This window comes from Helianthus annuus, chromosome 9 (assembly GCF_002127325.2).
Source record: "Helianthus annuus cultivar XRQ/B chromosome 9, HanXRQr2.0-SUNRISE, whole genome shotgun sequence".
NCBI classification, from domain to species: Eukaryota; Viridiplantae; Streptophyta; class Magnoliopsida; order Asterales; family Asteraceae; genus Helianthus; species Helianthus annuus.
Window position 1 is genome coordinate 56,164,791 of NC_035441.2, and position 72,089 is coordinate 56,236,879.

At 39.7% G+C, this 72,089-nt stretch overlaps 1 protein-coding gene across 1 annotated transcript; it reads left to right on the forward strand.

Annotated features, from left to right (window-relative positions):
• The first annotated feature begins 29,094 nt into the window (after positions 1-29,094).
• LOC110877736 (non-specific lipid-transfer protein-like protein At2g13820) lies at positions 29,095-30,395 on the forward strand. The gene is made up of 3 exons (XM_022125934.2): positions 29,095-29,495; positions 29,598-29,627; positions 29,999-30,395. The coding sequence occupies exons 1-3, from the start codon at positions 29,165-29,167 to the stop codon at positions 30,331-30,333; spliced, it is 696 nt and encodes a 231-aa protein (XP_021981626.1). The 5' UTR covers positions 29,095-29,164; the 3' UTR covers positions 30,334-30,395.
• Positions 30,396-72,089: the final 41,694 nt, after the last annotated feature.

A 72,089-nucleotide genomic window follows, 5' to 3' on the forward strand; every position in this document is an offset into this window, starting at 1 on the left:
ATTTCACACCCAATTAACACCTAAAACTAACCCCTATCCACACCAGAGAATTGACTTTTTACCATGGTTGCAAAAATCGCGACTAGCCGGCGATTAATCGCTGACTAGTCGCTAGTCGCCCATCAACTGAGTAATTTTCAGCTAATCAGTAAAAAAATCGCTAGTCGGCCTAGTCGGCCCTAATCGGCCCTAGTCGGCCCTAATCGCGACTAGTCGGTCGGGAAAAATCGGAAAAAATCGGGAAAAACAAAAAAAAATCAGAAAAATCGGAAAAAAATCAGAAAAAATCGGAAAAAACACATATTCCGGCCAAAACCTACCAGATTCTGGTCAAAACTTGTCCACTTAAAAAATTACGTATAAAAATATATGTATATATGTATAAAAACTTAAAATTATACATAAAAAGTCCGATCCGATTAATCCCGAGTAATCCCGAGTAGTCGCTAGTCCCTACCTCACCGACCCGCTAGCGACTAGCGAGTTCTCCAACCTTGCTTTTTACATCACTAGATCTCTGTATATATAGGTAGGTAAGAGTTCAATTCACAACCATAAATAATGCAAGAACTTTTAGAATCAATTAGGAGCGTGTAGCGGTTCAGGTTGTCGGTTACGGTTTCATCAGATTGTTCAATTTGACAGTATTTTTTGGTGGAATCGAAAACCGAACAAAACTAATTTCAATAAGGCTAAACCAAATTATAAACTGGTTCGGTTTTAGGTTTTCAACCGATTAAGCATGCTTTTCAGCTAAGGGGTGCTCGCAATTACACAGGAAAAACAAACAATTGTAATCGCGTAACTTGTTAATTATTTTTAAATTAAAAAAATCAATACCAATATTTAACCCAAATTAAAGAGAATAAAATGTTTGCTACATGTAAAACTAGTAATTCCCTGACTCCCCACTTTTTATGGTTCCCCAATGAACCCCTCTCTCTCTCTCTCTCTCTCTATATATATATATATATATATATATATATATATAGGGGGCTGCTAGAATGAGAACCACCCCGAGTTGTAAGAACCGCGAGAACTACACCCCACGAAGCGCCGTTCGCCATGATTTTTTTTTACAAGTAGATGTGTGTATTATAAACACAGCCGTAAAAAATCATGGCGAACGGCGCTCCGTGGGGTGTAGTTTTTTACACCACAAGTTTGGTGTTTTTTAATTTTTTTTCTTTTTTCTTTTTTTTTCACCAAACTTGTGGTGTAAAAAACTACACCCCACGGAGCGCCGTTCGCCATGATTTTTTACGGCTGTGTTTATAATAAACACATCTATTTGTAAAAAAAACATGGCGAACGGCGCTCCGTGGGGTGTAGTTCTCGCGGTTCTTACAACTCGGGGTGGTTCTCATTCTAGCGGCTCCCTATATATATATATATATATATATATATATATATATATATATATATATATATATATATATATATATATATATACAGGGAGTCGTTAAAATGAAAACCACCTCCAGTTGTAAGAATCATGAGAACCACTCTCCACCAATCATACTCAGCCAACGAAAAGGGTAGTTTGGTCATTTACCCTAAATGTCTAATCTCACCCTCTCTCTTCATTTAATTCACACCCTCTCTCCACTCTCCTCTCTCCTCTCTACTATCTTCTATTTAAAAGATGCAGACTTCAACCTATCCATTTTTTAAACCCTCAACCCATGTTTCTCTCTCTTTCAACTATCATTACCGTCGCCATCGCCGGCGTCGGTGGTCGTTGCCGGCCGTCCACACGGCGGTGCTGCAGCCACACAATTCCTCCGCCACCCCTCTCTCTCTCATCGAGTTTCTCTCTCTCTCCGTCCCTTTTCTATGTATGGTCGCTGTAGGCCGTCACTCACCACCACCGAGTGGTGTTTGGCAGTTAAAAAGACGGTGGTGGGTTCAAAAGACGGCGACTGTGGCAGTGGTGGGGAGAAAGGGGACGGCAGCGGCAGGGGTTGTTTGGTGGTGCACAGTGGGTGCTGAATGGAAGTGGTGCGGTGGCCCGACGGTGGTTTTGTGGCTGATTGGTTGTACTCCTTTCAAATATATGCAGATCTGTTCAAGGAATGATGATGATGATTGATGGTGGGTGCCACCCCTGTTTGCCGGCGACCCACCCCTGTTGTCGGCTACCCCCAAACACCACACCTTTTTGGCTGATTTTGAGGGGGTTGATTAATGGCGGCCAGATGTGCCACCAGGTCATTTATGTTCACCACTTGAGAGTCGGAGAGAGAAAGAGGACGGAGGCGGGCCGGAGGCAGCGCCGCCGTGAGCGGCGGAGGTCCTGGTCTCCTCCTGACGTGTTACTTTTGGAATGTTCTTGATTTTTTTATTTGGTTTGAATGATGCTACTGTTCCTTTCTGGTTGAAACATGTTCCTGTTCCTTCTGGTTTGAATGATCTGGTTTGAAACATGTTCATGTTCCTTCTGGTTTGAATGATCTGGTTGAAATTTTTAAGTCTTACGAATCTGATGGTTTTTTGATATGTTTGGGGGGGTTTTGATTTGTGTTCTATCAATCTGTGGGTTTTGATTCGATGGATGGGCGGCGATGATGCAAAAAAAAAAAAACGTAGATTTTGCTGACGTTGGCGCGGCAAGGACGACGGGAGGTAGGTTTTTTGAACCTGCAACCCCACTTTTTGCAGCCTCTTGTTTTATCGGATAACCTGAGCCAAACCCCATTTATTTTTTTTCGAGATACACTTTGTTTTGATGTTGTTGGTTTTTTTTATTTCCCCCCTTAGTCGATGATGATAACAATATATCTGAGACCCCTCCCGAGTTTGCGATTTCTGGGTGCGTTCGTTTTTGCGTAAAAATGTTTTTGTAAAAAAAACGTTAAACCGTCAACTTTTTTAACGTAAAACGTAAATTTTTTTACGTAAAACGTAAATTTTTTAACATAAAACGTAAAAACTTTTTTACGTAAACCGTAAACTTTTTAGCGTAAAACGTATAAAGTTTTAGGTAAAACGTCGCGTTAAAAAACGGCGCGTAAAAAACGGCGCGTTAAAAAACGGCGCGTAAAAACGGCACGTTAAAAAACGGCGCGTTAAAAAACGGCGCGTTAAATTTTTACGTTTTACGTAAAAAACCGTCAACTTTTTTAACGTAAAACGTAAAAAATCGTTGATGTAAAAAACCGGGACGTAAAACGCAAAAATCCGGCGCGTAAAACGTAAATAACGTTAACGTAAAAAACCGGCGCGTAAAATTTAAAAAAACGTTAACGTAAAAAACTGCCGCGTAAAACGCAAAAAAACGTTGACGTAAAAAACCGGGACGTAAAACGCAAAAAACCGGCGCGTAAAACGTAAATAACGTTAACGTAAAAAACCGGGACGTAAAACGCAAAAAACCGGCGCGTAAAACGTAAATAACGTTAACGTAAAAAACCGGGGCGTGAAACGTAAAAACGGCGCTTTGAAAAAACGATGCGTGAAAAAGCCGGGCGAAGAAACGGCGCGTCAAAAAACGAGGCGTGAAAAGGCCGGACGTAAAAATCTTAAAAATTAAAAAAATTATAATAAAAATTTGATTTCAAAAAATTGTTTTACAAAAAAAATTTGTTTATAAATAAAAAATAATTAAGTTAAAAAACTAATTAATGAATAGGACAAAAAAGGTAATTTAAAATTAATATATATAAAAGGACAAAAAGAGTGATTTTACTTAAATACACTTTTGGATTATAATATTAAAGACATAATAAGACAAAAAACTTTTAATATTAATATTAACTACTTTTAATCACATCCATCCGTCTAGTTGATCTAAGGCCAGAAAGTTGTTCCCATGGTTCTTACAACTAGAGGTAGTTTTCATTTTAGCGATTCCCTATATATATATATATATATATATATATATATATATATATATATATATATATATATATATATATATAGGACAAAGATCCGTTAGGAACCACCTTTTATTGCGAGAACCGCGAGAACCAATGTGAACAAAACCAAAAATGCCTAAAAATAGCTAAAAAACACACAAAATTTTTTTATTTTTTTTAATATTTTTTATAAGAAAATCGCTACTTTTAGTAGCAAAAAAAATTTTGGCTACTTAAAGTAGCGATTTTAACATAAAAAATATTAAAAAAAAAATTTTTAGATTTTTTTAGGTTTTTTGGGGGTTTAATTTTTAGCATTTTAGCTTGGGGGTGGGGGGAGGGGGGGGGGGTGGAGGGGGTTTAGGTTTTTGAGGGGTGGGGGAAGGGGGTTTAGGTTTTTTTTTTTTTTTTTTTTTTTTTTGGGGGGGGGGGGGGAGGGTTAGGGTTTTTTTAGGTTTTTTTGTGGTTTTAGTTTTTAGCATTTAGCTTGGGCGCGGGGGGGGGGGGGGGGGGGGCGGGGGGGTTAGGTTTTTTAGGGTTTTTTTAGCTATTTTAGGTTGTGTTCACATTGGTTCTCGCAACAAAGGTGGTTCTCGCATGAACCTTACCTTATATATATATATATATATATATATATATATATATATATATATATAGGGGGCCGCTAGAATGAGAACCACCTCGAGTTGTAAGAACCGCGAGAACTACTTGAGCCGGGGCGAGGTGGACCAAATTTTTTTTTTCAAAAACGTAGATGCATGTATTATAAACACATTCGTAAAAAAAAAAAACATTTTAAAAAAATGTCTTGCGTGTAGTTTGTTACACCACAAGTTTGTGGTTTACGTACGGAACTCGTAAACCACAAACTTGTGGTTACGGAACTCGTAAACCACAAACTTGTGGTGTAAAAAACTACACGCACGGCATTTTTTTTTAAATTTTTTTTTACGAATGTGTTTATAATACATGCATCTACGTTTTTCAAAAAAAAATTGGTCTACCTCGCCTCGTACGGTGTGGTTCTCGCGGTTCTTACAACTCGAGGTGGTTCTCATTCTAGCGGTCCCCTATATATATATATATATAGGAGAAGGATCCGTTAGGAACCACCCTTTATTTTATTGCGAGAACCGCAAGAACTAATGTGAACACAACCAAAAATACCTAAAAAAATCTAAAAAACACCTAAATTTTTTTTACTATTTTTTTGCAAACATCGCTATATTTCGTCAATAATAAAAAAAAATTCAATAAAAAAATAAATAAAATTTCGAGTAACAGTTATCCATGCACATGTGCATTTATATCATTTTTTGCCATATTCCGTAATTCATTATAAATATCAGACAATTGCACTTTCATTTACAATACCATTCATAATACACTACTTTTTACATTAACAATAATAGAAATGCACATGTGCATCTATATGTATGAACTTGTTATAAAATTAACACTAGAAATGCACATGTGCATCTATATATATGAATATGTTATAACGTGTTTTAGTACACCACTTTCAATACACATTCCCTTCCATCTATCATACCATCCATACTACACTACCATTACCTCCTACCATCCGTAATACAATACCATTGGTTTTTACCATCCATAATACAATATTATTACCAATATTTCACTTTATTATACTTTATTATATGTACATCAACACCCTTTATACCATCAAACAACATATTACATCATAAAGTGACAAATACAATCAAACCATCAACCACTAGATATAACTAACCAAAACACATGTATATAGGCCTACTTCATCATTTAAAATCACAAACTTTTTATACCAAAACACCTTATTTCATGTTGATACATATAGATACACATGTGCATTTCTAATATTGGTAATGTAAAAAGTAGTGTATTACATATGGTAGTGTAAATGAAAGTGCATTTTTTATACTACTGGTAATATATTATGGAATTTGTCCAAGAAATGATATATATGCAGATGTATATAATAAAAAAGAATATACATGCAATTTTTATATGAAAAAAATTAATAGTTTTGTCACATAATTTTTATAAATTTTCATCCAAATCACTAACTCAGTTTATTTTTTCTGTTAAGGTGAAGGATGTTTTAAATTTTATAAATTAAGACAGAAATTAAATTTTCAGTTTTATAAAGAGAAAACGTCATTGGTGTGCAACACATAACAATCGATTACAACTTTTAGTATTTATCAGTTGTAGAGATATAAAAAAATTGTAAAACGTTACATATTTTTTAAATGTGTTGAGCACTTAGGAAATATGTGGGTAGAAATATAATATTTATTTAATTAAGATTATAAGGGTAAGTAACTAATACTTATTCTGAGTCGCTTGAGTAAAGAAACTTTTGGTTCATAACATTATAATTACAATTTGGTGGGTACTTTTAAGGTTTGGTAACGATGCGTTGTTTGATAGGGGAGGGGGCACTGGCTTCTGTTTTTCCTTAGGAGCGGATTTAAAAGAGTAGAAGATGAATTATAAACTTGGTACATATGATAAGATTTTTTTATTTGACCTTTTTCAATAAGGTCACCAGCATTTTAGTTTTATAAAATTTAGAGGTTTAAGTAGATTTTATTTTTATAAAACTGATCTATATAAAAAATTAGAAATTAATTTCTGTCTTAGTTTATAAACATTCTTCGCCTTAATAGAAAAATTAACTTAGTTAGTGGTTGGATGAAAATTTATAAAAATTATGTGACAAATTTATTATTTTTTTCATATAAAAATTGTATGTATATACTTTTTTATTATATATGCAACAAAATTAATTAAATAAATGAAATATAAAAGAGTTTGGGTAAATTGCCAAAATCATCCCTGTGGTTTTATATTTGCCAGTTTCATCCAATTATCCTCAACTTAACAGAAAAAATAAACTAAGTTAGTGGTTTGGATGAAAATGGCAAACCTACCCAAACCTCAGGGATGCTTTTGGCAATTAACTCTCTATATATATATATATATATATATATATATATATATATATATATATATATATATATATATATATATATATATATATATATAGGGTTAGGTTAACGTACAAATGCCCTTATCGTACAATACGTACGCGTCAATCTCAGCCGTTAGATCTTCATCCCGCATTGAAATTGCATGTTGGTTTTCTGTGACAATTTCGCATGTTGTTTTTTTAACATGCAATTTCATAAAAATTACCACACGCGAAATTGTTACAAAAAAAAAACAACATGCTATTTTATCAAAATTATCACATGCGAAATTGTTAAAAAAAACCAACATGCGATTTCATCAAAAATTATCACATTCGAAATTGTTACAAAAAACCAACATGCGATTTCAATGCGGGATGAAAGATCTGACGGCTGAGATTGACGCGTACGTATTGTACGATAAGGGCATTTGTACGGTACACTTTCTCTCTCTCTCTCTCTCTATATATATATATATATATATATACACACACACATAGAAGGCTAAAGTGAAAGCCACTTTAGTTGCGAAAACTACGAAAAACCTTATGTAAAACTTATGTAACAAACCTTTTTAATAGGGCATGTAATATACATATTTTCCTACGTTTTGAGCCAAAAAAAAAAAAAAAAAACTAAGAAGCACCGAGTAATTGTTTTTAAATAGTTTTTACATGTAACAAGTGTAACACGGGTGTAACACAAGTGTGTAACAGTAGAAAATGTTGTTACATATTTGTTACACACCTGTGTAACACCTGTTACATAAGAAACTTATAATTTAAAAAAAAACTACTCGGCGCTTTTTTTATTTCTCTGGCTCAAAACGTTCGAAAACATGCATGCCCTAATTTGTTTTAGAAAAAAAAGAACGATTTGTTATATAATTTTTACAAAGGGTTTATGGTAATTTTCGCAACTCAAGTGTGTTTTTTTGTCTATGCTTCCCCTATACACAGACATATATAAATATATATCAGGCGAGTTTCAGATGTGCTCCAAATAGCGAATGTATTTAATATACAATTTCCAGTATTTGTTATTGTTTATAAAGCAAAATTGATTCGAGAAGATAAGTATGAAAGATAATATTAGATTTATAGGTTTTGATGGAAAAGAAGAAGAACTAGACGTGTGGAACATCAAGAATCAGAAAGACAAGGAAACACAAGAAAAATGATCCAGGTACGACCTGTACACACTTAAGGAGGTAGGGCTCGTAACCTTTGCACCACCAATGTCATTAGAATCCCTAATTCCAGCCAGTTAGGGTATGGTTGGTACTCACTTAAGCCGTATGGATCATACTCACTTTAAAAACCCTAATTCACACTTATAACTACAAAGCGACGGATGGGAACCTTAGATATCACGTTGGAGGGGCGATTGTGGACAACTCAAAGGGAGAAAAAAGGTTATTTCAGAGGAGAATAAGATCAAACAAGTAAGAAGGCTTGAGGATTGAGGATCTTAGAATGGTTTTATATTTGAATGTTTGATTTGTTTATGTAGAGTGATTTCAATAAAGTTTGTTATGGTTTATTTTATGATGTATATGATTGCATGTTAGTATTTATTGTGATATTGGATTATGTGGTTGAGTCAGTCTTTCAATGAAGTTATGCATGCAAGATTCAATTTCTTTTATCTCTAGGTTATATTGACGCTTGTTCATCTAGGGCTGGAAATATTAACTAGTAATAGACAACTTGGTAACATAATTGGTAAATATGTGAGTTACCTATGAGAAGGATCTGGAAACTACTTAGAGTTTTCTACATGGTTGATCTTGATTATGTTGTAAGCCACAATGTTCGTTGATCAGTCTCAAACCGAACCTAGAAACCCTAAAACATAAGAGTCCGTCATAAGACTTGCTTTGTTGAACTAGGTTTTTAGGTGTGTCTATAGCTTCAGTTTCTCCAATAGCAGGTTTAACCATACTCAATTCAAATCCATCTTGGCACTTCACACATTGTTCTTAAATTGACTTTTGAGACAGTTTTATAAGCATAATCAATCAAATCTGCCTTAATTTCCTTTTTATGATTGAGTTCTAAATGGTTACCTATTTAGCTCTGATTTACTACAACTCTTTTCCAATTCATTTTCTAGTTTTAGTTCTGTTTCTTTAAAGTTTAATTTCATTTCTTCAATCTCATAGATTACATATTATTAGATAACCTAGTATCGAGAGCTATCGTGTCCAGGGATTGCTATTCGGTATCTTACTTTCGTTATGCTATAAACGGATTGATATGTTTGCCTGTTACATGTGTAGTTTAGTATTTCTGGCTTACACCAACTCATCTTGTTGATCCTCTTTTCGTCAATCTTTATTTTCTTTCTTTTATAATGATTTGATTTAGCGGTATAGATCACCTAAAGAAAGATGTATTCTTATTTTTAAGTTATCAGGATGTTGACGCGATGTCGAAGTCTCACTAAAAAATAAACCAAATAACACTAAATAGACAGTGGTAAATGGGTATCAAACACATGGAGTTTGTGGAAAATGCGTTTAGTAAGTAGTTTGCAATTTACTAAAATTAAAATTTAAATGTAGAAAACTAATCTCGATGCTTGGTTTGTTTGGTTTATAAAATTTTGATTAACTACTTATCACTTAACAAGTTTTGTATTCAGAAATGAGAGAGAATGTTTTCCTTCGGTTTCAGGTTTTCTATGAATAACAATGTCAAAGTTTAGGATGAACTACATAGACATAGTTCGTGAGTGTGTGTTTGATTGTGATAAAAGGGGACCAAGTACTTGGATTACAAGAACGCAAAGATGTCACCTGATAATCAGTTTAATATAGCCAATCCCAATTCCCTCCCACTTACCTGATTGCCTATGGCACCAAGAAATGATGGTTCAGAATAATAATCTAACAATACAAACAGTTATTAAACAAACACATAATCACCATAGCAATACAATCAAAAAGATTAAATTACTATCCCACAAATAACATAAACATTGACAAAGCATTCATAAGAAAACCTTACAATCTGGGAAAAAAACATAGCCACACATAGTTCGGTTGATCATCATCACTTCAAATCCGTTGTTCATGTGAGTCAAAGATGATAAAGCCATAATAGAAACACCCAAAATATTGTCTTGGAACCCTAAATTCGTCTCCCACAAGTTGTGAACCGAAAACAATGAAAAAGATACCCAAAGGTCACTCCAAAAATTGAATATAAGGCAAAACAACCAATCTGCGTCTGCCTCCACCGTAAGCTACGGTGGCTACCGTAGCTTATGGTGGCCATCAAAGTCCTACGGTAGCAAGCTTCTGTATTACGGTGCAAAATTTTGGGTCAGGGTCTACTGTATCCTACGGTGGCTACGGTAGGCTTCAGCTAAGCAATTTTGTTTTCTTCGTAACTTTCTCATTTCAACTTCGTTTTCTTCACCGTTTTCGACCATGTTCTCGTAATTTCATCCTCTATCATGTTAGAGACCCATAAAGTCATGGAGAAACTATATCCATAATGGAACAACAGCTAATAAAATAAAGAGTAAACTGCCATTTTGGTCCCTGTGGTTTGGCCAGTTTTGCCACTTTAGTCCAAATCTCAAACTTATTACATCTGGGTCCCTGTGGTTTGCATTTTGTTGCCATTTTAGTCCAAATCTCAAATTTGACTAGATTCCTTAACTTAAACCCCCTTATTTTGTCTTTATCCTCTGGGGTATTTTGGTCATTTAGATTTATTATAACTTAAATTTAATAAATAATAATGCCACTGCCAGAACAATAATAATACCACTGCCAGAACAACAACAAGCACCACCACCACCACACCTCCACCACCACCACCACCCCCACCCCCACCCCCACCCCCACCACCGCAGCATACCCACCACCACCATCCCACTGCCGCCAACACCACCATCCCACTGCCGCCAACCCTCCCAACCCCAAAAACCCTCACATAAGTCAAAGCTGTTAAATCGGCAGTGAAGAAACCGGCTTCAAAATCTCCGACAATCAAACGGAGACAATCAAACCGACAATAAAACCCAACCCCAAATCAGCAAACATTAACATCATCCCCCTAATTTTGCATCAAACCCATTAACCCACATGAAATCTGATTTGGGGGAAGATGATATGCTCAAACACAGAGAAATTATATTCTCAAACACACATGAGAAACTAACCCTCTCATTCATCATCTTCCTCAGACACACACACCCGGCACCTCTTGCTCAGCCGACGACCCCCCCTCTTCTCTGTATAACCGACAACACCCCCACCTCCCTGTTTTAGATGCGGCCGGCCACCACCGTTTGGTGGGTTGCGTACGGCGGTGATGTGACCAAATAAACGGAGAAAGAGAGGAGAGAGACGGGGTGAGAGGATAGAGACGAAGGAGAGAAAGAGACACGACGTCACCGGCGACCAACGCCGTCAGCGGCGGCGATGACGGTGGTGTTCCGTTTTTCCAACAGGTTCCGACTCCACTCCCCTTCTATTTTGACTTTCCTTAAGTTTTCAAGCAAAAACCGGCAGATGATGTGACTTTTCTGTTTTCCGGCGACGTGGTGGTGTTGTTGGACGACAGCGGCGTTCACGGCAGTGGCGGTGATGTTGGTGCTTGGAGAGAGAAAGAGAGAGAGTGTGTTGTCGATGATGATGATGAAGATGAGCTGCTATGTGTATATATTAATATATATATTATATATATTAATTTTTGAATTAAAAAAATGTTAAATGAAAAGCAAAATGACCAAAATGCCCCTGAACTAAAAGACAAAATAGGAGGTTGCAACAGTAAAAAAATAGGGTTTTTGAAATTTGGACTAAAATGGCAATAAAATGCAAACCACAGAGACCCAGATGTAATAAGTTTGAGATTTGGACTAAAGTGGCAAAACTGGTCAACCCACAGGGACCTAAATGGCAGTTTACTCTAAAATAAATGTTAGAGACCCATAAAATAGTATAGATCGGTTATGCTCGTGATGTCCTCTGACTGAAGTGTTTGGTGAGATCATATACAAATCCCATTTTTAAGGATGAATATGAATAGATTTGGGAGAGAAGAAGGCCAGGGAACATTCCCTGCAAGTAAGAAAATAGATGTATAGCCATAGTATGAAAGATGGAACGTGATATCATATATCCGGTTAATTATTAAATATCTCTAAAAAATCTGAACCTGAATAATAGTGCTTTTCTCGCTTCTTTTTGTTGGTGCACTTGTGTCTGTACTTTGTCTGTATTCGGTCACGATGTAAACGATGTACTTGTAAGTCATGTAAGTTGACCAAGTCAACCGTCCTCCTGGTTTGACTCAGTCAACAGTAAGTAGAGTTGTTGAAAGTTGTCTGGCTCGAAGGATAACCTCGAAGGATAATGTTGATCCTTCGAGGTGCTCGAAAGATATGCTTCGAATGATTAGACCTCGAAAGATGATCTTTCGAGGTCCCTGCTTATCCTTCGAGAGCATTGTATTCGAAAGATGATCCTTCGGACAATCTTTCGGATCCTTCGAGCAGACCTGCTGTGTATGGGTATATATACCCATGCAGTGTATGTGTGAGTTAGTTCTGAAGTTCTGCCATTTTACACATCCGAGAGATAGAGAGATTTGAGAGCTTTCTGTCCAGAACTCACACACATACTTTAGAGAGTTTATAGAACACTTCTGTAAACATTGAGCTTGTAACCGAACCCTCATTGCATTAATACAAGTTGTGTTAATCGGTGAACTTGTGTGTTTGTTTCTCTACTTGCTACTAACTCGGTTTGCTTGCTAGCTTGGATTCCGCACTCGCTAGTAGGTTTGTATAACAAGGTTTAGGTTCGTAATCCTCCGCGAAATAGGGACCTTCAAGTGGTATCAGAGCCTCGCTCTTTACCTTGTTTAAAACCGGGTTTTTACAAGTTTTGGTGTGTTGAAACACTTGGTTTTGCACCTGTTTTTACTTGATTTCTTGCATTTTCATTGAGTAAAAACGTGTTCTAAACCTATCGGGAGTGTTCAGGGTCGGTTTGGGTAACATAAAAATCGTGTTTGTGAAACTTTGATTTTTCCGGCCATATTCCGGTTATCATTCCGGTGAACTGGACTTGAGGATATGGTTTGCCTATTTTGGTAAAATTTTTGAAAGTCAAAAAGTTTGGTGAAAAGTTGTTGCAGAACCATCCATTCTGCCGAAAGTTGGTACACCAACCCATCACCTTTTCACCAACCTATCACATCAAAGTCAGTTGTGTCAGAGCCTCTCGAAAGATATCTTTCGACATCGAAAGATCATCCTTCGATATCTTTCGATCAAGGAGGGCTCGAAAGATTTATATCCTTCGACCCATCCTTCGAAGTCTGAAACATATCCTTCGACAGAGGAATCTTTTCGAAAGACTAGTGTCCGAAAGATTAGGATCCTTCGTATTGGTGAATCTTTCGAGATCTGTTGATCGAAAGATAAGGATTTAACACGAAAGATAAGGATCTTTCAGAAGGGAATCCTTCGTGTTCTTGAGTCTTTAGAGATCATTGTTCGAGAGTCAACAGTAATCCTTCGAGTACTGTTGATCCTTCGAACAAGATTATATCTTTCGATTGTGATCTGTTTATTGTTAACAACTTTCTGTGATTTCAGATCTTTCGACCAGGATCTTTCGGTTGTGTATCTTTCGGATCATTCTTACTTAGCATTTATTTTGCTTATCTATCATGAATCCGAGTTGGTGGGGAAGTCCGGCTCCAGACAGTGGAAAATACATGAATACTAGTCAATCTCCATCATGGGCCGAATCGCCAGTATCTACATCCTCACAAACAAATGCCACTCCAGCTGGTCAATGGGCGTTTGTTTCAAATCAAACTCCGAGTATTCAAAGTCTTCTACTAAGCGAAAGTGAAACCGGAAGTTTGAACAGGCCTCCAAAGTTGATGCATCTTAATGAATATCCGGGATGGGTTGATCGTTTCCATACATACATTCTTGGTCAAAATACAGAGTTGTGGTTGCGATTCACTACGGAATTCGATCAAACTATCGAGGTTGCTGCTTCTTCGACAGCTACATTTGCCGATCTTCCTGAGGATCAAAAGAAGACGTATGACTTAGAAAAGAAAGCATACGCTATTCTCACTCAAGCACTGAGCAAGGATATTTATCATCAGTTCGTCAGTTTCAAGACTACGAAGAAGCTGTGGGATGCATTGAAGACAAGAGGAGTAGGTAATGAAGTCACACGTCAACTACGACGAGATCTACTGAAGAAAGAATTCGATGGCTTCACATGTATGGATAAGGAGTCCTTGGGAGATATGACAAGCCGCTTCTATCATCTACTTACTGAGCTGACCAACTTTGAAGTCACAACGACTCCAACAGAGGTGGTAAAGAAGTTTGCCGATGCATTGCCTCCTCAATGGAATAACTTCCTGGAAATCTTGAAGTACAACGGAACGTTGAAAACTACAAATATCAACGATTTCGTGCAGCTTCTGGAGAACAAGGATCAGGAAGAAACGTTGAAGGCAAAGAGAGTTGCAGTGCCACAGAATCCAGAGATGTATTATGGCACCTCCACTACTTCATCTGCAAAAGCCGGTTCACATGCTCCACTTCAAACGGCATTTGTCACAAGCACGGATATGTATGGCAATCCAGTGCAAGTTCCTGTAAAGCCGCCTCCAACCACAGATCTGTATGGAAATCCAATACAACCACCTCCTCCTCCTCCTGCTCAACAACCACAATATGCGTGTTATGGAGGAACATCATCTGCTGCAGGTCAACAATCAAAGTCAAATCCAGTACAGCTTGACACTTCAAGTTTTTCTAAAATCAGTGTAGAAGTAGCTAAGGAACACATGGAGCTGCTTAACACTGTAGTAAGCGCGTACTGTGGGTTGATAGAAGGTCAGATTGGAAACATTAATCTGACACAAGAAGATTACAGACAGATTGATAAGGAAGAGATGGACTTGATGGATATCAAGTGGGCCTTTGCGAGTGCTGTGAGAAGAGCAAAGGATTGGATGGAGAGTACTGGCAGAACCAGCTTGGAAAGTAAGCGTGACACCAAGTATGGGTTCGATAAGCAGGCTGTTAAGTGCTTCAACTGTGGTGAACGGGGCCATTTTAAAAGGGAATGTACAAAGCCAGCACAGCACGGAAATCAAAATCCCTTCAGAAACCGAGGCAACCAGCAGAATCAGAACAGAAACACTGAGCGTTCATTGGTGCCTGCAAATAACCAAACCAACCGAGCACTTGCAGTTCAGGTGGATGAAGGTTGTGACTGGTCAATCCAGTTGGGTAGTGATGCTCCTGATGAAACAGCATGTTTTGCTCAGATTGTGAAGGAGCTAGTTCACACCAGTGGTAGAGAATCTTCTGCCAGTGGTGGTGAATCGTCTGAAGATGAAGACTCTTCTGGTTATAGCAGGAGTACTGATGAAGAATCATCAAATTCTGGTGATGATTATGTGGGTGAGACATCGAATGCAGTAATCGATGCAGATATTGATGAACTCTTGGAGGAAGCTGCAGCAGAAACTCAAAGAAGATCTATTCTGGTGGATCAAGCTGCTTATACTTCGTCTTCTCTCCATTCAGCCTTTATGGCTAATGTCGACGGTTCATCAAGTCAGGTATGTGTCGATGAACCCACTGCTTTTAATTGTGATGAATGTGCCAGGTTGCATGCTAGATGTTCTGATCTGGAGAAAAGTATGTCTGAGTTGCAAGGCAAACATGATGCTTTACAAGCTGGTTTGTTTGACTTGCAAGACAAACATACTACTGTGAATGAGAATTTGAGTGACTTGCAAAGTAAGCATGACGCTTTGCAAGAAAAATATGATGTGACCTTTCTCCACAATCAGAAATTGACTGTGGATCTCTCAAAATGCACAGAAGCCAACATGTTTCATGAAAACCATGAAAAAGAATTTAAGTCAATGATTGAAACATTAAAGAAAGATAAAACTGAATTGACAAAAATGGTTTCAAGAAAACAGACGGACATTAATTTGTATATCTCTCGTCTTGAAACAATGCAAAAAGAGATGGCTTGTGTGAAAACCGAAAGTGATGCGATCCGACTCAAGCTAGACAGTTATTTGAGCTCTAGCTATGTGTTAGACCACATCATTGATGTTCAGAAGGAAAAGAAAGATGTCACATGCATAGGCTACAAGAAGTGTCCACCACCAGTGAGACATAATTATGATGCCATGCCTGATGAAGAGGACAGGGTTTTCTTTGAACCTTCTGTGCCTCTAGATGTTAAGGAGTTTGCTGCAGGACTCGGATACCAAAAGGAAGTATCCTCAGATTCAGATGTGTCAGCAGATACATTTGTGAGTGCTGAACAGAATCAAGATCCTCCAGTTGTGATTGAGGATGCTGATTCGTCTGATGATGAATCTGACGATACTGTCCCAGCAAAGTCTGATGCGGTAGCCAAAAATGAGGACATACCTCTTGAGAATCACATTCTATGTGATCCCCCTGTTCAACCCGCTAAGACTGTTGCTACTGAGTCCTCATCTGCAGAAGAGCCGGAGAGTGTGAATTTGCTGTACACTCTAGTTGGTGATGATAAAATTTACTCAGACAAAGATTTTCCCATTAAGAATGTCAATCAATCCTTAATCTGTAAAGTCTTTGAGAATTCGACAAGTAAGTTCTTGGGAAAGGCAGGACCTAGAGTTACTGTTACACAGTGTCCTCCTATTCCAAAGGCTGAAATTCGAAAACAATTTGGCAACAAGAAATTGCCAACAGTGCCAACACAGCAAAATCACACCAAACCCAAAGGTAAAACACCGGCTCAAGCTAACAAGAAGCCGAACCAAAAGAAGAAGAAGAATGTTAACTTTGTGAAATCGACGGGAACAGACAAAATTGAAAAGTTTGAAAATCAATCTAACTTAGATTTTGTCAAGAAAACAATTGTCGAGAAAAGAAATGAACCAAGCAGTTCAAAGCCTAGTACCTCGGGTTCACAAAGTTCAACATCATCGGCTAGACGATCACATGATTCTTCGGGGTTTGTAGAACGAAGATCGTGTTTTGAGTGTGGAACCATTGGGCACATTATTAGAAACTGTCCATATCTTCATAAGCAGAAAGGAAAGGTTGATGATCCCCGTGGCAAAACTGACCGTAAGCCAACTGTTTCCACAAAACAAGATCCCCGCCTTGTAAAAGAAAGGGAAAAGAAACAGAAACGCCAACAGGTCAAAAAGATAGAAAAAGCGATTAAAACCGATGCGGTTCAAAAACAATCTGTTGTTGTAAAACCAGACAATTCTAAAACTTCAAATCATCAAGAAGTTAAACTTTTAAAGAAAAACACTGGTGAAACCAAACAGACTTGGAAACCAAAAACGGTTGTTGAATCAGGGGGACCATCACAATTCACCAACCATCAAAGACAAGAAGTTATTGTCATTGATGAAAATGGAAGACCCAAGACCACAATGGCTTGGGTCCCCATCTCCAACTAATTCATTTGAGTTCATGTGCAGGGTGCTTCAGGAGGAACTATCAGTAGTCATTGGATTGTTGATAGTGGGGCATCCAGGCACATGACGGGCGACATGAAGCTTCTCTACGACGTTAAATCTATTAGAGGAGGTTATGTTGCCTTTGCTGGAGATAAAGGTGGATATATAACGGGTGAAGGAATGATATCTAACGGGATTGTCAGCTTTGACAAGATCAATTTTGTGCAACAACTTGATCACAATCTTCTTAGTGTTTCTCAAATTTGTGACAAGAAATTTTCAGTACACTTTGATGCTAATGGATGTTATGTGCTGAAACCCGGCTTCAAAATTCCAAAAGAATGGATTCTCTTGTCGGCTCCAAGGATAAATGATTTGTACGTCCTTGACATGAGCCAGGCTATTACTACGTCTGCACAAGCAACTTGTTTCGTTTCCAAAGCCACAGAAAAAGACACTATCTCTTGGCACAGACGAATGGGTCACATTCACTTACGCAAAATGAATCATTTAGTTTCAAATGAATTGGTGAATGGTGTTCCTCTCAAAAATTTCCATCTTCAAGACATCTGTGTTTCGTGCCAGAAAGGAAAGCAAACAAAGAAGAAGCACCCTACAAAGAAGATCAACACAGTGGCAGTTCCTCTTGAACGTTTGCACATGGATTTGTTCGGTCCTGTCAAGCACAAGAGTATTCGGGGTGATCAATACTGTCTCGTGGTTACTGATGATTATTCACGATTTTCTTGGGTTGCGTTCATGGCACACAAGAGTGAAACCTTTGGCATTATCAAAAACTTGATCATTCAGATTGAGAATTTGTATAAGTTGAAGGTTAGGCGGATACGTAGCGACAATGGTACTGAATTTAAGAATCATTCCATGGCGGAGTTCTGCACTTCAAAGGGTATTCTTCATGAGTTTAGTGCAGCTTATACTCCTCAACAGAATGGTGTCGCTGAACGTAAGAACCGCACATTGATCGAGACTGCTAGGACAATGTTAGTGGAGTCACAGCTACCCATTCCATTCTGGACTGAAGCTGTGGCCTCTGCATGTTACACATTGAACAGAGTCCTTACAGTCAAAAGACACAACAAGACCTGCTTTGAGCTTCTTCAAAAACGGAAACCAGATTTGTCTTATCTAGAACCGTTTGGAGCTCCATGCACAATCATCGATCCTAATGGAAAGTTTGGGGCAAGAGCAATTGATGGATACTTTCTTGGGTATGCCACCCCTAACTTACGAGTCTGGAACCTAGAGACTAAAAGGGTCGAGGAATGGTCTGAAGTCAGAGTACAAAGGCACACCTTGCCAGTCAAAAATCCGGGTCAACCTTGGATGTTTGAGTATGATGACTTCTTCAATTCGATCAATGTTGAAGCCGCTGAAGAAAATGCTGCGGCTAGGATGTTTTTCGAGAGTGACAATGCAACAGTTTCACCGGTGGTTCGTCCAATTCTTGTTAATCAAGAACCATCTTCTTCGGTGAACAACAATACTCTCAACAATGAGGATTTTCATGACGCAAACGAATTGAACGAATCTTCAGAGGATGATGAATTTCTAGATGCAGATCAAGAAGCTCCTACAACAGCAGTTCATGGTATTTCAGAGGGTACTCCTCCAGTGGATACACATAGAACAGCTGAGACTACTGCATCATCCTCTTCGTCAATTCCGGGTCTTGAATTGGTTGTTGATCTTAATCTTAACAACCTGGGTATAAATGTTCCAGTTCCAGATAATCCAGAAACAAGGATTCATAATACCCATCCTCAACAAAACATCATTGGAAATGTGCAAAGTGGCGTACAAACAAGAAACATGTTGCGAAACAACAACAATGCAGGCTTGTATGCAGCTATTCGAGAATCCGGGCAACAAAACGATTGGTCCTTCGCGTGTTATGTCTCACAAGAAGAACCTAGAACGTGGAAAGAAGCCTTGAAAGATAATGCTTGGGTTGAAGCAATGCAGGAAGAACTGCAACAATTCCAGAAGCTGGGTGTCTGGAAACTAGTAGAGAAACCTGCTGGATATAAGAAGATTGGTACCCGTTGGGTTTTCAAATGCAAAAAGGATGACCGCGGAGTTGTTATCCGAAACAAAGCTCGTTTAGTCGTTCAAGGTTTTCGTCAGATTGAAGGAATCGACTACAACGAAGTCTATGCACCAGTGGCACGTCTCGAAGCAATTCGAATCTTTCTAGCCTATGCGTCCTTCAAAGGATTCAAGGTCTATCAGATGGACGTGAAAAGTGCATTTTTACACGGTGTGGTTGAAGAAGAAGTGTACGTCGAACAGCCTCCAGGTTTTGAAGATCCTATCCATCCCGATCGGGTTTGGTTGCTCAACAAAGCTCTTTATGGTCTTCATCAAGCACCACGAGCTTGGTATGCAACCTTATCACACTATCTGCTGGAGAACGGTTTTCGTAGAGGTCTTATCGACTGTACTCTTTTCATCAAGGAACAAGATGGAGATCTTCTTCTGGTACAGGTATACGTTGATGACATTATTTTTGGTTCTACTAATGATGTTTTGTGTAGGGAATTCGAGCGTATTATGCAGGATAAATTCGAGATGAGTGCTATGGGGGAAATGACTTTCTTCTTGGGCCTACAAGTGCAACAAACGGAGTCTGGGATATTCATCCATCAGACTAAATATGTTGGTGACATCTTGAGCCGGTTCCAGATGTCTGATGCAACGCCCATTGGTACCCCATTGCCAACTAATCACGGAATTACTCCAGACTTGAAGGGAGAAGCTGTTAGCCCTTCAATCTATCGCGCTATGATCGGATCTCTTATGTACCTCACAGCATCAAGGCCAGACATAATGTACCCGACGTGCCTGCTTGCCAGATATCAAGTTAATCCGAAGGCCTCACATCTTGCTGCTGTTAAAAGGATTTTTCGTTATTTGAAGGCGTACCCTGACACCGGTCTGTGGTACCCTAGGGATAATAACTTTGAATTGGTAGCTTTCAGTGATTCTGATTTTGGCGGATGCAAAATCGACGGTAAATCCACAACGGCTGGATGTCAGTTTTTAGGAAATCGCCTAGTCACATGGCAGTGCAAGAAGCAGACGTGTGTAGCTACATCAACATGCGAAGCTGAATACATTGCTGCCTCAAGTTGTTGCTCCCAAGTTCTTTGGATCCAACAACAAATGCGGGACTACGGTTTTGAATTCCTAACTACTCCTATTTACGTTGATAATTCTGCTGCTTTAGATATCACTAGAAATCCTGTGCAGCATTCAAAGACCAAACACATCGAAATCAAATATCACTTCATACGTGATTGCTTTGAGAAAAGGCTAATCGATGTTGTTAAGGTCCACACCGATGACCAACGTGCCGACTTATTTACCAAAGCTTTTGACAAATCAAGATTTGACTTTTTATTATTGGTAAACGGCATTAAGGTCAAGCAAGAGTAAAACCAACATCGGAAAATCATTTTTGTAAATATCTTTGTGTTTTTAAATTTGTCTTAGTTTATTGATTTTAGGGGAGTAAATCCAAAAATATGAAAATCCAAAAACATCGAAAAATTTCAAAAACACAAAAACAATAGAAAAACAAAAATGAGTTTCCTGGAGAGCAAAAGAGAAAATGATAGTACATCAGTGGTCTATCCTAACCTCTTTAAACCTTAAATGCAAAACGATAAGCAGCTCTATATAAGATGTATCGGTAGGCTCACAATCATTTTAAAGTGTGCAGGGTGATATAAATCTTAATCGACTGAAGACCAGGTGGGAACCATTCATTGGCATATGGTCTTAGTACCGAAATTTCGTTTGATAGATTGCTGAGGTTCTGAGATATTCGGTCTTTATGCTGCTTATCATCTGGGTATCATGGTTGTATCTTTTACCGAAAAATAACGGGGACGCAAGTCTAGATCTTCCATGATACTATACATACGTGTACATATTGCATACTGCATTCGACCTCAATAAGTGATAAACAATCACATGTCCAAATCAAATAAGTGATAAAATATCACATTTTTCCGGGTGTCAAGTTCGTCTCTCTGCTGTACGGAAGTACTGACCTGTTCACGGACTTGCACCTGTGCCCTCATGCATACGAAAATCAAGTTCCTCATCAATAAGTGATTATATCACATAGGGCTTGTTTTCAAATCAAAATAAGTGAGTATCTCACAATTTATACGGTCAAACAGATGATAATCGGTATACTCACCGGTAAGATGAACTCTCGTGCATACCTTGATACGGGAATGTGTCGTGATGTGGATGAACACCGGTCGGTAAGTATAAATCATACATTAACGTATCCTCTAAACATGATTACATCTGATAAGTTGAGCTTAAGTGGACAACAATACCGAAAATTGTTATAGGATGCTTATCTTAATGTTAACTAACTGAACAACAAGAGTGTTTTGGCATGACCGTACACTGATATGATTCTCTTACCCTCGAAACTCGCAAAAAGAATGTCTGTATATATTTATTTATTTACTGCTTAACTTTTATTGTTTTTCTTTTAAAACAGTTTCGTCGTTTGGTGCATATCAGCACGACATTAGCGGTGATGTCGTTTGATAACACTCAAAGGATTTTAAATTGTTGTCTTTTACTTTCAAAAATACCAAAAAGATTTTAAGCGTGTTTTAATATAAACTTTATAAAAGCCAAAAAGATTTTATTTCTGCTTTATTTTCGATCGTACGATGTTGGAGCTCAAGTCTTCGTTACCTGAAACCTGACTGAAAACCGAACTGACTAAATCTTCATAAACGGTCAAAATTTGCAGATTTTGAAAGTTAGAATTTAAAATTGATAAATTTATTAAACTTTCAAACTGTCGGACGGTGTTTGATTGTGACATGGTCATCCGTGTGTCATCTGTTAATACTATTCCAAGCAGTTGTTCTCATTATGCGTTTAGATTTCTTGCATGTGCAGATTCTAAAGGCTAGGAGAACATGGTCGATGACAAGCTTTGGAATGAAGACACGACGAGAAGGCGCTCAAAAGATGAATATGATCGAGTTGCTGCTGGCCATCATCAACACCACCAGGATCTCACTTCATAAAGATAAAGTCTTTTCACGAGCATAACTCAAGGGGGAGCTTATGTTAAGGGGGAGTTTGTCAACACACTTCTTACATGATACGGGTAGTTTGTTGATACACTCTCTGCTTTCAAGACGTGAAGACTTTGAAGATCCTCCGACATTGAAGACTTGTAAGGACATCAGAGTTTTGGTAACTCGAAGACCAAAGATCGTCTAAGTTCGAGACGAGTCTACAACCATAGAAGATAAAGACAAAGCTACAGCCAAGGGGGAGTTTGTTGGTGCACTTGTGTCTGTACTTTGTCTGTATTCGGTCACGATGTAAACGATGTACTTGTAAGTCATGTAAGTTGACCAAGTCAACCGTCCTCCTGGTTTGACTCAGTCAACAGTAAGTAGAGTTGTTGAAAGTTGTCTGGCTCGAAGGATAACCTCGAAGGATAATGTTGATCCTTCGAGGTGCTCGAAAGATATGCTTCGAATGATTAGACCTCGAAAGATGATCTTTCGAGGTCCCTGCTTATCCTTCGAGAGCATTGTATTCGAAAGATGATCCTTCGGACAATCTTTCGGATCCTTCGAGCAGACCTGCTGTGTATGGGTATATATACCCATGCAGTGTATGTGTGAGTTAGTTCTGAAGTTCTGCCATTTTACACATCCGAGAGATAGAGAGATTTGAGAGCTTTCTGTCCAGAACTCACACACATACTTTAGAGAGTTTATAGAACACTTCTGTAAACATTGAGCTTGTAACCGAACCCTCATTGCATTAATACAAGTTGTGTTAATCGGTGAACTTGTGTGTTTGTTTCTCTACTTGCTACTAACTCGGTTTGCTTGCTAGCTTGGATTCCGCACTCGCTAGTAGGTTTGTATAACAAGGTTTAGGTTCGTAATCCTCCGCGAAATAGGGACCTTCACTTTTTACCCATTTGTGATAGAACTTAGCCTGTATGGTAGAAGGTTCTTGCTAACTTGTTCAAAATATAGAGTGTTAAAACATTTAACTTGCCATCTCAGCTCTAAGAAAAAAAATATATTTAAAAAAACCAAATTATAAAAAATTGTATTGTAGTCCCTAAACCGAATTGCATGGATCTAAGAAGTACCACATGTGAAACATGTTTCACACTGACAGTGGATAGAGAAAAGGAATAAAAAAATATTTGAAAAGTAAGTGGAACCTTTGCTATTGCGAATGCAAACATGTCTCCAAAATAAGCAACAGGTTCAGGTATATTCAAGAGTGCTTCCACTAAACCCGAAACAATGGTGTAAACAACAAGGCTTATGGGAAAACATAACCTTGAGTAACAAAAGAAATATGAACTAACCGAATGAAGTAAAAGCTGGAAACGTGTTGAGAACATGCTGAATTTCACAACAGCCAATCCATAACGAACAATCCAAAACAAGGTCAATGCCATGTACAGTCCTGCAAGATGGGTAAATCTATAAAATATAATATAAGGTTAATTCGTTTGTGAAGCTGTGATTAATGTTACTGTTGCATCCAAATTTACAAAAGACGAAATCTTGATAGCAAATCCATTAAGCGAACCCACCATTAGACGAATTTGTAGCAAAAGATAAGCAACACATTGCTGCAAAAAAAGGGTATAGAACTAATATTGAACTTTGTGTCCCAATTAACCACTATTAAAAGACACCAACTTTGCCTTTTTTTCATGACAAACGATAAAGTCCAGTTAACTTTAATATGTTGACCAAACCTAATAAACGTTGATAAAAAGTGGTGACATACTATAGCTCCAGTAAAAACACTTAAAATCCCCCAATTTAAAGATAATATAGTAAGTGTAACTAATATAGTCAAAATAGTGAATGAACCCATAAGATAATTGAGAGCACAAATAATAAAAAAAAAATAGCATGATTAAGCCATCAAACGTACTTTAAAACAGAACGAAAACTATTAGAGTATATAAACTTAATTTATATTATGTATGTATTATATATTCGAACTATATGTTATATGTATATCTAATGATGACATTATCGAACGGTTATGTCGGTATTTGGTTGGCACCGTTTCAAACGGTGGTTATTCCCTCCAAAACCAACCGCTAATAACCGTCTTGTATAAATAAGGTTTGCCGGCAAATGTAACCGGCACCAAGACATTTCATACTTGATTTGTCCCATCAAACATTCATCTGCATTTCCTTGCTTTCTACACTATCACATTACGAACATCATGAATCCTCACACACAAACAACTTCCGCTGCACATGCCTTTGATATCCAACAAAGTGGTATCAGAGCCACTGCCGAAAGCGATGAAGATCACAAGCCGACTTCATCCACGCTGCCGTGTAAACACTGTTCCGACGAGAGAAAAAAAAATGAAGATGGTTGCAGAGAAGATGTTATTACTGCAACAAACCGGAGCATCAGATTTCATCATGCAAGACAAAAGAAAACGATGAGGCTACACAACTCATTCATCTGGCAATCAACACAGGGATACAACAACAAAAGGAGGCAGATGATGATCAACAAAGTGATCAGAAAATGGAGTATATTGTAACCGGCACAGATGGAGGACTCTGGTCCGAAATTTGGTATGTAAGTACAGTCCTTAAAAAACATTTCTCTGGCAATTTAGACATGTATAAAAGGATTAAAAGCATGATCGGTGTGAAAACAAGAACTGGAGAAAACAACTTCTACTTTATAAAAGGGATAGGGGTTGTGGAAGTGATGTCCGGATCTGAAAGGATTCGAATTCAAAGTGTTCTTTTCACTCCTGATATAGATAGGAATGTTCTTAGTTTAGATCAATTAATAACCCAAGGATACACAGTAAAATTTACAGGAGAAAAGTGTAAGATCTTCCCAACGTTTAGTGTATGTGTTATTAATAGAAGGAATGCTATTTCGGGTCTCACAAGAGAAGATGAGATCGGTTTAAGAGAAAAGGAATCCATGATGAAGTTCGAACCTGATTATGAAGCATTCAAAACAGAATATTTAAATCAATACTTCGAAAGTCTGAATATATCGTCAAATGAACCTGATTGGAATGTCTTGATACTACAAGCCATGTCATTTAAAGAGTTCCAAGACTGTAAAGCCCTTCTAGATATGTTAGAAGATGATGGTTATGTTAGTAAGTACAAGTACTGTATAGAGAATAAGTTTGATGACATGGTAGATTGGTTTCTCAAAGATAAATTGGAGATTACCACAAGACCTCTTCCAACAAATGCTGCAGACAATCGAAAAGTGAGTTAGCTGGAACTTTATATGATAGTTAAAAGGGAGGGTGGTCACCGAAGAATAACTAAAAACAACATGTGGGCTATGGTTGCCAAAGATATGAGTTTCGATTATAATGAAGGAGAGTTTATGAGGCTTATGTATGCCATGTACTTAGATGTACTAGTTTATTAATACAAATTCAAAGTAACACAACAAGCAGTAGTAGCTGGAAAAGAGATCAAGGAGGATGTTGCAGAAACAAGAAACAAGACGAAGCAGAACGAGATGGAGCAGACGAAGAACACTATGCTTTCTTCGCTGGGAATGACTGGTACGGGCTTAATAGGCTGCAAAGAAGGAAGAAATTTGATTTCAAGCAGGCTGAAAAAGCCGTTAATGAAGCTAATAAAAGCGTCTTGATGCACACTCGAAGGAACAATTAAGTTTATGGGGAGTGTATTAGAGTACATAAACTTAATTTATATTATGTATGTATTATATATTCGAACTATATGTTATATGTATATGTAATGATGACATTATCGAACGGTTATGTCGGTATTTGGTTGGCACCGTTTCAAACCGTAGTTATTCCCTCCAAAACCAACCGCTAATAACCGTCTTGTATAAATAAGGTTTGCCGGCAAATGTAACCGGCACCAAGACATTTCATACTTGATTTGTCCCATCAAACATTCATCTGCATTTCCTTGTTTTCTACACTATCACATTACGAACATCATGAATCCTCACACACAAACAACTTCCGTTGCACATGCCTTTGATATCCAACAAAAACAAGACAGATTTTGGGGTTTAACTTACGAACTCCAACTCCCGTACCTGATGACACGTTTCTAACCGATCTCAGCTTTGACTAGTGCCCATCAAGATAAACCTACAACAAAATGCCCAGCATCGACAATTAAAAGCTAAAATATATTGCAAAGGCCTGCATAGAACCGGTCATGATCACAATTATCAATGTCATGTGATGAGATGAAACAAACACAGTAAAAGTGGCTGCAATAAAACTTTGTATCAGTGATAAACTCTGGCAATGTAAAACTTTGTATTTTGGTTGTTAGCAAATATGGGTTGATATAATCCGTTTCTAGATCTAAAAAAACACATTAACTACAATAAAAAATGTATTTGTATAAAAAAACACTATTAAAGTACTAATAGATAAATTCTAGCACGATATTTAGTGGGACTAAAAAGTATCAACTACTCAACCTATTGACTTTTAAAGTTAATATACGCTATCCATCATAACAAACATACAACATTAACTCGTCTCTATTGCCACCGATTTGCTTGAGAATGCTAGCGCCGGAACCTAGGTCGTCATATTTAACACTACACACCACACAGTCCTTAGATCTAGTGAGATCTTGCTCGTGCATCACTGATTGGCAGACTAGAAACCCTAGGGTTAAAAATCGCCAGAGAGAAGAGAGAGAAGTCCTTAGATCTAGTGAGATCTTGCTCGTGCATCACTGATTGGCAGACTAGAAACCCTAGGGTTAAAAATCGCCAGAGAGAAGAGAGAGAAGAAGGAAACGTGGATTCAAAAAGGGGCGACAAGTTTGGATATGTGGATTTGAAAAGAAACCCTAATACCATCCATGCTTTTAACCCTTGGCTTCAATAACTTTAGAACATTGTTGTAATCTTTAAAAATAAAATTATTTAATGAAATTCGCTGATATAATAATGATATAAGAAAAGCTTAGTTGGCATATATGTATGAAGTCGACACATAAACTTTTCTTATGTTATGCTAATCTCTAGAAAGAAGAGATTTTAATTTGGCTTTTAAGTTATAAAATAAGTACTGAGCTTTTAACTAGTGTTGGAGTTTTAATAAAACTTTGAGAGGGTGAGGGTGTTGAGCTTTTAAATTATTGACAGAATGAGGGTAATGTAATATAATTGTAAGGGTAGCGTAATACATAAAACGTTAAAAAAAAAGTTACGCTTGTATTGTTTAAAAGACACGTTTACTCCTAAAAAGTTTTTAACATGTACATTACCCACCAAGTGTTATAACTTAATCATAATTGTAAAAATGAGATGTTTTTGTACGATGTATTATTATACAGTGATAGATATGTTGTTGTAACCTGGTTATGTATAGTGTATTTTCATACTTTACTACATTACACCGTGCACAACCAGGGGCGGACTTACATGTAGCCCAATGTGGGCGGGCGCACCTCCGGGAAAAAAAAATTTAGTGTTGTTTTCCGTTGAAAATCCCGTCTGCACCCCTTAGATTTTTTCGTCCGCACCCCTTAAATTTTTTCATCCGCACCCCTTGGAATTTTTCGTCCACACACCTTAGGTAGAAAATGTTTTCGATTTATATTTTAAAATTTTTTAGTAAACTCTAATTAAAAAAACTACCTAAATTCTATAAACTTATACTACCCAACTTAACCCAAATACCCAATACCTTAACCCACTATTTCATTAAACATAATTAGTCCACTAATTACTAGCCCATTAACCAAACTCAAACTAAGTTCAAATTATAATAATTAAAATAAGCCCAATAGTCCCTTAGAATTCCTCCCGCCCTTCCTCTCTTGGGTCGTCTTGTACCAGCGATCATCGAACACAACAGCAACCACAACAGCACGTCATCAGCAGCCGCGGACCACCGCCGTCCGACACCAAAGGGTAACAAAATTCTTAAATAGGTTTGTAATTTCATGTGTTTTGACGTTGTTTATGGTTATTTATATGATTTTTAGGGTGATTATGTTGTTTAGATGATTTTTAGGGTGATTACACACGATTTCTAGGGTTGAAAATTAAAATTGAAACATTATGTTATGGAGCGATGAACTTATGCATCAATTTGTTTGTGATAGGAACCATGAGTAGGGACGTTATGGCGCAATTTCTTTTGTTTTACATGACCCGACCCGAACCGACCCGATACGAACCGATTTTTTTACTTATATACATACCTAGGGGCTTAACCCATGGAAAAATTCCTGAGTCCACCACTATGCACAACTACAAACGTTAATAATTTACCGTTTTAAAACATCCATAAATTCAATTTTTTCTTTTTTATCAGCAAACAACTTTCAGTCCACAACACCCATTTATGTACAAAACGTTGTCCCAAGCAAGATATTGGAGACAAACCAAAACATCACCCAGATAAATTCAGTTATTTTTTATTTTTACCGATTAGAACTTCCATAATAACGTAAACAATTTGGCAAACACTTTGCCATAGTCCGTTATTTATCTACGTGGTAGAATAATTAAGTTCTTGTTTAAGGTTGGTCACCAAAGTTACCGAACAAATATTCCAATACAAATATTCAAAAAAGTCAAAATGTCTTGTTCAAGTTTGTTGAACTCCATAGCTACCATCTCAACTTACTTCAAACTTATTCACCTATAAATTCATTCTCTTCCTTCACTTTATCCATCACCAACTTCCACCACCGTTACCCGCCTATCACCGTCACCACCTTAAACCGCAAACCCATCTTTCGCGGCACTAAAACATGGCTTTTCGGTGCTTAGTTTTGGCGTTGGTCGTAGCACTATGTTTAGAGGTTGCACCGGTCTACTCTCAAATCACTACCCCATGCTCACCTACTATGATCACTAGCTTTACACCATGTTTAAATTTCTTAACCAATAGCACTACCAATGGATCCACAACACCAACTTCCGACTGTTGCAATTCACTCAAGACCCTCACTAGTCGCGGTACTGATTGCCTCTGTCTCATTGTTACTGGGAGTGTGCCCTTCCAAATCCCCATAAACCGGACCCTAGCCATTTCTCTACCACGCGCTTGTAACATGCCCGGCGTGCCTCTTCAGTGTAAAGGTGAGTAAATTGTGCTTAAAAGTTTTGTGTTTATGAAAGTTTCTATAAAATCGTTATATTTTATTTGCATTGAATATTAATATCAATGTTTCAAAATTGCAGCTCCAGCAGGCTCCCCTATTCCAGCACCAGGTAAAATTTATTTATCTCGTATAACGTTCAAATATTACAAATTTAATTATTTATAAATTATTATTATTATTATTATTATTATTATTATTATTATTATTATTATTATTATTATTATTATTATTATTATTATTATTATTATTATTATTATTATTATTATGCCGTTCAAAATTTTAATCTATAATGTATCAATTTTGTTAAAGAAACACAAAAATTAAATCATAATAAAATTTTCAGTTTATAAAGTAATATACTACTAGTAAACAAATAAACTAACTAAATGTGGTTATTCATGTATCCAAATTTTATACAAATCATATATTCTTTTAAGGATTCTATTGAAAAGATTTTTATTGTTGGTATTGAAATTATAGGTCCAGCTGCATTAGGCCCTGCTATGTCACCTGGAAGTTCATCCACGGTCCCAGAGGCGTCGTCGCCAAACACAACACCTGAATCAAACATAACGCCCGCCTTGTCACCACCAGCACCTGAATCTGATACAACACCCACCTTAACCCCACCATCTACCGATGGAGGCTCTGGAGTTCTGACCCCACCATCTACCGATGGGGCTTCTGGAGTACCGACCACTGATGCAGGCAGTCGTCCCTCCCTAACTCCAGCGTCCGTTGCTTCCACTTATGCAAATTCACCATTTAGTCTTATTGCGTCTGGAATTATGCTCATTTGGTATTTCTTGTTTTAGAAATTTCTTTTTATGTCAATATTTATATTGTTTGTCTTGTTATTGTATTTTGATTTTGTTTATGATTTTATATTTGTATTAAACATTATTTGCAGTTGAATATATATTTTTTCTTATTTTATTTTATCACGTATGCGTGGTCTTTTGTTCTCAAAATCATTTTTGTTCTCAAAATCATATTGTAGACGTAGGGAATGGTTATTGTATAAGTCAGCTGGTACGAAATATACGAGACATTCAAAGCCAAGCGTATTTTAGAATGATTCAATATTGGTGGCTCATAAATTCATTTTCCTCGTGATTTTAAACGGCTATAAAATTTTCATATGATAATATTTTTTTGAAAAAGAATCCATCGTATTAATAAGCATTTCATTCTCTTTAATTTGAGTAGACTATTGCTATAATTTTCTTAATTTCTAATTTTTTACAAGATACGTGATTACACATTCAATATGATTTGTTATAGTTGATGTGATTACATTACACATTCAGTAATGAAAACTTAAATGTTTATACGTGATTAAATCCGTAATCTACGACATTACGTGGTTATTAAACTGACTGGTTAATGGTTTATATTACATATATACTTAATACATGATTAAACCTGAAATATTAGGCATTCCGTGAAATATTTTTAATTATATGTTTTGTTTTTTATTACAGTTATAGTTAGTATGTAATTACGTAATCACTTAGTAAATTTTTATATAGATACTATAATGAAATCACGGAATGGTATTTAATATCACGTAATCATATAATAATACATAGTCAACTATTGTTTCGTAATTACGTACTAATACATAATCACGTAATGCTACACATGCTTCAAGAATAAAATGCATATTACGTAATTACGTATCGGAACATAATCATGTAACGTTATAGCTTGTAAAATTTTTGTTTTTAAATTAAGAAAACTATAGCAATAGCCTACACAGACTAAAAAGAATGAAATGCTCGTTAATAGTGTGTAATTTTTTTAAAATATTACCCTAAGAAAAAAGTTATAACCGTTTGAAAATCACGGGAAAGTTAATTTATGAGTCACAAATATTGGATCTTTCTAATTTCCATTTTCCCACTTGTTTTCCTGGATTTTTTCACGTGAACTCTACATTTAGGGATCACTTGATCTCAACCATTGGATTGTTTGATCAAAGGTCAAAACCTTCTCCTGCACTTCGAACGATTTAGCTCCATGATCCTTTGCGTGTACATGTAATGATAAAAATGTGACAAGTTATTTCATTTTGACTTACGGTACTTGAATAACTAGCTAACCTTGTAGTTAATGTGAATGACTCAAAACAATACTTAGTGAAATGTACCTAGGTGATTCACAGTCTAACTGCTACATATTTAGGTAACTCACTAAGTTTATATGCTAAATGATATAAGTTCAATATACAAAACTATATATCTTTTAAGTAATAAATACAGTTTTCTATCATCAAATTTGTATAAGCTTGTCCCAAAAAAGGTGAACACAATTCAACAGGAACACATTCACCTCCTCTAGGTTTTCACATCCCTTGTTATGTCAATTTAACCCCTTCAGAAATTTGAAAGAACTAGAATTTTAACCATGTCACGTGTTGTGGAGACAATATCACGTTTGTGGCTGAATCACAAACTCTTCTTTTAGTCTTTTTCTAATATTTGATGACTCCACTAATTATGGCAAGTTGATAATAAAAAAATGTTATGCCAATAACAATCCCAACCATTGAATAAAACGAAGAGTTAACTTCCATTTTGCTCCTTGTGATTTGGTCATTTTAACGGTTTTGTCCCAATGGTTTAACAAGTGCCATGGTGCTCAATAGTTTACTATGTTTTTTCCAATCAACTCCCTAACTCTTAACTCAATTAAATCTGTTGATACATATTACGTGGACGCGACTTGGCTCGGTTCGACCCGCTTAGTTTCGGCTCAAGCCCGACGTCACGACATTCCTCCGTCGTGCGACCTAGAGTTCGACGCGCGAAGCAAGGAGAGCCGAGAACGTTTCCCGCTTGACACGTCATCATGACCTCATCATGATGATGTCATGATGACGTCATATCTTTGACTAAAATTCACATGCTTGAAAGAAATTGGTTCCATGTACGTGTAGAATGCATGTGTGGGAAACACTTTTATTGGGTCTCTTTGTGTGGGCTGATGCATTAGTGGACCGAACCCTACTACCAGTCGCACAAGTGAATCATAATCATATATATTCTGTAAACAAATCACTTGTGCGAAGGTTGGCGGTGAACAAGAGCAGAACACACACACACACTGAAAAGAGAAGGGTCGAACAAGACAGAACATATACCCGAGTGTTCTAGTGAGAGTTTGCAAAGGATTATTTTGTGAACATTGATTTGTAACCGTTTCAAGTATTAATGCATTAGTGTTAATCTTTGAGTCTTGGTCTCCTTCTCGTGTTCTTGTCGTGTTCTATCTCGGTTTGCATCTCCGGTTGGATTCCGCACAACCGGGTGTGTTTGTACACAAGGATTAGGCGACTAGATCCTCCCCTAGCCGGACCTACAAGTGGTATCAGAGCCTTGGCTCTCTTCCTTGTTAAAACCGAGTCGTTTTTCTTGATTTTCAGATCTTGTTCTTGAAAAAGTTATATTTTTTTTTCTTCTGAAAATTGTTGAAAAATCAGTGAATATCTTGGTATTTTGCTCTAAGTTTTGACAAAAACCTTGTTGGAATACTCTTATACATGTTTAGATTTGGTTGTTATTGAAACTTTTGTGCAAAATTCGTGTTCGATGATTTTTCCGGCGACCGGAAAACTCATATTTCACCGGAGTTCTTATGTATCTTCAAAGTGTTCTTGAGTTGTTCTTGATATACATCTGAGTTTGATCCTTATTGGTTGGTAGACTTGGAATTTGTGTAGCCGAAAGTATGATGGGTATTAGTTTGAAAATTATGTTTTCAAGGTATGGTGAGTTGGTGAGATAGCATGCTTTATGAGTGTCCTTTGTGTCAGGTGATAGAAAGTCAGATTTGATGTTTCCACAAGTTTGAATCGCACAAGTTTTATTAGTTGCACAATATTTTCAGTCGCACAAGACTCTTTCAATCGCACAAGACTCAGTAGTCGCACAAGATGTGGGCCTAATTCACATCTGGGCTGAAATCTCCTTTAGGCCTTCACGCACAAGTCTTTATTCAATCGCAAAACATCTACAATTGCACAACAGTTTCATCCGCACAAGACTTTGGGCATGCACAAGAACTAGATTTCGTTTTGGGCTTCTGTTGGACTTCATTTGGGCTCCAGTAGCACAAAGTTAATCGTTTGCACAAAATATATAATCACATAAGAAGTTGGGCTCATACAAGAAGTCGGGCTCGCACAAGATTTGTTTAGTCTCACAGAAAATTGGGCTCGCACAAGATCTGATTTGTCGCACAAGAACTGGGCTCGGACAACAAAAATTAGGCTTCTGTTTGGGCTTCTGTTTCATCGACATTCTAGGCCCGTTTCGTCGACTTCAACGATTATCTTTGTCTAGTGGGACTTTGTTAAACATTGTCAAAACTCTTAAAAAAAAATTTAAGTGTTTTAACCGTCTGTTTCAAGTGTGTTGATTAGGTATTCATCGTCAAGCGTTTAAAATGAATCCAAGTTGGTGGGGTACTCCGGCTCCGGATGGGGGAAAGTATACAAATACAAGTTTGTCTCCCTCATGGGCCGAATCTCCGGTGTCGACATCTTCGCAAGCAAATGCCATATCAACCGGTCAATGGGCATTCGTATCGAATCAAACTCCGAGCATTCAAAGTATTCTATTAAGCGAAAGCGAAACCGGAAGTTTAAATCGACCTCCAAAGTTGATGCACTTGAACGAATATCCGGGTTGGGTTGATAGATTTCGTACATACGTTCTTGGTCAAAATACCGAACTGTGGATACGTTTCACCACAGATTTCGATCAAGCTATAGAGGTTGCTGCTTCATCTACTGCTACGTTTGCCGATCTTCCTGAAGATCAAAAGAAAACGTATGATCTGGAAAAGAAAGCATACGCCATTCTCACTCAGGCGTTAAGCAAAGATATCTACCACCAGTTTGTCAGCTTCAAGACAACGAAGAAGCTGTGGGATGCGTTGAAGACCAGAGGGGTAGGGAATGAAGCAACACGTCAATTGCGACACGATCTACTCAAGAAAGAATTCGATGGCTTCACGTGTATGGATAAGGAATCGTTGGGAGATATGACAAGCCGGTTTTATCACTTGCTTACAGAGTTTGGCAATTTTGGAGTAGTAACAACTACAGCAGAGGTGGTGAAGAAGTTTGCTGATGCGTTGCCTCCCCAATGGAATAGTTTCTTGGAAATTTTGAAGTATAACGGGGTTTTGGCTACTACAAACATAAACGACTTCATGCAGCTTTTAGAGAACAAGGATCAGGAGGAAACCTTAAAGGCAAAAAGAGTTCCAGTGCCACAAAATCCTGAAATGTATTATGGAACTCCGAGTACTTCTTCTGCAAAATCCATTGTGCCATGCAATCCTGAGATGTATTATGGAACTTCCAGTTCTTCGTCTGCAAGACCTGGTTCACATGCTCCACTTCAAACGGCGTTTGTCACAAGCACGGATTTGTATGGCAATCCAATACAAGTTCCTGTTAAGCCAGCTCCCACCACAGACTTGTATGGAAATCCACTACAACCACCTCCTCCTGCTCAAGCGTGTTATGGAAGTACATCATCTGCTGGTCAGCAATCAAAGCCAAATACAGTACGGCTCGACACTTCAAGCTTTTCAAAAGTAAGTGTGGAAGTAGCAAAGGAACACATGGAGCTGCTAAACACTTTAATGAGTGCATACTGTGGGTTAGTGGAAGGTCAGATTGGCAACATTAATCTGACACAAGAAGACTATCAGCAGATCGATAAGGAGGAGATGGAGATGATGGACATCAAGTGGGCCTTTGCCAGTGCTGTTAGGCGAGCAAAGGATTTCATGGAAAGAACTGGCAGAACCAGCTTGGAAAGCAAGAAAGACACCAAGTATGGGTTTGATAAGCATGCTGTTAAGTGCTTTAATTGTGGTGAACGTGGTCATTTCAAGCGTGAATGTACGAGACCATCTCAACATGGAAACCAGAATCCTTTCAGAGGTCAAGGCAACAGGGCAAATCAGAATCAAGTAAGGAACAATGAGCGCACATTGGTACCTGTCAACAACCAGAGTCAATCAGGACCATCAAATGCCAACCAGGCACTTGTGGTTCAAGTAGATGAAGGTTGTGACTGGTCAATTCAGTTAAGTGGTGATGCTCCAGATGGAACAGCATGTTTTGCTGAAGTTGTGAAAGATCTAGTTCACACCAGTGGTGGAGAATTTTCCGCCAATGGTGGTGAATCTTCTGAGGATGAAGACTCTTCGGGTTACAGCAGAAGTTCTGATGAAGAATCCTCAAGTTCAGGTGATGATCATGTGGGTGAGATATCAAGTGCATCGGTTGATGCAGACATTGATGAGCTTTTGGAGGAAGCTGCAGCAGGAACTCAAAGAAGATCTATATTGGTGGATCAAGCTGCTTATTCTTCGTCTTCTCTCCATTCAGCCTTTATGGCTAATGTCAACAGTTCATCAAGTCAGGTATGTGTCGATGAACCCACTGCTGATAATTGTGATAACTGTGATAATTTGCGTGCTAAATGTGATGATTTAGAAGCAAACATGTCTGAGTTGCAAGGCAAACATGATGCTTTACAAGCTAGTTTGTTTGACTTGCAAGACAAACATGTTTCATTGAAGGATAAGTGGTGTGAATTGCAAAGCAAACACGAGGCTTTGCAAGAAAAGTATGATGTGACATTCATCCACAATCAGAAATTAACAGTGGATCTTTCAAAATGCACTGAAGCCAATATGTTTTACGAAAACCATGAAAAAGAGTTTAAATCGGTAATTGAGAAATTAAAGAAAGATAAAACCGAATTAACAAAAATGGTTTCTAGAAAACAAACTTACATTAATTTGTATATATCTCGCCTTGAGATAATGCAAAAGGAGATGGCTTGTGTGAAAACCGAAAGTGAGGCGATCCAACTTAAGCTAGACAGTTATTTAAGCTCTAGCTATGTGTTGGATCACATCATTGACGTTCAGAAAGAAAAACGGGATGTCACATGCATAGGCTACAAGAAATGTCCACCACCAGTGAGACACAATTATGATGCTATGCCTGACGAAGAGGATAGAACTTTCTTTGAACCATCTGTTCCTCTAGATGTGAAGGAATTTGCTACAGGACTCGGATACAAGAAAGAAGTATCATCAGATTCAGATGTATCAGCAGATACGTGTGAGTCTTCTGTTGAACTGAATCAGGATCCTCCAGTTATCATTGAGGATGCTGATTCTTCTGATGATGAATCCGATGATACTATACCAGCAAAGTCTGATGCGGAAATCAAAGAAGAGGATATACCTCTTGAGAATCACATTCTGTGTGATCCTCCTGCAAAAACCGCTAAGACTGTTGCGATCGAGTCCTCTTCTGAAAAAGAGTCGGAGAGTGTGAATTTGCTATACACTCTGGTTGGTGATGATAAAATTTATTCAGACAAAGATTTTCCGATTAAGAATGTTAATCAATCATTAATCAGTAAAGTCTTTGAAAATTCGACAAGTAAGTTTTTGGGAAAGACAGGATCACGTGTTACCGTAACACAATGTCCTCCTATTCCAAAGGCCGAAGTCCGAAAACAATTTGGCAATAAGAAATTACCAACATTGCAAAAACAGCAAAATCACACCAAGCCAAAAGGAAAATCACCGGCTCAAGCTCAAAAGAAGCCGAATCAAAAGAAGAACAAAAATGTAAACTTTGTGAAATCGACGGGAACGGACAAAATCGAAACGTTTGAAAACAAATCTAACTTAGATTTTGTCAAGAAAGCAACTGTACAGAAAAGAAATGAACCAAGCAGTTCAAAACCCAGTACCTCGGGATCACAAAGTTCATCATCATCGGCAAGACGATCACATGATACTTCGGGGTTTGTCGAACGAAGATCATGTTTTGAATGTGGAACAATTAGACATATAATTCGAAATTGTCCATATCTTCATAAACAAAAAGGCAAAGTTGATGTTCCCCGTGACCAAACTGACCGTAAGCGAGCTGTTTCTGTAAAACAAGATCCCCGCCTTGTAAAAGAAAGGGAAAAGAAACAGAAACGCCAACAGGTCAAGAAAGTTGAAAAAGAAATTAAAACCGATGTGGTTAACAAAACATCTGTTTCTGTGAAACCAGAAAATTCAAAAACTTCTGACAACCATGAAGTTAAAATTTTAAAGAATGACACTGGTAAAACAAAACACACCTGGAAACCAAAAACGGTTACTGAATCAGGGGGACCATCACAATTCACAAATCATCAAAGAAAAGAAGTAATTGTTGTTGATGAAAATGGAAGACCCAAGACCACAATGGCTTGGGTCCCCATCTCCAACTAATTGATTGAGTTCATGTGCAGGGTGTTCCAGGAGGAACTATCAGTAGTCATTGGATTGTTGATAGTGGGGCATCCAGGCACATGACAGGCGACATGAAGCTTCTCTACGACGTCAAATCTATTAGAGGAGGTTATGTTGCTTTTGCTGGAGATAAGGGTGGATATATTACAGGTGAAGGAATGATATCCAACGGGATTGTCAGTTTTGACAAGATCAATTTCGTGCAACAACTTGATCACAATCTTCTTAGCGTTTCACAAATCTGTGACAAGCAGTTTTCAGTTCACTTTGATGCTAATGGATGTTATGTGCTGAAACCCGGCTTCAAAATTCCAAAAGAATGGATTCTCTTGTCTGCTCCAAGGATAAATGATTTGTACGTCCTTGATATGAGCCAAGCTATTACTACGTCTGCACAAGCAACATGTTTCGTTTCCAAAGCCACAGAAAAAGACTCAATCTCTTGGCACAGACAAATGGGTCACATTCACTTGCGTAAAATGAATCATTTGGTATCAAATGAATTGGTGAATGGTGTTCCTCTTAAAAATTTCCATCTTCAAGACGTCTGTGTTTCGTGCCAGAAAGGAAAACAAACGAAGAAGCGACATCCTACAAAGAAAATCAACACGGTGGCCGTTCCGTTAGAACGTTTGCACATGGATTTGTTCGGTCCTGTCAAGAACAAAAGCATTCGGAATGATCAATACTGCCTCGTAATAACTGATGATTATTCAAGATTTTCTTGGGTGGCGTTCATGGCCCACAAGAGTGAAACCTTTGGTATTATCAAAAACTTGATCATTCAGATTGAGAATTTGTATAAGTTGAAGGTTAGGCGGATACGTAGCGACAATGGTACTAAATTTAAGAATCATGCCATGGCGGAGTTTTGCACTTCAAAAGGTATTCTTCATGAGTTTAGTGCAGCTTATACTCCTCAACAAAATGGCGTCGCTGAACGTAAGAACCGCACATTGATCGAGACTGCTAGGATAATGTTGGTAGAGTCGCAGTTGCCCATTCCATTCTGGACTGAAGCTGTGGCCTCTGCATGTTACACATTGAATCGAGTCCTTACAGTCAAAAGGCACAACAAGACCTGCTTTGAGCTTCTTCACAAACGGAAACCAGATTTGTCTTATCTTGAACCGTTTGGAGCTCCATGCACAATAATCGATCCTAATGGAAAGTTTGGGGCAAAAGCAATTGAGGGATACTTTCTTGGGTATGCCACCCCGAACTTAAGAGTCTGGAATCTAGAGACAAAAAGGGTCGAGGAATGGTCTGAGGTCAGAGTACAAAGGCACACATTGCCAGTCAAATGTCCTGGTCAGCCTTGGATGTTTGAGTACGATGACTTTTTCAATTCGATCAATGTTGAAGCCGTTGAAGAAAGTGCTGTGGCAAGGATGTTTTTCGAGAGTGACAATGCAACAGTTTCACCGGTGGTTCGTCCAATTCTTGTCAATTAGGAACCATCTTCGGTGAACAACAATACTCTCGACAATGAGGATTTTCATGATGCAACCGAATTGAACGAATCTTCAGAGGATGATGAATTTCTAGATGCAGATCAAGAAGCTCCAACAACAGCAGTTCATGGTACTTCAGAGGGTACTCCTCCAGTGGATGCCATCAGAACAGCTGAAGCTACTGCATCATCCTCTTCGTCAATTCCGGGCATTGATTTAGTTGTTGATCTCAATCTCAACAATCTGGGTATAAATATTCAACTTAGAGATAATCCTGAAACAAGGATTCATAATACCCATCCTCAACAAAACATCATCGGAAATGTGCAAAGTGGCATTTAAACGAGAAACATGTTGCGAAACAACAACAATGCAGGCTTGTATGCAGCGATTCGAGAATCCGGGCAACAAAATGATTGGTCTTTCGCGTGTTATGTCTAACAGGAAGAACCAAGAACTTGGAAAGAAGCCATGAAAGATAACTCTTGGGTGGAAGCAATGCAAGAAGAATTACAACAATTCCAGAAGCTTGGTGTCTTGAAACTCGTAGAGAAACCTGCTGGCTACAAGAAGATTGGTACCCGTTGGGTGTTCAAATGCAAAAAGGATGACCGCGGAGTTGTTATCCGAAACAAAGCACGTTTAGTCGTTCAAGGTTTTCGTCAGATAGAAGGGATCGACTACAACGAAGTATATGCACCTGTTGCACGTCTGGAAGCAATTAGAATCTTTCTAGCCTATGCGTCCTTCAAAGGATTCAAGGTTTACCAGATGGACGTGAAAAGTGCATTCTTACATGGTGTGGTAGAAGAAGAGGTGTACGTCGAACAGCCTCCAGGTTTTGAAGATCCTATCCATCCCGATCGGGTTTGGTTGCTCAACAAAGCTCTCTATGGTCTTCATCAAGCACCGCGAGCTTGGTACGCAACCTTATCTAATTATCTGTTGGAGAACGGTTTTTGCAGAGGTCTTATCGACTGTACTCTTTTCATCAAAGAACAAGATGGAGATCTTCTTCTGGTACAGGTATACATTGATGATATTATTTTTGGTTCTACTAATGATGTCTTGTGTAGGAATTTCGAGCGCATTATGCAGGATAAATTCGAGATGAGTGCTATGGGGGAAATGACCTTCTTCTTGGGCCTACAAGTGCAACAAACGGAGTCTGGGATATTCATCCATCAGACTAAATATGTTGGTGACATCTTGAGCCGGTTCCAGATGTCTGATGCAACGCCCATTGGTACCCCATTGCCGCAAAATCACGGAATTACTCCAGACTTGAAGGGTGAAGCTGTTAACCCCTCATACTACCGCGCAATGATCGGATCTCTCATGTACCTCACAGCATCAAGGCCAGACATAATGTACCCAACGTTCCTGCTTGCCAGATATCAAGTTAACCCGAAGGCCTCACATCTTGTAGCTGTTAAAAGGATCTTTCGTTATTTAAAGGGTTGCCCTGACACCGGTCTATGGTACCCTAGGGATAATAACTTTGACTTGATAGCTTTCAGTGATTCTGATTTTGGCGGATGCAAAATCGACGGCAAATCCACAACGGCTGGATGTCAGTTTTTAGGAAATCGCCTAGTCACATGGCAGTGCAAGAAGCAGACTTGTGTCGCTACATCAACATGCGAAGCTGAATACATTGTTGCCTCAAGTTGTTGCTCCCAAGTTCTGTGGATCCAACAACAATTGCGGGACTACGGTTTGAATTCCTAACTACTCCTATTTACGTTGATAATTCTGCTGCTTTACAGATCACTAGAAATCCTGTGCAGCACTCAAAGACCAAACACATCGAAATTAAATATCACTTCATACGTGATTGCTTTGATAAAAGGCTAATCGATGTTGTTAAGGTCCACACCGATGACCGACGTGTCGACCTTTTTACCAAAGCTTTTGACAAATCAAGATTTGACTTCTTATTATTGGTAAACGGCATTAAGGTCAAGCCAGAGTAAAACCAACATCGGAAAATCATTTTTGTAAATACCTTTGTGTTTTAAATTTGTCTTAGTTTATTGATTTTAGGGGGAGTAAATCCAAAAATTTGAAAAATCCAAAAACATCGAAAAATTTCAAAAACACAAAAACAATAGAAAAACAAAAATGAGTTTCCTGGCGAGCAAAAGAGAAAGTGATAGTACATCAGTGGTCTATCCAAACCTCTTTAAACCTTATATGAAAAACGATAAGCAGCTCTATATAAGATGTATCGGTAGGCTCACAATCATTTTAAAGTGTGCAGGGTGATATAAATCTTAAACCGACTGAAGACCAGGTGGGAACCATTCATTGGCATATGGTCTTAGTACCGAAATTTCGTTTGATAGATTGCCGAGGTTCTGAGATATTCGGTCTTTATGCTGCTTATCATCTGGGTATCATGGTTGTTTCTTTTACCGAAAAATAACGGGGACGCAAGTCTAGATCTTCCATGATACCATACATACATGTACATATTGCATACGACCTCAATAAGTGATAAACAATCACATGTCCCTCAAAATAAGTGATAACATATCACATTTATCCGGGAGTCAAGTTCGTCTCTCTGCTATACGAAAGTACTGACCTGTTCACGGACTTGCTCCTGTGCCCTCATGCATCTGAAAATCAAGTTCCTCATCAATAAGTGATTATATCACATAGGGCTTGTTTTCATTCAAAATAAGTGAGAATCTCACATCATATACGGTCAAACAGATGATAACCGGTAAGATGAACCCTCGTGCATACCTTGATACGGGAATGTGTCGTGATGTGGATGAACACCGGTCGGTAAGTATAAATCATACCTTAACGTATCCCCTTGCCATGGTTACATCTGATAAGTTGAGTTTAAGTGGACAACAATACCGATGATTGTTATAGGATGCTTATCTTAATGTTAATTAATTGAACAACAGGAGCGTTTTGGCATGACCATACCCTGATATGATTCTCTTACCCTCGAAACTCACAAAAAGAATGTCTGTAAATATTTATTTACTGCTTTCAGTCTTTACATTTCAAATATTCAAAATACCAAAAAGATTTTAGGTGTGTTTTAATATAAACTTTATAAAAACCAAAAAGATTTTGTTTCTCATTTATTTTCGATCGTTCGATGTTGGAACTCGAGTCTTGGTTACCTGAAACCTGAACGAAAACCGAATTGACTAAATCTTCATAAACGGTCGAAATTTGCAAGTTTTGAAAGTTGGAAACTAAAATTGATAAATTTGTTAAACTTTCAAAATGTCGGACGGTGTTCGATTGTGACATGGTCATTCGTGTGTCATTTGTTTATACTAACTATATTCCAAGCAGTTGTTCTCATTACGCGTTTAGATTTCTTGCATGTGCAGATTCTAAAGGCAAGGAGAACATGGTCGATGACAAGCTTCGGAATGAAGACACGACATGAAGGCACTCAAGTGATGAAGATGATCGAGTTGCCACCGACCATCATCAACACTGCAAGGATCTCAAGCATTAATGATCAAGTCATTCACGAGCATAACTCAAGGGGGAGCTTATGTTAAGGGGGAGTTTGTCAACACACTCTCTACATGAAACGGGGAGTTGGTTGATACACTCTCTGCTTTCAAGAAGTGAAGACTTTGAAGATCCTCCGACATGGAAGACATGGAAGATGAACCTCACGAGTAGCGTCCAAGGGGGAGTTTGTTGATACATATTATGTGGACGCGACTTGGCTCGGTTCGACCCGGTTAGTTTCGACTCAAGCCCGACGTCACGACATTCCTCCGTCGTGCCACCCAGAGTTCGACGCGCGAAGCAAGGAGAGCTGAGAACGTTTCCCGCTTGACACGTCATCATGACATCATCATGATGACGTCATATCTTTGACTAAAATTCACATGCTTGAAAGAAATTGGTTCCATGTACGTGTAGAATGCATGTGGGGGAAACACTTTTATTGGGCCTCTTTGTGTGGGCTGATGCATTAGTGGACCGAACCCTACTACCAGTCGCACAAGTGAATCATATATATTCTGTAAACAAATCACTTGTGCGAAGGTTGGCGGTGAACAAGAGCAGAACACACACACACACTGAAAAGAGAAGGGTCGAACAAGACAGAACATATACCCGAGTGTTCTAGTGAGAGTTTGCAAAGGATTATTTTGTGAACATTGATTTGTAACCATTTCAAGTATTAATGCATTGGTGTTAATCTTTGAGTCTTGGTCTCCTTCTCGTGTTCTAGTCGTGTTCTATCTCGGTTTGCATCTCCGGTTGGATTCCGCACAACCGGGTGTGTTTGTACACAAGGATTAGGCGACTAGATCCTCCCCTAGCCGGACCTACAAAATCATTCAACTAAAAGTAGGGTATTTCCGTAATTTTATATATAAATACTTAATTATTTATTATTAACTCCTTAAATCTGTTTTATCTTATTATTTATTGATATTATATATATAATGCCTCTTTATCAATCTACCAGATATGACCACTATCAGCCACCATCTACAGCCAAACACAGCCACACCACCACCACACCATCCGACGACCATCACCTGCCATCATCACTAGCCTATCACCATCCTCCATTCTTCTCCTATACCTATTCTAGCCTACAATCACCAACCACTAGCCAACCACCACCACTCCCTTTCTTCCTTTCTTACCGTCACAAACCTTCAACCCTACCACCGACACCTGCAAAATCATACCACCGCCACCTGCAAAATATTAACCACCCACAACCAAATCTGTATTAACCCTAGCCGCCGCTATCTGGCTTGAACCCTAAGCAAATCTAGGGTTCCACCTAAAGACACCACCATTGTTAAAGCCTAGAAACGCCAGAAACCATAGGGGCGGCAGCAGTAAAGGTTGCCAGATCTGAACGGTGGTGCCGGTTGTGTGTAGTGACAAGGCCGGTGTCAGGCTAGGGTGGGGTGGCAGCGGTGGTGTTGCCCGATGGCCGTTTAGAGTGGGTGGGGCGGTGGTTGATGATGGTGGTGGTGATGGTTGTTGATGATGGAGAAGAGATGGTATAAAGAGAGAGAGAGAGAGAGAGAGAGAGAGAGAGAGAGAGAGAGAGAGACTTGTCCAAAATACCCTTAGTTTTATACTTGAAGTTACTAAAATACCATTACAATTAACAAACAATTTAGATGGAGTTAGTGTCGGGGAGCTTATTAGAAAAAAATATAGTAAACTATTGGAGCAAAATGACACTTTTACAACAATTGGGGGCAAAACCATTAGAACGACAAAACCACAGGGAACAAAACGGAAGTTAACTCTAAAACGAATAAGAGTGTTATATGCATTAAAATAGAGTTTTTGGCCCATTTTTGAACCGTTTGACCAGTTGAAGCCCATTTCCCCTGTTTCGCCATGTTAATTTGTTTTTTATTTAACTCGTTTAAGATATAATACAAAGTAAATCGATTCATTGATAAGCAAATGGGTCAAAACTGTCATCTCTAAAAATTCACGATCTATTGCATTGCATTGTTACATAGCAACAATATATCAAAAAATATTCAAATAAAAGCTAAAATCTTACATGAAGTACCTTTTGGTGGGGTTTATAATGTTACCAAGCATATCTTCCTGCTCTAGAAAGCAAGATCATTGATCGAGGGGGGGATAAATAGCCTTCCTTACGAAATTTGGATTATTTGTATCTCTATCACCAACAGATGCTCTAAATTCCACAAAGCAAGATCCTAATAATCAAATGTTGTAATTGAACCCTCAAATGTTGAATAGGTATCTACATGGAGGGGGGGAGGTTGTAATTGTTAACCTCTATCAAAGTATAGAAAATATCTTTATTACTCTAATAAATGGTATTAGAAGGGCTAAACATACATTCCTTGTCTTACCAATGGAGGTGGCAAAGTGGGACCGTTCGGCAACCGGTCAAAACGGGTAATTTAGGCATTGCTTGGGTTGGCCCCCAAAATACTTAAGTCCAAAATTGTGTTAGTCGAACCTCGGACATCTTAGAGTAACTGTGGCTAATCATTGATATGCTTTAGATTTTGATAAGTATGTACCTCTTTGTATTCAACTTCTCAATCTCATATTTTAACAAACATATATCAAATATACGTAGTTACAAATTTTTTTAGAGTTAAATGTCATTTTAGTACTTGTGGTTTGGGCCATTTTATCATTTTAGTGCAAAGTTTTTATTTTTCGCATGTGGATTCAACAAGGTTCCATTGTTGCCATTTTAGTCCACTGGGTTAATTTCATCCATTTTTTGTTAACGAGAAGGGCATTTCGGTCATTTTATATGGCCGATTTGCCCTACTAGTTAACAAAATTACATATAAAATAACTGAATTGCCCTTCATGTTAACATAAAAAATGGATAAAGTTAACTCAGTGGACTAAAATGGTAGCGGTGAAACCTTTTTGGACCCACAGGCGAAAAATGAAACCTTTGGACTGAACTAGCAAAATAACCCAAACCACAGGGACTAAAATGACATTTAAAATCTTCATAAAGATCACGCACTGTCACGAAAAGTGTTCATGTCGTTGACCGGAATAGAATATAGTTTAAACCCAACACGTACTAAGACTTGTGTAATATGGGTAAACAAATAACATTCTGGAATTTGAGATAAAAATGATAAGATTAAACCCGTTTCGGTAAACTTTTGTAAACTAGCCTAACCGTACGCGTATAAGCGCGCGATAACGGGTAACCGGATGAGTCATGGACAAGTTCTATATGCCAATATACTTTAAACAAGTTATAATATCAGTAAGATATCAACTTATATGCCCGTTAAGGTTTTAAAATCAAACTATGCCTCATAAGGGCGTTTTAGTCATTTCGCGACGTATAAAAGGAACTTACGTATAAACTGATGTTATAAATATAATCATTCTGTAAAAATATAATATTTATGATATAATATCAGTAGGATGTTAAATATGTGTGAGTTTTATGTTTTAAGACCAAACTATGCACCGTAGGGACATTTTAATCATTTCACACCCATACTCGTTCGTGTGCTACATAGGTTAAGTGTGGGTGATCCCATGTGTGCAAGGTCTTAGTCGTTGCCTACCGTGGCAGTTAGGAACATACCCCTCCACCTTTCACTTTACTACATTAAAATACTACATTAAAAGTGTAATGTGCACAAATACAAACGTTAGTAACTTGCCTATTAAAACATCTGAAAATTCTTTTTTTTACCAGTTAGATCTTCCATGAGAACGTAAACAATTTGCCATAGTCCGTTATTTATCTACGTGGTAGAATAGTTAAGTTCTTGTTTAAGGTTGGTCACCAAAGTTACCGAACAAATAGTCCAATACAAACATTCAAAAAAGTCAAAAGGTCTTGTTCAAGTTATAGCTACTGATGACGGGGGTAGCCCAAGATTAAATAAAGTGACTAGATATGCAAATGCTTAAAAGGTTAAATGGTTCACCGGTTGAAAAGCTGTAAAGTGGGAAAAGCGAGGAGTCAACAGTAATCAATCACATCTGAAAGCTCGCTTCACCAACCCACGCCCGCAAAAGCAGAGCAGGTCTGCACAATACATGCTATTACCCAGGGGTCCAAAGCCTTCAACCCCAAAAGGGGAAACCCTCCATTGCAAACAGGTTCCACTAGTCTTGTACATACCATTTGAGGAGATGTCTTCCCCTATAAGAAGACAACTCATTCACTCCAAAAAGACATTCCGAGGTGGAGAGATTCCTTCATCTCTGCTCATTCATAGAGTACTTGCTCACTTCCAAGTTACTCCTCGTCACATCCACCACACACATTCTGTTTGCTCTCATTTCTGGATTCGAGCTCATCTCGGAGAAAGAACTTTAAAGCAAACAACAATTACATACTAGTGAACCTCCTTCCACGTTTTGCAAACGTGGGGGGACCCCGCGACCTGCGTTAGGCAAGGCTGAACCCTTCAGCCTTTTTGCCTAACCAACTCAGCTACCATCCTTGGTCTCGTGTTTGTTGCATCAACAAGTTGGCGCCCACCGTGGGGCTACGCCGCTATTTCTTCTCAAAAAGACCTAGTAGTGTAGCTCTTTTCACTCAAGGTTACCATGTCAGAAAGTGGATCTCCGGGAGAAGTGAACCAGATCCCTAACACTTCTACCCCGGGTGGTGGCCAAGCTCATACGACTATAACAACACCGTTTTCGACTCCGGGGAGTACACCCAAGTTCCTTACCTTCAACACACCAACCCCATCCAGATCCGAGGCCCCATCTCCAAATGTCGGTGTATCTGACACCCCGGCGCGTGTTGAACTTACCCCTGAGGGGGTCGCTAATAATTTCCTCGAGTTAAGGTCACTCCTTAACCAACATGTGAGTAAAGAAAGGGAAAAGGGTATAAGGATTCGTTTAGACTATGACGAACCTGAGCCAACGCTGTCTCCCGGACCACCCCTTCCACCTTTTGCCACAAGAGGTGAGGCTGGTCCCAGCAACCCTTCAAACCCTCATCCTTATCTATCCACTATGACAAATCCAACGGTACATCCTATCCTCTCTTCCCAACCGATTACTAGTGGTGCTCCTCTGGGACATGAGCTAACACTTGACCAGTTCCTACAGTCCCCAGTAACAAGCTATCCAGCTTCTTTGACAACCAAATGGGAGCAGGCACTGTCCGTACTCCCTTTAGCACGAAGTGCTGTTACTAGCACCCCTCTTGCAATAAACTGCTCGGTTGGTCCAGGAAGCCTTCAAGGCTTCCAACTCATGTGTGACAACTCGAAATTTAGAACCCTTCTTGTATCTTGATGTAACTTGCTTGAAACATTTCGTGACTAGTAACTTGTTAATATAATGACATAAGTGAACATTTTATGTGACTATGTGCTTGCTTGTACGTATGGTATATATATGTATGTATATTAGGTGAGCCGAGAACCCAACTCGAGACAACAAGGAACCCGACTCGAGACCATGAGGTCTCGAGTGTATAGTAACCGAATGGGCCTTGGGCCGAGAACCTAGTGACCGGTTTGGGCCATTGGGCCGTGACCTCCTTAACCGGCTAGTAAGCCCTTTAGGGTGCACCAAGAGGATTATATAAATCACACTCATGGCAACCCTTGCCATTTTCTTGGACAACACTCACACCCACACTCTCATACTTTCCCTCTCACTAAAACCCTAAGAAGGCAAACACCTCATCATTCTCGGATCTTTGGAGGTTGGTTCGGCCCACACTCAATCGGCTAGAAGCTTCACACACCTCACCAACCGGTTAGTGTCCATGATGTTTTGACTAATGTTTGTTGTGTTAAATAATAAAATGAAGGATTAGATGTTTATTGTGTTGGGATGTTAGTGTTTGTATGATGATTTTTGATGTATATGATGTCCTAATGTGCACAATGTTGATAATCGGTTAATAGGTCTTGATTTCGGGTATGTATATAGCATGATGAATTTTGGTGTCTTGTGTTTAAATGAAGATTGAACCATTTATATTGATGAACATGAAATCGAGTTACATATGTTATACATTCGGCCTAGTATAGAACCGAGCTTATGTGTTATATTAGATAAGTGGAATTGTTACTCATGATTATGTTTAGGATTGATGCAAGATGTGTTGGATAAAGGTTGAACATGTTATGAATGTGTTTGAATGTTTTGAAGAACATGAAGAACTTGTTGAATGTGGATTAAATGTTTGAATTCTGCTTGTTTGATCTGAATTCATGAATTATTAGACAATAAAACATGTTTTAGTGGATAGTACAATATTTGTGTTGCATGACATCCAAATTCTATTGGATAGTACAACTGTGCAGAGTCAGCCACTGTTGGGGAACCGAGAACCCCCGGTTGCGACTCGAAATCTCCATGTTTCGACACCGGTTGCGAGTCAAGGACGCCTGGTTGCGACTCGCAACCACAGCATGATGAACCGAGACCATAGATTACGACTCGAGACCAAAACAGCACAAACCGAAACCGTGGTTGCGACAAGGGTTGCGACTCGCAACCACCCAGCGCAACTCGAAACCACGTTGCGAGTCCGGTTGCGACTCGAGACCACCCTTAGTGGGCTTGCTTAGTTATGGGCCTAAGATAGTGGGCCGGACTTATGAACTTCTGTGTCACTATTGATGTGTTGTTTTGGGCCTGCTATTACAAGCCCAACTGTTTGGGCCTCACACTTAGACTTTGGGTTGTGTTTGACTGTTAACTGTGAGCTGTTTATGTTAAACGTGTTGCCATGATTGTTACCTCTGTACAATACGTGTGGAACATACGTGCACTGCTTGGCTTGAATCTGATACGAATACATCTGTGATAGGACCTAATTGATTACCTGCAACTTAATCGACTTTCTGTGATTAACTTCCGAGCAAATCAAGGTGAGTTCACACCCTCCACAAAGCATGGGATTCCCTGGGTTGGGAACGGGGTTAAGGAACGTGGATTCCTCGTCCTCCTTGGGTAGGACGTCAGTGGTTCAGGAATGTGATTCCTCGTCCGGATGGACAGATAACACGTACTAGACTAAAACTCTATCACGAATCCCTCCTTTTTGTATCGACTTAATCGCCGGGCCAATGGCGAGCGGGTCATTAGTTAGATAGCGCTATTTAGGTCTGACAAACCTCACACCGTGCCGCAGAGGACGGGCGTGAACTAATGGATCTGGGGCACGTCAATGATGATAGACATTGATGTTTTCAGGGCACATAAACATGACTACAGTCAGCAGTCGATATGGTAACGAGTCTAGTGTACGCATGGGTAGCCCCCACGGCCGAAATGCCTGATAACTAACATGGGGTAGCCCCCACGGCTAGAGTGCCGGAGTAACTGGGAATGAACATGTCACGTTTTTAAACCATGGGGTAACCCCCACGGCAGGATGCCAGTTAAAGGAAACTGTTTTCAAAATAACTAAAACGAACACCCAACCGTGAACTCACTCAACTAGTTGTTGACTCGTTACTACATGCTTTGCAGGACCATAGGTACTCAGTGGGAGCTTGCATGGAGGAGAGTCGTTGTGGGACACGGATTGCTGCGTGTCGTGTTCTATTTGAAAACATTTGAACTTATGTTATAACTTTAACTTATGCTTCCGCTTGCAACTTAACTTGTTTGTTTTGAAACACCAATCGTATTGGTTAAACTATTATAACTGTTTATATGCTTGTTCAGTATGATTGGTGGCTGGATCCTGGTCAGTCACGCCTCCAAGCGGTAGTACTCCGCAGGTAGGATTTTGGGGGTGTGACAGATTGGTATCAGAGCCATTGGTTATAGTGAACTAGGTTTTAATAAAAGAGAAACGTTTTTGTTAAAGCCAGACTATAACCGGTACAGTGCTCAACGGTCCACAACGACGCTCCACTCCACATGCAAGGCTCGACATTCTAGGTGATATGATATGTGTATATTGCCTATTTGCTAGTTACATAGTACATTGCTCATGGTATGCTTGATTAGTATAACTACTGTTGTTTGAACACGTGCGTGCTTACCCTATCCTACTATCGTACTTTCGCGAATCTCTCTCACTCGTATTACTCTTGTTATGAAGAAACATGTCTGGACGCGTTAACATGACACAAGCCCAGTTGACGGCTTTGATCAACGAACGAGTTGCCGCAGCACTTGCAGCTGCAAACGCAGGAGGTATATCCTGCAGTCCGAAATTGTTCTAGGATCATTTGGATCCTACTCTCGTGAACCAACCTTTGTGTTAACCTCTGTCTTTCTCTCACCTACCTTAGGTCAATACGCTCAGGCACCGGTGTGCACTTTTAAGACCTTTATGGACTGTCGACCCACTACTTTTAGCGGAACTGAAGGAGCAGTAGGTCTCCTACACTGGTTTGAGAAACTGGAATCCGTGTTCGAAATGTGTGAATGCCCTGAAGCGCGCAGGGTGAAGTATGCTACTGGTACTCTCGAGGGTTTGGCCCTCACGTGGTGGAATGCTCAAGTGCAAATGCTGGGGTTGGTTGCTGCCAACGCCACCCCATGGGAAACTTTCAAGGAAATGGTCAAGGAGGAATACTGCAGTCGCGACGACATCCATAAGCTGGAAGATGAGTTCTACAATCTCAAGATGACGGGGTCAGAGATTGAGGCGTACACTAAGAGATCGCATGAGCTTGCCTTGTTGTGTCCTACTATGGTGGACCCTCCGTATAAGCGAATTGAACTTTATCTCAAGGGCTTGGTGCCAGAGATCCAAAGCCATGTGACTTCTCCAAACTTGACTACTATCCAGCAGGTTGTTCAGTTGGCTCACCGTCTCACTGATCAGGCGGTGGAGCAGAACACGTTACCAAAGCGCATAGGTGCTGCAACTACTTCTGGTACTTCTAGTGGGGACAAACGGAAATGGGATGGAACCTCAAGCAAGGGTTCAACTTCTGTGCAATCTCAGTCTCAGCAGAGAAAGACTGACGACCACAAGAGCCCCAGTCAGCAATCGTCTGGTGGTCAAAGTCATGGTGGGTACAAGGGGAACCACCCCAAATGCAATCGTTGCAACCTACACCACAGTGGGCCATGCACCAGGGGCAACTGTCACCGGTGCAACAAGCCTGGTCATGTTGCAAAGGATTGCAGGAGCGCATACCCCGCCAATCAGAATCGTCAGCAACCTCAGCAGAACCAGCGACAGCAGCAGGGTAACAACAAAGGGTGCTTTCAGTGTGGAGCTGAAGGCCACTTCAAGAAAGATTGTCCCCAACTGAACCAGAACAACAACAACAATCAGGGGAATGGTAACAATGGGAACAACAACAATGGTGCTAGGGGACGAGTGTTCGTGATTGGTCAAGGTGAAGCAAGGAATGATCCCAACGTTGTGACGGGTAAGTTCCTTCTCGACGACTTTTATGTTACAATCTTATTTGATTCGGGTGCCGATACTAGCTATGTGTCACTAGAGGTTAGTAAAATGCTTAAGCGTATTCCAACACCCCTGAGCGACAAGCACACTGTAGAGCTAGCTAATGGTAAGAATTTGGAAGCTTCTCACGTAGTCAAAGGTTGTCAACTTATTCTCGCTAACCAGACCTTCTCTATTGACCTTATTCCTATCGTCTTGGGTAGTTTCGACGTTGTCATTGGGATGGATTGGTTATCCCAACACCGAGCAGAGATTCTTTGCAACGAGAAGATCGTTCGTATCCCTGGTGTAGGTAGTGAACCTCTCATGATTCGTGGCGACAAAAGAAGTGCTGTTGAGAACATCATCTCTCTTCTTAAGGCCCAGAAGTGCTTACGGAAGGGCCACACTGCGATTTTGGCTCTAGTTACTGACACCACAGAGAAGGAGAAGAAGCTAGAAGATTTTCCAGTTGTACGCGACTATCCTGAGGTATTCCCTGAGGAATTACCTGGTCTTCCACCCCATCGCCAAGTCGAGTTTCAGATTGAACTAACCCCTGGAGCTGCGCCTGTAGCACGTGCACCTTATCGTTTAGCGCCATCAGAGTTGAAGGAACTCTCTACGCAACTACAAGAACTCTTGGATAAGGGTTTTATTCGTCCTAGCTCATCGCCTTGGGGAGCTCCAGCACTATTCGTGAAAAAGAAGGATGGTACCTTCAGAATGTGTATCGACTATCGAGAACTCAACAAGGTAACTGTGAAGAATCGTTATCCTCTACCGCGCATTGACGACTTGTTCGACCAGTTGCAGGGGTCGAGCTACTATTCAAAGATCGACCTGAGATCGGGATATCACCAGCTGAGAGTTCGGGAAGAGGATGTCTCTAAGACAGCCTTTAGGACTCGATATGGGCACTATGAGTTTTTGGTCATGCCGTTTGGGCTGACGAACGCACCCGCAGTTTTCATGGATTTGATGAACCGAGTTTGCAAGCCGTATCTGGACAAATTCGTTATAGTCTTCATCGACGACATCCTGATCTATTCTAAGAATAAAGAGGAGCACGAACAGCATCTACGGCTTATTCTAGAACTCCTTCGGAAGGAACAACTTTACGCAAAGTTTTCGAAATGCGACTTCTGGCTTCGCGAAGTCCATTTCTTAGGGCATGTGGTGAACAAGGATGGGATTCACGTTGATCCATCCAAAGTGGACTCTATTAAGAACTGGCCTGCACCTCGTACACCAAAGGAAATTCGCCAATTCTTGGGATTGGCAGGTTACTACAGGAGATTCATTAAGGATTTTTCTAAGATCGCACAGCCTCTCACTCTACTAACGCAGAAGGGCGTTGTTTATCATTGGGGAAATGCACAAGAATTAGCTTTTCAGCACCTAAAGGATAGACTTTGTAGTGCACCTATCCTTTCACTTCCAGAGGGCACAGAAGATTTTGTGGTTTATTGTGATACATCAATTCAAGGTCTTGGTTGTGTGCTGATGCAACGAGATAAAGTCATAGCCTACGCCTCACGACAACTCAAAGTTCACGAGAAGAACTACACAACACATGATTTGGAGCTGGGAACTGTCGTTTTCGCACTTAAACTATGGCGGCACTACCTGTACGGAACCAAGTGCGCCATCTACACCGACCACAGGAGCCTAGAGCACATATTCAAGCAGAAGGAACTGAATATGCGGCAACGACGATGGGTCGAATTATTGAATGACTACGAGTGCTCTATCAGGTATCACCCGGGCAAGGCCAATGTAGTGGCTGACGCCCTCAGTCGAAAGGACACTGCGCCCAAGCGCGTAAGAGCTCTACAACTCACGATTCATTCTAGTCTACCTTCGCAAATACGAGCTGCTCAGATAGAAGCACTGAAACCGGAAAACGTAAGGGCCGAAGCCCTACGCGGGTCAAGGCAACGCTTAGAACAGAAGGAAGAAGGTGCTTACTACGTAACAGGACGCATTTGGGTTCCACTCTATGGCGACTTACGAGAACTTGTGATGGATGAAGCACACAAATCTCGCTACTCGGTACACCCTGGTTCGGACAAGATGTACCACGATATTAAAACTACGTATTGGTGGCCTAGCATGAAGGCCCACATAGCAACCTACGTCAGCAAGTGTTTGACTTGTGCGTGAGTCAAGACGGAATATCAGAAACCCTCAGGCCTACTCCAACAACCGGAGATACCACAATGGAAATGGGAGCAGATTTCCATGGATTTCGTTACTGGCCTACCTAGATCACAGCGCGGAAATGATACTATCTGGGTGATTGTGGATCGACTCACGAAATCCGCACACTTTTTGGCAATTAAGGAGACGGATAAATTCTCCACTTTAGCGGAAATATACCTCAAGGAAGTTGTTTCGAGGCACGGGGTGCCCACTTCTATCATCTCTGATCGAGATGCACGTTTTACTTCAGAACTGTGGCAAGCAATGCACAAGTCTTTTGGCTCACGTCTTGATATGAGCACAGCATATCACCCACAGACGGACGGGCAGTCAGAACGCACTATCCAGACATTAGAAGACATGCTTCGTGCTTGTGTAATCGACTTTGGCAGCAGCTGGGAAAGGCATCTGCCACTCGTGGAATTCTCGTATAATAACAGCTACCACACAAGCATTAAAGCTGCTCCGTTTGAGGCATTGTACGGACGTAAATGCCGGTCACCTCTATGTTGGGCAGAGGTAGGGGATAGTCAAATCACTGGTCCAGAACATGTGGTAGACACTACTGAGCGGATTGCTCAAATACGACAACGCATGGCGGCCGCTCGAGACCGTCAGAAGGCCTACGCCGATAAGGGCAGGAAACCACTTGAGCTCCAGGTTGGGGAGCGGGTATTACTCAAAGTTTCACCCTGGAAGGGTGTGGTTCGTTTTGGTAAACGAGGCAAACTCAACCCACGATACGTTGGACCTTTCGAAATCATAGAGAAAATAGGCAAGGTGGCCTACAGACTGAACTTACCAGCGGAACTCGATGCAGTTCACAACGTTTTCCATGTGTCGAATCTGAAGAAGTGTCTGTCAGATGAGACCCACGTAGTTCCTCTGAAGGAACTTACGATCGACGAACAGTTGAAATTCGTCGAAGAACCAGTCGAAATCACGGACCGGGATGTTAAGGTCCTCAAGAGCACTAGAATACCTCTCGTCCGAGTTCGTTGGAACTCACGTCGCGGCCCAGAGTTCACCTGGGAGCGCGAAGATCGGATGAAACAAAAGTATCCCCAACTGTTTGAGAACAGTACAACCGCTACTGAGGCTGAAGCTACGGAATTTCGGGACGAAATTCCAGATCAACGGGGGGTGGATGTGACACCCCAGGAAAACCGGGAAAACCAGGCAACTTAACTAGCTTCCTCAGTGAGTGCCATCAAATTTCGGGACGAAATTTCTTTCAACTTGGGGATGATGTGACAACTCGAAATTTAGAACCCTTCTTGTATCTTGATGTAACTTGCTTGAAACATTTCGTGACTAGTAACTTGTTAATATAATGACATAAGTGAACATTTTATGTGACTATGTGCTTGCTTGTACGTATGGTATATATATGTATGTATATTAGGTGAGCCGAGAACTCAACTCGAGACAACAAGGAACCCGACTCGAGACCATGAGGTCTCGAGTGTATAGTAACCGAATGGGCCTTGGGCCGAGAACCTAGTGACCGGTTTGGGCCATTGGGCCGTGACCTCCTTAACCGGCTAGTAAGCCCTTTAGGGTGCACCAAGAGGATTATATAAATCACACTCATGGCAACCCTTGCCATTTTCTTGGACAACACTCACACCCACACTCTCATACTTTCCCTCTCACTAAAACCCTAAGAAGGCAAACACCTCATCATTCTCGGATCTTTGGAGGTTGGTTCGGCCCACACTCAATCGGCTAGAAGCTTCACACACCTCACCAACCGGTTAGTGTCCATGATGTTTTGACTAATGTTTGTTGTGTTAAATAATAAAATGAAGGATTAGATGTTTATTGTGTTGGGATGTTAGTGTTTGTATGATGATTTTTGATGTATATGATGTCCTAATGTGCACAATGTTGATAATCGGTTAATAGGTCTTGATTTCGGGTATGTATATAGCATGATGAATTTTGGTGTCTTGTGTTTAAATGAAGATTGAACCATTTATATTGATGAACATGAAATCGAGTTACATATGTTATACATTCGGCCTAGTATAGAACCGAGCTTATGTGTTATATTAGATAAGTGGAATTGTTACTCATGATTATGTTTAGGATTGATGCAAGATGTGTTGGATAAAGGTTGAACATGTTATGAATGTGTTTGAATGTTTTGAAGAACATGAAGAACTTGTTGAATGTGGATTAAATGTTTGAATTCTGCTTGTTTGATCTGAATTCATGAATTATTAGACAATAAAACATGTTTTAGTGGATAGTACAATATTTGTGTTGCATGACATCCAAATTCTATTGGATAGTACAACTGTGCAGAGTCAGCCACTGTTGGGGAACCGAGAACCCCCGGTTGCGACTCGAAATCTCCATGTTTCGACACCGGTTGCGAGTCAAGGACGCCTGGTTGCGACTCGCAACCACAGCATGATGAACCGAGACCATAGATTACGACTCGAGACCAAAACAGCACAAACCGAAACCGTGGTTGCGACAAGGGTTGCGACTCGCAACCACCCAGCGCAACTCGAAACCACGTTGCGAGTCCGGTTGCGACTCGAGACCACCCTTAGTGGGCTTGCTTAGTTATGGGCCTAAGATAGTGGGCCGGACTTATGAACTTCTGTGTCACTATTGATGTGTTGTTTTGGGCCTGCTATTACAAGCCCAACTGTTTGGGCCTCACACTTAGACTTTGGGTTGTGTTTGACTGTTAACTGTGAGCTGTTTATGTTAAACGTGTTGCCATGATTGTTACCTGTGTACAATACGTGTGGAACATACGTGCACTGCTTGGCTTGAATCTGATACGAATACATCTGTGATAGACCTAATTGATTACCTGCAACTTAATCGACTTTCTGTGATTAACTTCCGAGCAAACCAAGGTGAGTTCACACCCTCCACAAAGCATGGGATTCCCTGGGTTGGGAACGGGGTTAAGGAACGTGGATTCCTCGTCCTCCTTGGGTAGGACGTCAGTGGTTCAGGAATGTGATTCCTCGTCCGGATGGACAGATAACACGTACTAGACTAAAACTCTATCACGAAGTCCCTCCTTTTTGTATCGACTTAATCGCCGGGCCAATGGCGAGCGGGTCATTAGTTAGATAGCGCTATTTAGGTCTGACAAACCTCACACCGTGCCGCAGAGGACGGGCGTGAACTAATGGATCTGGGGCACGTCAATGATGATAGACATTGATGTTTTCAGGGCACATAAACATGACTACAGTCAGCAGTCGATATGGTAACGAGTCTAGTGTACGCATGGGGTAGCCCCCACGGCCGAAATGCCTGATAACTAACATGGGGTAGCCCCCACGGCTAGAGTGCCGGAGTAACTGGGAATGAACATGTCACGTTTTTAAACCATGGGGTAACCCCCACGGCAGGATGCCAGTTAAAGGAAACTGTTTTCAAAATAACTAAAACGAACACCCAACCGTGAACTCACTCAACTAGTTGTTGACTCGTTACTACATGCTTTGCAGGACCATAGGTACTCAGTGGGAGCTTGCATGGAGGAGAGTCGTTGTGGGACACGGATTGCTGCGTGTCGTGTTCTATTTGAAAACATTTGAACTTATGTTATAACTTTAACTTATGCTTCCGCTTGCAACTTAACTTGTTTGTTTTGAAACACCAATCGTATTGGTTAAACTATTATAACTGTTTATATGCTTGTTCAGTATGATTGGTGGCTGGATCCTGGTCAGTCACGCCTCCAAGCGGTAGTACTCCGCAGGTAGGATTTTGGGGGTGTGACATCATGCCCAATATGATGACCCAGATGATGGCCAACTTCCCATGGCAACACTTCATTAATCAAGTGTTAGCCACTCAGGGGAATCATGGCAATAGTAACAATGTGGATACAAGGCCTGAAGAAGACTTGGCTAAACCCTACAAGCCAAGCAACCTTTCATGCTTCTCAAGGCAGATAGCCGATTATGATTTTCAATCAAAAATCAAGATGCCAACCCACATCAGAACGTATGATGGGACGGAAGATCCCGAGGACCACCTCCAGATCTTCACTGGTGCCGCTAGAATAGAAAAATGGTCAAATGCTGAATGTTGCCTAATGTTCATGCAGACTCTTGTTGGATCCGCCAGAATCTGGTTCAATGACCTACCTGCTCAAAGCATTCGAAGCTTTGACGATCTCAGCAGGGGTTTTCTGGCAAACTTCTCCCAACAAAGGCGATATGTCAAGGACGCAACAGTAATCTTCCAGATAAAACAACGTGATGATGAAAGTCTTCGAGCATTCATTGAACGGTACAAGAAAGAATGACTGACCTATGTAGGGGCTGACGAGAAAATGAGAGTGGCCGGCTTTATGATGCCATAACCTCTAAATACCTCACACGTGATTTCAACAAATCTCTGCCCAAAACCTTAGAAGAAGCCCTTGAAAGGGCCGAAGCTCACATTCGGGGAGAGGAAGCTGTAGATATCAAGGAACAAAGGAAAAGAGGGTCTGGCTGGCGAAGCAGCAGTCCAGCCAGAAAGAGAGGAAACTTCAACTCCTACGACAGGCGCCCAAAGGGTTCAGACCCTCGAAGGGTTGAAGGTCGAAACCCTTCAGGCAGAGACAAAGGCATGAGTTTCACTCCCCTCACCAAAACCCCTCAAGAAATCCTGGCAACAGAAGAAGTCAAACAAAACTTTAGACCTCCCAGGCCTCTCCCCAAAAGCAGAAAAAATGAGAACTCCACGCAATTCTGTGAGTTCCATGAAGAAAAGGGACATCACACCAACGATTGCTTCCAACTAAAAAAGAGAATTGAAGAGGCTGTTAAGTCAGGAGAGCTCGCCCATTTGGTAAAAGGAGTTCGAGACAAGATGGCTGAAGGCAAGGGAAAGGAAGTAAATATGGTGTATTCTGATGAAAAGGTTCCTCACAAGAAGCAGCGGTTGGAAGCCTGGGAGCTTCAGTGTGTCTGCTTCCCCCCAACGAGGAAATACCCACTTCCCAGTCCCCTTGTGGTAGAAGCCACCGTGGGAACACTACAAACATGTAAAGCATACATAGACACGGGAGCAGCCACTGAAATCATGTTCGAGAAATTCTTCAACCGTTTAAGCAATGAAGAACGTTCAAGGCTTCAGCCTTCCGGAACCTCCATAAAAGGTATCGCCGATATAACCCTGAAGCCTCTGGGGCAGCTAACCCTTGATGTTCGTTTCAGCGAGGGATCGAAAGAAAGAACCCGATCATTAACCTTTGTGGTTATCAACATCCCTTCAAGTTATGACGTAATCATAGGGAGGCCCGGACAATGTGCATTTTACATGGCAGTGTCTGTCGGCCATGGCGCAGTCAAATTCCCTACTGAAAGAGGGATAGCAACCCTTCAACCCTCTCAGGAAGCTTACATGATTGAGGGTGAAAGTTCAAACAGTGAAAAAGACAGGCAAGGGTTGGTCATAAACCCTAAATACCCTGAGCAACGAATAAGGGTCAACCCCAACCTTTCCCAGGAGACTCTTTCATACCTTGAAAAGCTGCTGAAACATCACAGTGATGTGTTCGCTTGGTTTCCTGAAGATATGACTGGGATCCCCCGAAACATTGCCGAGCACGAGTTAAGAATACCACCGGATGTCAAACCGGTGGTCCAAAAGAAAAGAAGCCTGGCACCTGAGAGAAGCCTGGCAGCTTGCCAAGAGGTTGAAAAGCTTGTGTCGGCCGGCATTCTCCGAGAAGTCAAGTACCAATCATGGGTTGCAAACCCTGTTATGGTCAAGAAACCCGACAACTCTTGGAGAATGTGCATAGATTTTAAAGATCTTAACAAGGCTTGTCCCAAAGATTGTTACCCACTGCCGGAAATTGATCTCAAGGTCGATTCCCTCACGGGATATTCGTTTAAATGCTTTCTTGATGCATACAAAGGTTATCACCAAATCCTCATGAAGAAGGAGGATGAAGAAAAGACAGCTTTTCACACGGACAAAGGTATCTTTTGTTATCAAAAGATGCCCTTTGGCCTCAAAAATGCAGGTGCCACCTATCAGCGACTCGTCGATAAGGCCTTCGAAAACCAAATTGGCAAAAACATGGAGGCATACGTTGATGACTTGGTGATTAAGAGCAAGACGGAACACCAAATGCTTGATGATATCCAAGAAACTTTCAAGAACCTCAGAAAGGTCAACATGAAGCTCAATCCGGAGAAATGCTCGTTCGGATTCGAGGAAGGAAAATTCTTGGGTCACATCGTCGGAAAGCAAAGCATCAAGGCCAACCCTAACAAAGTAAAAGCTGTCCTCGAAGCTAAACCACCAAGAACCAAGAAGGAGGTTGAAAGCTTAAACGGGAAGCTTGCAGCCTTGAAGCGTTTTACCTCAAAATTGGCCGAAAGGTCTCTACCCTTCTACAAAACGCTCAAGAACTGCTCAGACAAAAAGGATTTCAAATGGACCGATGAAGCTGAAGAAGCTTTCAATCAAATGAAGCAGCACTTACCTTCCCTACCAGATATTGCAGCGCCAGAAACTGGGGAGGTAATATCGGTGTACCTTTCAATTGCCGACGAAGCCATCAGTGCAGTCCTCACCATTGAAAGAGACAAGGCTCAGGTACCCGTTTATTTTTTCAGCAAAACTCTAAAACTAGCTGAAACCAAGTACCCTCCCCTCGAAAAACTTGCCCTAGCCCTGGTTCAAACAGCCAGAAGGCTTAGGAGATACTTCCAAGCACACCCTATACAGGTGGTCACTGATCAACCTGTCAAGAATGTGCTTGAAAAACCTGAGAACTCGGGGAGGCTAGCAAAATGGGCAGTGGAACTAGGTGAACATAACATCACCTATGTCCCACGAAAAGCCATTAAAGCTCAAGTCCTGGCCGACTTCCTGGTTGAAGTCCCAAACCAAACAATTGACGAAGTAAACTCCACAACCGCTGAACCTTCCAACCCTGAAGCCTGGAAATTATTCACTGATGGGGCTTCAAGCGTTGAAGGGTCAGGAGCTGGTTTAGTTCTAATCAACCCTGAAGGGCTAGAATTCACATATGCTCTCCGTTTTAATTTTCAGACCACCAATAACGAGGCTGAATACGAGGCATTAATCGCTGGCCTAAGACTGGCCAAAGAAATGAAAGTCCAGAAGCTTGAAGTGTTCACAGATTCATTACTAGTATCCAGCCAAGTTAATGACAGCTATGTCGCCAAAGAGCCAAACATGAGAAGGTACAAAGAGAAGTCCAAGGAGTTAATGAACACCTTCCAAACATGCAGCATTAAACAAATTCCAAGGTCCCAAAACAAAAAGGCCGATGCCTTGAGCAAATTGGCATCTCTCAAATTCGCCAATCTCACGAAAAAGGTGTTGGTTGAAGTGTTGAAGGCCCCGTTGATTGATGAACTGGAAGTACAAGATGTAGTCACCGAGGAAGATCCAAATTGGATGACTCCCATCAAAAAATTCCTCCAAGATAATGAACTACCCAATGATCAAATAGAAGCCGAAAGGGTTAAAATCAAAGCAAGACAATATGTGTTGCAAGGAGAAACCCTCTACAAAAAAGGTTACCTTGCACCCTTGCTAAGATGTGTGGGTCCTGAACAAAGCAAGTATTTGATCAAGGAAGTGCATGAAGGAATATGTGGAGCTCATTTTGGAGCTAGGTCGGTGGTTGCAAAGCTCATAAACCTTGGATACTTCTGGCCGTCGATGCATCGTTATACCGTTGAACAATTGAAGAAATGTGATGCCTGTCAAATTCATGCCCCAATTCCAAGAAGCCCCAAACATGACCTGGTTCCAATAACCTCGGCATGGCCATTCCATAAATGGGGAATGGATATTGTTGGGCCATTCCCTCCAAGCAAAGAGGGAGTAAAATTCCTATTGGTAGCAATCGACTACTTCAGCAAGTGGCCGGAGGTTAAACCCCTTGCCAAGATCACAGGAAAACAAGTCATAGACTTCGTTTGGGAAAATATCATCTGCCGCTATGGGTTTCCGGGGGTAATTGTTACCGATAATGGAAAGCAATTTGCCGAGAAACCTTTCAGCCTTTGGTGCAAGGAATACAGGATCAACCAGATCTTTAGCTCAGTGGCTTACCCGCAGTCAAACGGCCAGGTCAAAAGGACCAACAGAAGCATTGTGGAAGGCATCAAAACAAGATTGGGGAGATATGAAAGCAATTGGCTCGAAGAATTGCCTAGCGTTTTATGGGCAATTAGAACAACCGAAAAAGCAAGTCACAAGAAAACACCTTACAGCTTGGTATTTGGATCCGAGGCCGTAATCCCTGCTGAAATAGGAGTTGTAACCCAACGAATTGTCAACATGGATCCCGAAGTAAATCAACAAGAGACCATGTTGAATTTACAACTCCTAGAGGAAGCCCGAGATCAAGCGGCAATACAAGAAGCCAAATACAAACAAAAGATGGAAGCCTACTACAACAAGAAGGTTAAGAACGAACGATTCAAGCCAGGGGATCTAGTCCTCAGAAACAACGAAGCTAGCAAAAAAGAAAATCAAGGGAAGCTGGGCCCAAAATGGGAAGGTCCATATACCATCCTCGAAGCACACAAGGGCGGATCCTACAAGCTAGCAGACTCAGAAGGCAAAAGGCTTCCAAGACATTGGAACGGAAAAACCCTGAGAAAGTTCTATGTTTAGACAAAAAAGTTTGGTTTGTATCAAAACGAAAACCTTTTGTAAAAAGCAGATACTGCTTGAATGAATGAAGTTGATTTATCAAACTTGTCTTTCTATCCTAATATCAGGTTGAGAACCTAGCAAAAAACTCCATGGCAAGGGCCATGTAAGGGGATGAGCTCCCAGGCCATATCGCTCAATAGGTTCAAGGGTTGAATGAACCTATATAAGGGGTGAGTTCCTAAATCAATACAACTCCATGAGATTTATTAAGCAAAAACAATAATGTCTCATAGACAGGTTTGAATAGCCTACACCAATCGTTCCTTAAGTCTTAGAAATATAACCAACAAATAGGCTTACGAAATCAAGTAAATTACAAAGAAACAATGAAAAGGATAGATACTACGTCTTATTGTTAATAAACACTAAGGTAAAGTGTCTGCAGCACTGAACCCTTTAAAGTGTAAAAAACATAAAGACAAAGTAAACTCAACAAAGACAAGGCTAAAGAAAAATGACAATTGACAAATAAGCAGACCCATCAATAAAACACGCAAACCAAACCAGAAGCTACCAAGGCTTCAAGCCACCCAGATAATAAGCTTGAAACGTTGAAGGCTGCAACCCAAAAAACAGTTAACCAAAAGGCTTGAAGGGTTGATAGCCCACCAAACAAACCAAGCAAAACAAGTAAACAAACATATCACAAGTAACATAATAACCATCATATCATAACTAGGAAGGCCATAAAAGACCTTCAGATAAGAGTTAAAGCAAGTTCTAGTAACTTGCAAGCGAAACTATTGTTCAAGTGGCCATATAGGCCTAACAAACCACCAACAGGAACCTTAAGGGTTCCTGGAAACCTAATATTGTTTAAAATATTACAGACATAAAGTGTTTGCTAAGAAAGCTACGAATAAACATCAGGTGGCAGAAGGCTTGGAACCTTCAGTTTTGGACTTCTTGGCTTTCTTAGACTTCTTGGCCTTAGCACCATCATCACCACCAACTGCGGAGGCCTCCAAACCAACATCTTTTGAAGCATCAGGCAGACTCGAGAGGGTATCATCACTATCCCCGGAGTAAGATCTCTTCTTTGAAAGGGAGCCCAAAACCTCAGCACACACCTTTTCATTCAGTCCCTCAGGTTTCAAATCCTGTAAAACAGATAACGGCTTACCAAAGCAAGAAGAAACCTCCTGAACATAAGGATAGGTTAGCCTCTCCATCTGCTCAATGGAGCCTTTGAAAATATCAGAAGCCTCGGGACGAAAGAAAGGTGATTTCTCCAAGGGATGTCCAGATTCATGAAGCTTGTAACCAGCAATAAGGCCTTAGTGTTTCCCCAGGTTCAGAAGCTTAGTATAAACATCACCAAGGGCAGAATTGAACTCCTTGGAATGTAAAAGGTAAGTGACAACCTGCTGAAAACCATGCTCAATTAACCACTGATTGTCAGCAGTAACACGGCCAACCGAAGCTTTCAACCCTTCTTTCTCCTCACGAAAGGCCTGTTGCTGAACAGCCAAGGCCTCCCGGTCAGCTTTTAACTTCAACAAGTTAGCTTCAAAACTCTTCTTCAAATCACCCATCTCAATATCATGCATCTTCTTCAAATCACTAACCTCCTTCCGCCATGCTGCTTCCTTCTCGGCAAAACCAGCTATCTCCTTTTTCATCCATGCTAGGGAGGATTTCATCTTATACTTCTTCTTGGAGAAGTCCTCATATTCTTGCATCCTTTGACGAAAACGAGTAATACCTTGAGGAAGCATAGCAGCAAGGTTGCAAGTGCTTAAAACCATCCGAGACAACATTAAGTCATCATCCATCTCAGCAATGGTCTTGTGCACAGAAGGAGGAGCGAGATGACTAAGAGCATCCTCACAAACAGCAGCATCCTTGAAGGTGTCGTCATTTTTTACTAACCAAGCAGGCACATAAGTCCCTTCAGGATTCAACCCTTCAACGTCCCTGCTTGAAGACTCCTGAACAGGGGTAGAAACAACCTTCTTGCTTTGAACCTTTTTACCACGAACAACCAACTCCTTGTCCTTCTCAACACCTGCTTCAACTTGATCTTCCGAAACTTCAATATCATCACTCAAATCCACTGGTTCAGTAGAAGTGGATTGAGGACCAGCTTTCAACAAACGACGAGAAGATCGGCAAGTTGAAGACTTGGGAGCATTGGACTTAGAAAAGCCATTGACGTTGGCAACACTAGCATAACCCGTGCCCTCAAACCTTTGCTCGGCAGTCCTAACCACAACATTCTCACCCGGAACAGACGGGGCATCCTCAAACACAACATCAGAAGTGTCGTCACTCTTGATAAAATCCAAAGCAGACATGACTGACAAAAACAAAACAAAAGCAAATAAGTCATAAGCAAAGTGAAATGAGTAAAAGGCAAAAGGGGAAAATGCATACCAATGCCATTTCTCATTAGCACCGGATCCCGATCGGCTTTCCCCCAAATATTACTAACCCCTAAAAGCACTAACAAATGTTTGGGGAAGGGACGAACCCTCGAAGGGCATCCCCGAATGGCTGTAAGAAAGGCATCATTCAACTCAGATTCAGAAGGCTCCGGATCATTAAGAACAGCATCCGGATGCCTCCATACCATTTTGAAAGGAACAATAGACTCGGAAACCCAGAAAAAGCGATCCTTCCAGGACCCAAGTGTTGTAACCATGGAGGAAATAAGGCAAGTATCAACCTTTGATGTCTCAAAGGTGAACCAGTTACCATTCTTAGCCAAACGAAAAAATCGCCGGAAAAGCAACAAAGAAGGATCATATCCAAGAGCACGACATAAAACCTCGAAATGCAAAACCCTAGCCATCCCCTTCGGATGAACTTGCCCAAAAGAAACCTGATAATACTCCAGCAAGTTCAAAATGAAAAAAGAAAAAGGATAATGAAGATTTGACCATTGAAAATGACGACAGTACAGAGCAATCGAACCAGGGTTCGGTTTATCAACAGAAACATCGCAACAGGGGCAGTTGGGTTAAAATTTTTATCAATGCCATATTCCAAACAAAATAAATCTACCTCCTCTTGTGTCATTCGAGAAAATGACTTTGCTAAGTCCTTAAGAGCACCCATTTTTGAAGAAACAAAAAACGAAGAGTGAAAGATATAGAGAAAACTAACCTTAGAGAAGGAAGAAACTTGGAGAAGTTATGAGTAAAATGGAAAGGATTCACAAAGTATAAAATAAATATGAACCTAGGACAGGGGTAATAAAGGTAAATAATAACTCCTGCAAAACCGCCACCCTATCAACTGACACACATCAATCAAATCAACTGTCAATCATTTAAAATTCCAATTCAAATATTAACTGCCTTCAGCCTTTCAAACCTTCAAGCAACGAACCCTTGAAACATTCAAGCAAAAAAAAACACATGCATAAAAGTCAGAAGTCTTTGAGCATACTACCCAAAAAACCTCTGACTTGGGGGGCTGATGACGGGGGTAGCCCAAGATTAAATAAAGTGACTAGATATGCAAATGCTTAAAAGGTTAAATGGTTCACCGGTTGAAAAGCTGTAAAGTGGGAAAAGCGAGGAGTCAACAGTAATCAATCACATCTGAAAGCTCGCTTCACCAACCCACGCCCGCAAAAGCAGAGCAGGTCTGTACAATACATGCTATTACCCATGGGTCCAAAGCCTTCAACCCCAAAAGGGGAAACCCTCCATTGCAAACAGGTTCCACTAGTCTTGTACATACCATTTGAGGAGATGTCTTCCCCTATAAGAAGACAGCTCATTCACTCCAAAAAGACATTCCGAGGTGGAGAGATTCCTTCATCTCTGGTCATTCATAGAGTACTTGCTCACTTCCAAGTTACTCCTCGTCACATCCACCACACACATTCTGTTTGCTCTCATTTCTGGATTCGAGCTCATCTCGGAGAAAGAACTTTAAAGCAAACAACAATTACATACTAGTGAACCTCCTTCCACGTTTTGCAAACGTGGGGAGACCCCGCGACCTGCGTTAGGCAAGGCTGAACCCTTCAACCTTTTTGCCTAACCAACTCAGCTACCATCCTTGGTCTCGTGTTTGTTGCATCAACAGCTACCATCTCAACTTACTTCGAATTTCTTCATCTATAAATTCATTCTCTTCCCTTCAATTTATCAACAACCATCGCCGCCCGTTGCCACAACTTTCACCATCATTGTCACCGTCTAGACGACAAACCCAACTTTTGCGACACTATAACATGACTATTCGGTGCTTTCTTTTAGCGTTGGTTGTGGCACTATATTTAGAGGTTGCACCAGTCTACTCTCAAATCACTAGCCCATGCTCACCTACAATGATCACTAGCTTTACACCATGTTTGAACTTCTTAACCAATAGCACCACCAACGGATCAACGACGCCAGATTTCGACTGTTGCAATTCCCTCAAGACCCTCACTAGTCGCGGTATTGATTGTCTCTGTCTCATTGTTACCCGGAGCGTGCCCTTCCAAATCCCCATAAACCGAACCCTAACCATTTCGCTACCGCGCGCTTGTAGGATGCCTGGAGTGTCTCTTCAATGTAAAGGTTAGTAGATTTTTACAAAAGTTTTGCTTCTATTTTACTTGTTATAAAAAAATTAGAATCGTCAATTTTTTTTGTTTTAATTGAATATTAATACCAATGTTTCGAAATATTGCAGCTCCTGCAGGCGCACCTATTCCACCAGGTAAATTTTATTTTATTTATACTGTAATTTTTCAGGACTAATGAGTCAGTGTTAGGCAGTTCATTGACACGGAAAAAAATTAAATCGAGTAAACCAATTAAAACAAAAAACCTTTATAGTTTTGGTAAAAAACTAAAACGATTGGAAAAACGTAATTTTAACTAAGTGCGAAATCATAATTTTAATTCGGGGATAAATTGTAAACGAAATGGACCAACGGGGGAGTGCCAGGAAGCTGCCGCATGACAGTAACTTTACACTGGGGGCAAAATTGTAATTTCACCAGGGAACCAAACAAAAACGATGGGCAAAATGTAAATTTAAATTGGGGGTAAACTTGTAACTTTGCTGTGAGAAAAAAAAACTAATGGCAGAAGTATAACTTTATACGGGGCAAAGTCGTAATTTTGAACCGATGGCAAAATTGGAATTACTAGCTGGGAGCAAAGGCGTAAATTTATTTTTAAGTGGGGTAAAAACATAACTTTGAACTGATGGAAAAATCGTAATTTTAATGGAAAAAAAACTAATGGCAAAACTGTAAATTGAAACGGGTAAAAATCGTAATTTTTAACCGGGGGCAAAATTGAAATATTTAGCTGGGAGCATAAGCGTAAATTTATTTTTAAGCGAGGGCGAAAACATAATTTTTAACTGATGACAAAATCGTAATTTTAAAGAAGGATAAAATCGTAAATTTGTTGGGCGAATAGGGGAGTGTCAGGCAGCAGTCTGACACTATTATCCCTGCCGCCCATTTAACCCAATAAAAGGGCACTACTATTACCGTGTCAGGCCGACACTTGGTTTTGTAGTAGTTTTTTTTTTTTGAAAGATAAACTTTATTAACACACAAGCTGCCTCAAACCGAGGCAACCAAGGAAAACATACAGGCTACAAATTTACAAATTTACACCAATCATCCTAAAACGTAACAATTCCTTTATTCCTAGACGTATACCACAAAAAACCAATCTTCTTAACCTCATCAAAAATATACTCCAACTTAACCTCTTTGTTCTTGAACCTAGCATCGTTCCTCATTTTCCAAATTGCCCAGCATCCAATTCTTATAAGACCTTTAAGAACCTCTTTCCTTTTTCCTTCCACCCCACATAATTATGAATTTTTATGAGATCCCTGAAAGAAAAAACCATCATATTTTGACACTTACACCACGAGCTAATACGCATCCACAGCATAGACGCGAAGTAACACGAAGTAAACAAATGTTCCACACATTCGTCACCCTCTTCACATAACCCGCAAGTTAAAAAACCATTACCAATGTTTCGCCTTTTTAGAGCATCTTTTGTAGTAGTTGGGAATGGGAATGAAAGTGTGTATACATATAAAGGTGAAGTTTAATTTAAAAATAATTAAATAAAATAATAACTTACTTTTTTAGTTTAGTAAGTAATTATATTAGTGTTTTAGATTAAATAATTAAATCATTCAATAAAACCACGATATTTTTAGGTTAATAAGTAATTATATTAGTATTTTAGATTAGATAATTAAATCCGCCTTAATTTTAAATAGAGAAACTCACTAAGGGAATGTGGCTTTTTTTTTTATTTATTTATTTATGTGGGAGAAACTCACTAAAGGAATGTTTTCTTTTTGTTTATGTGGGTATTCTTATATCAACATTTTATGGAAATCCAAACTTTTTTAAGCAAGTTTATAAAAAATGTTTTTGTTCTGTGGGAGAAACTTTTTTAAGGAAGTTTATAAGGGAATTTTTTTTATGTGGGAGAAACTCACTAAAGGAATGTTTTCTTTTTGTTTATGTGGGTATTTCTTATATCAAAATTTTATAGAAATCCAAATTTGTTTAAGGAAGTTTATAAAAAATGTTTTTGTTGCTGGTATTGAAATTATAGATCCAGCTGCATTAGGCCCTGCTCTGTCACCTGGAAGTTCATCCACGGTCCCAGAGGCGTCGTCGCCAAACACAACGCCTGAATCAAACATAACGCCCGCTTTGTCACCACCAGCGCCTGAATCTGATACAACATCAACCTTAACCCCACCATCTACCGATGGAGGCTCTGGAGTTCTGACCCCACCATCTACCGGTGGAGCCTCGGGAGTTCCAACCACTGATGCAGGAAGTCGTCCTTCCCTAACTCCATCGTCCGTTGCTTCCTGTTACGCAAATTCGGCATTTGTTCTTGTTGCCTCTGAAGTTACCTTCATTCTATATTTCTTGTTTTAGAAACTTCTTGTGATGTAAATATTTACATTATTTGTGTTATTGTATTGTGCTTTTGTTTGTGATCTAATTAATTTTTGTATTAAACATTATTTCTAGTGGAATATATATTTTTTTATCATTTTATTTTGTCATGTATGCGTGGTCTATTGTTTTCAAAATCATATTGTACATGCATTGATATTGATAAATATTTAAAAACGAAATCTAAACATTAAAATTAAAATTAGAATATTCTTAATAAGTAAAATCACCAAAAGCAGGCTAAAACATTCGAAAAGTAATAAACCCACAATTCCACAAACCCTCGTAGAGCTTCACGGGCTGTTTATGGATTGCTAAATTGGGTTACCATTTAATGAGGCCTAGAAAGAGTTCAGGGCTTTAGTTATATGGTTTTAAAAGCCTAGCTTAATCCATAATGCTTATGGGTCGGCCTGTATATGGATTGTGTTTAAACTTTGAAGAAATTCTTAAGTATCTTAAATCACTAAGCCGGTGACTTTTACGCCACCGACACACCCACTTTTATACTTTGCTACAATTGCCCTCTTTACTCTGAATTTCCACAATCTAGCCCTCGCCTTTCAAACTTTGCTATTATCACCACCATACTTTGCGTTTCCACCACTCCTCAACTTTTACGTATTTACGCCACCAACCCTCTACTTTTTCATTTATACTACCACCCTTCATCTTTTACACATTTCCGCCACCACCCCTCTACTTTTACACTTTGATTTTTCCGCCACCACCCCCTCAACGCTTTTCCGCCACCACCCCTCTACTTTTATACTTTCCATTTTTACCCCTTCTACTTTTATTTTCCCATAAATTTTAGACTTTGCGTTTTTATCCTTTCAATATTACTCTATGTTAACCCTAGATTACTACTCTTACTTTGCAAGTATCAATGCATTGTGTTTTACGAAATTACTTAGTCATTGTGTTTTACACTTCATGTCTACCTTTGTGTTTTACTCTTTTTTTTTTTTTTTGTATATGTGTTTTATGCATTATGTTTTACACTTATCTTAAGTGTCTATTACACATTGCGTTTTCACCCGCCGCCTAAAATACTAGTTTATTCAATTACAATGTGACAATATTTAAAAATTCAAATTTCATTGATACTAGAATGATAATACATTGTCTTGAATTTAAAAATTCAAATTTCATTGATTTTTCAACCAAACTGTCACACCCCAACCGAAGGCGGAAACATCAGAGTGAGACGAAAACAAGATTGCAAGAGACTTCATAACACCAATTGTGACAATATTTAAAAATTCAAATTTCATTGATACTAGAATGATAATACATTATCTTGAAAGGGAAATACAACAAGTAGCAAATCATGAACGACATGGAACAAGGTACATAAATTTAAATTTAGGTGTGTTTCTAATCCACCTTAAGTAATATTCTTCATCGGCATCAACTAGTTTCCTGCAACATGTATTAAAATAATGATCAAAAAAAGTTGGCGAGTATATAAGTTTGATTACATAGCATAACAGTGATTTAAAAGCTGTCTCATATCCAACATGCTAAATTTGCATATAATGTTACTGGTGTGTGAGAAGCGTGATATGTTTTTATTGATATTTTAAGCCCATTTTACACATTAGTCAAGTTTTAAATTTATAAAACACGATATTCTTCTAACACTAAACACACACAAGGGCAAGTGCACCCATCGTGAGCGTAGTATAGCGTTGGTAAGATACCGAGGTCGTCCAAGGACACAAGAGCATTTAGTACCGTATATATTGAAATTTAAGAGAAATACAGTCAAGAAAATCAAGAGCAATGGTGATATATATGCGGATTAGACACCAAAAAATAAACACTCAAAAAATAGCTACAATTTAAGGTACGTGTTTAATGACGGCATCAGATTCCTAATTGATGGAGAAATGTCTGGTGGCAAGAAAAGCTGCTTCCAGAAGGTTGTCAAGTGTTTTTGCTTGACGACTCCATTCTTCCTCAACGTCTAATCAAGCTAAAATTTTTGAGAAAAGGTTTTAAACATGAAAAATAAAACAAAAAATGCAGAAATAAAAATAATATAAAAACAGATAGACAAGATGAATCACTTGGATCCGACTCGCCTTTAATGTATCATTTGATGATTTTCGCACTTTTGCACTTTTTAAG

Excerpts from the sequence above, each read along its gene's own strand:
- LOC110877736 (XM_022125934.2), top strand. The coding sequence starts at position 29,165 with ATGGCTTTTCGGTGCTTAGTTTTGGCGTTGGTCGTAGCACTATGTTTA. Across the intron at positions 29,496-29,597 it reads CGTGCCTCTTCAGTGTAAAG|CTCCAGCAGGCTCCCCTATT; the intron begins GTGAGTAAATTG and ends TCAAAATTGCAG. Across the intron at positions 29,628-29,998 it reads CTCCCCTATTCCAGCACCAG|GTCCAGCTGCATTAGGCCCT; the intron begins GTAAAATTTATT and ends TTGAAATTATAG.